The sequence below is a fragment of the Amia ocellicauda genome, chromosome 4, assembly GCF_036373705.1.
Source record: "Amia ocellicauda isolate fAmiCal2 chromosome 4, fAmiCal2.hap1, whole genome shotgun sequence".
In the NCBI taxonomy this organism is placed as follows: Eukaryota; Metazoa; Chordata; class Actinopteri; order Amiiformes; family Amiidae; genus Amia; species Amia ocellicauda.
In genome coordinates this window covers 3,452,289-3,513,236 of record NC_089853.1, presented here as the reverse complement: position 1 = coordinate 3,513,236, position 60,948 = coordinate 3,452,289, and the positions used below count along the sequence as shown (strand labels likewise).

At 38.3% G+C, this 60,948-nt stretch overlaps 2 protein-coding genes across 2 annotated transcripts; both read right to left on the bottom strand.

The window, feature by feature from the left end:
* Window positions 1-1,016: 1,016 nt before the first annotated feature.
* On the bottom strand, window positions 1,017-42,201 carry prmt3 (protein arginine methyltransferase 3). The gene is made up of 16 exons (XM_066700530.1): window positions 42,129-42,201; window positions 41,621-41,741; window positions 40,744-40,826; window positions 40,567-40,616; window positions 40,155-40,257; window positions 39,368-39,539; window positions 37,394-37,538; window positions 35,089-35,154; window positions 34,028-34,149; window positions 29,469-29,568; window positions 20,360-20,438; window positions 14,446-14,633; window positions 12,566-12,652; window positions 6,631-6,681; window positions 6,344-6,431; window positions 1,017-1,174 (listed from the first exon to the last, which is right to left on the bottom strand). Exons 1-16 carry the CDS (start codon window positions 42,142-42,144, stop codon window positions 1,065-1,067), a joined length of 1,581 nt encoding a protein of 526 aa, XP_066556627.1. The 5' UTR covers window positions 42,145-42,201; the 3' UTR covers window positions 1,017-1,064.
* A 1,563-nt stretch (window positions 42,202-43,764) lies between these two features.
* htatip2 (HIV-1 Tat interactive protein 2) lies at window positions 43,765-49,039 on the bottom strand. Its single transcript, XM_066700529.1, has 6 exons — window positions 48,824-49,039; window positions 47,763-47,952; window positions 47,282-47,389; window positions 45,378-45,515; window positions 44,941-45,002; window positions 43,765-44,502 (listed from the first exon to the last, which is right to left on the bottom strand). Exons 1-6 carry the CDS (start codon window positions 48,937-48,939, stop codon window positions 44,274-44,276), a joined length of 843 nt encoding a protein of 280 aa, XP_066556626.1. The 5' UTR covers window positions 48,940-49,039; the 3' UTR covers window positions 43,765-44,273.
* Between the last annotated feature and the right edge of the window lie 11,909 nt (window positions 49,040-60,948).

The window sequence follows — 60,948 nt, the reverse complement described above, 5'->3', positions numbered from 1 at the left end:
AGCATTATGATTTTTCCTTTTCTCTAAATATTGAAGAAAACTATTTTTTATGTCAGCAGGCTGTTCAGTGATGTGTATATTTTTGTCAGCATTTTAAGTTTAAAGCTCATTGTCTGCAATTCCTGAAGAAACAGATGGGCCCACAGCAGCATTCACTCTTTCACTGAAACACAGAATGCAGTGCTATGAAAAGATTTAGACTACATGCACTGTAGGGAAAACAGTGTGCACTGCAGTAGTGGTTGTGCCTCTGGACTCCTGAGCGGAGGGTCGTGGGTTCAGTCCCAGGTGGGGGACGCTGCTGTGGTACCCTTGAGCAAGGTACTTTACCTGGATTGCTGCAGTAAAAACCCAGCTCTATAAATGGTTATTTGTATGTGATATATTGTAACAACTGTAAGTTGCCCTGAATAAGGGATACCTATAATAATAATGTAAGCATCTCTTGAACAATTTAGAGGCCCAAGTTTTGTACACCTCATACAAGAATAAAATAAACATTACATTTCAAGGTTGTAAAGTGCAAAATTATGTAATAATTTTCAAACTATTAAACATAACTGCTAAAACATTAAGTCCAATACATGGATTACTTAAAAAAGTGGATTACAGCTAATGGACTATGGGTGGATTGACACGTGGATTTCAAAATCCTGCAATAAAAAGGTTAGAAAACAAGACAAAGTCAAAGACTGAGGTGAGTCTTCAGTAAAATCCAATTTCACAATTTGGGTCGAGATCAAGAACCTGCATTGTTTGGTTTGCAACTCATTTGACTTGTCAAAACGGTTACTTTTACTCATACTTTTTTCATAACTAGAGAGAAACCACATCTGCTAGGATCATCAGCACTACCTGACAACGACAAATAAACATTTAAACAACACATTTTCTCAATACTTTAAACTGTTTTGTTGTAACCACAAATGACCAATAAGCATCTCTGTGCCAGTTATTACTAGTACATGAGTATCACGTTAGTTATAATAGTTAAAGACAACAATATAAAGAAAAAGTATAGTTCAAAGTGTTTAATTCCAATCATATTTTACAGAGGAATGACTCTACTGAAGGCTGTAAGTCTGCTTCATGTCGTTCAAACAGAGGGTGATGATCAGAGATCTGGGGTCTTTCTTGTTCTTGCGGACAGTTATTTTCCCTTGCAAGGTGTTACCTGGAAAACAAAACAAAACAAAAAACGGAGACACACACAATGAACATAAACTGTCAGAGCTTTTGTTCCAAGACTGTCAGTGTGCTTTGTGTGCGGAAACCAAATACCATGCTAAAGCTTTCAAAGGGTTTAATACTCCACTGGTAATAAAGAAAAATAAAGTTTTCCAATTAAATGTTATAACGTTTCACACATTAAAAAAAAATATATACAAACAAAAGTAATTATAGTAGAATACAGCCAACAAAGACAGACCGAAGGAACTCTCAATAGAATATTTGAGATATCCCACAGAAAGCACACGAAACGGCAATAGAACTAGATTGAACTGCTTTTTTTTTTTATTAGACATACCCACATACCAGAACAGCACAGTTATGTTCTTCCACATTTTCTTATCCAGAAATACTTACTGTAAATATCCAAATCTTGTTATTATCGATGTGGGGAAATGAGATGCACTTTTACAGATTATATCCAGATGGCAATCAAAACTCATATGATTACTGTAAAGACGACACACATTGGCAAGAAGATTATTTCGCAGATAATTAGTTTGATTTACTGCACATTCCACTGGCATAATAAATTACTGTTTACTCATTGAGCAACAAGCTTTTTTTCATGCCTTTAATGTCAGTTGCTTTAGGTTGCGAAAACGCAAAAGGAATTTGAATCTGCTTGATGTTTTAATGAATTACAAATCGGTTTTCTTTTTAAAGATTTAACAATATGTGCTGTGTTATTTGTGTGTGAGAGAAGGTAACAGTGATATTATTCTTCTAGATAACCAAATCTCACAGCACTCAATTAGATGAAAGTCATTACAAGAGTAAACCAGATTAAGAAGTAATTCATCAAGACCACTAGACCCCAAAGAAAGACTGCTGAAACCAGAAAAGGAATAGAGATGACTATTCTATATCCCTCCTATAATGAGAAAAAAATCAGATGCTGTGTTTATAGATATGCTGATTTCACAGCAAGCAAACGTTATACCCCTGAATAGAGAGTAATCAGATTAAATCAACACTATTTGAAGCCACAAAAAATAAATGAAGCTGAAACTCTATGGTTAGAACTTTACTCTTAGTTCAGTCAAAATAACATATGATTTCAACATAAATGAATAAAATATTGTAACGATGCTTCACAAAACCGGCTCATTCCAAATTGACCATTTTCCAAACATTTATTTCTTGCCAAATGTGCAAGAAAGTTCAAAAAAGAGCAACACCTATATCACAATTCACTGTTGGCTCCTAAACAGCACTGCCTCAGGTGTATCTAAATGGATTTCAGGAGCTTTAGAAACAGCCATCCAACTGAAGACATTAAGCAGAGAAAGGTGGTGATCCTTTAAAGGCTTGAGAAATGACCTATACACACTTTAAACTTGCTATAAGAGTAAAACACTTTTTTATTATTTACTGATTTGTTTATTTTAAGAGAAGGAGTAATGCAAATATCTTGTTAAATGCAAGACTGGTTGATTTTATGTTCTCCTAGATCAGGCCTAGATCCTGTCTTTTGCCTTGGACTGCCGTCTTCATCAGAAATTAAGCTCAATACACCCCAGGTTTTCCTCGTGATTTGGGGTTCTTCTGAACTGAAGGCAGTGGAGGCTGAAGGGTGGAAAACTTAGTAAACTAAACTACACCCTCTAAAATATGGCGTCACATCTGATAGTAAAGCCCTTCAAAGTGAAGTAATCAATTTGGTGACTTTAGCAGGTAAAAAACCCAATTAATTTAATTTAAAACACATCACACGGGCATAACCATGTTGGCAAAAAGCAGAAAAAGCTCTGTGGAAATGGTTTCTGTTTCTCTCTCAGACGAATGCTACCTGACCTAGCACGGCAATCATTACATAATTAGCAGGCTACAAAATTAACCGCTGTCCTGGTAATCTACTTTATATTATAACTGCATCCTGCTTGCCAGACTGAACAAAGGACCATATAGCACAAAGGCTGATCGGGACCATTCATCACTGTCAGTAGGGGGGGAATGAATGATGTTTTAAAGGCTCCGGTGCCCTGAAAAGACCGAGAAACCTCTCTCTAGAGCCAGGCTACTTTACCGTGTCGTTATCACACCCTTCAACTGTAAATGCACTGTATTGTGGTTCTCCCCTCTTAGCACAGCCGAGATTGGACTCATTCAAATATATTATTATTATTATTATTATTATTAATACTAATAATAATAATACATTTTCATTCATTAGAATTCACAGGGAGAAAGCAGCTCAACTTCTGACGTGAGGAGCACAAGACCTCTGACGCACAGCTAGCTCTCACTGCAGTGTTGTAAAGCTCAGCATTTTAATACAACGCTTCACTTCCAGGCCTCACCGCTTACGGAAGAATTTGCGTAGTCAGTGCCCCTCTCTTACAATTAAATAACCCTGTCTTACTGTTCTCTATTCATATCCTATTACTCCATCTCTATAAAAAGAAAAATTGGATGTTAAAATCAGGTCTTTCATTATACACTCTCCACAATGCATGCAAATGAAGCAATTGAAGGTAAAAACGACACCTCTGTGATTTACAGACTGTCAGACGTGTCCATGCGGTCGAAGTAATAAAATCTAAGTTGAGCTCCACAACTTTCTTGTCGAATTTGCTTTCAGAAGGTAAGCGGTGATTTCAGTCCATTCATTGCATCCAGCAGTGTTTTTACAATACATCCACACATCAATAATAACTCTCAGAAAACAGAGGGAGTTGTGTAAATGGCAACTTGACAACTGCTTATTATTTATTTCTAGTTAATAATCCTGAAAAAGCATTACATGCACTTATTGCTTTTTATTTAACATTTATTTAATGCAAATACATTATTTAATTACATTATTGTATTACATTTAATTTTTAATAAAACACAAAAATACTGCACTGAAACCAAGACAGAGAATTTAAACGTTGTGTCAATGGTTAAATTCAAGATTTTTCTTAAATCATAAAAGCATGGCCTTCTTTAAAAAAAAAAACAACAACTGTTAAATGTGCTCATTTGATGTTTTGCACACATTGTCCCTAATGTAGAGTAATATATACTGCCCAGAGTTGTTTAATGTTAGGTAATTTACCTAATTAACCAGATTATTTTAAATTACCCTTCTACAAAAATAGGAAAAAGTGCTTTAAAGTTAAACATCCTTCAGAAGGAGGAAACATTTTCTCGACTACAAATGTGTTTTAATGATTAACTCTCTAATTTGTAAAATGTCCAAAACGTCTTACTCTAACATTAGAAGGCACACAAGGACTATAGATGTATACTAGTACAACACCACTTGAAAAAAGACAGCAAGGCAGCGAGTCAACGATGGGTGTAAAATCTTAATTTCATTTTAACGTCCCCAGAGAGAGCACCGGATCAGAGCCGTGTTTCAGAGGAGAAAATTAACTGATTATATGCAATAATCACTTCTGCTGCTCTTCACTGCTTGGCATGCAGGCAGTCACCTCTACCTTAACAGCAACTTCAGAGATAAGCCGCACAACAGGACAATATCGCGTTTGTGTTGATTTTCTCCATTTTTGCATTCTCTTAAGATCTGGCGATAAAAGCGGCTTGTCTGCTCACTATCGCAACACATTTAGCCTTGAAGACATGCAAATAGCTCTCTGCAATGCATAAATGCAGCATAAATGTGTAAGGTGTCCACCCACCTCAACTGAAAACAAATGGTCCTAGTTGACCAATGAAAACCACTTAATTGGAGATGACTGGGGAAACTGAAATTAATCAAAGGCACAGTATACCTGATCCATTAAAAATCTGGTATTCATTTAAGCTAAACAATTAAGAAGTATTTTAATTTCAGGAATCACAATTTGCTAAGCACTGAGAAATATGAGGCCTACATTCAATAAATGGTTTAAGAAGTGTCTTGTAAATGAGCTCAAGGTTGTCACCATTTTCAATCCTCGTTTTAGTAAAATGCATCATCATATAATCACTACATTTTGCAGATGTTACAGTTTTTCGGTCTTTCTTTTAACAGAAGGAGCCGCTTTAAAATCGAGTGCAAGTTCAGCACTTTTGAAAAATGACATCAAGACAGTTCCACTTTTCTATGTTCCCCAGGCACTGTATTCTATTACACTGTTTGGTACCTAATCTAGTAAAGTCTGCCATATGAATAACATCGACTGCGTCAGTTCATTCCCTCTCAATACAAAAATCTCTGTAATCACCCAGGTAATAAACATCAATAATGCGGGATCTGCGATAGTGTATGGCGACAGATGTGGTATGAGCAAGAAAACACAAAGCACAACTTCAAATCTAAACCTAGCTGCTTCGATACCAACCATGTAGACATCAGAAGAAACATAGGAAACCTCAACCCCAGTTTTATCCTTACAAGACTGGATTTTCTAAGCATATGGTCTGGCTGTTCCGATGAAAAGAAACAAACTTCATCACCAGATGCTGGCTGGCTTACGGTACTTTTAAGCATTTAAAACGACTTGTCAGGAGAAAAGAAGAAAGAAAAAAAAGATAATGAGAACTTGTCTGTAATAGAACCTTAATGACTAAATCGTAACAATACAAATCACTGCAGGATACATTTCAGCTTCCTTCGATTTCAGGGAAACTAAAAATATAAACATGACCGGATGTGTATTATAGAAACTAAAAAAAACAACATTAATCAGTTATGTTTTTAAATAACTGTCACCAACTATGTAACAAAAACTAAACAAAACTCAGAAACAATCAATACTCCACAAAAGGGGACGGCCCTTTTATAATCACTATCTTTCAAACTGTGAAATATCACCTTCACTGGTCAATAGATACACTGGTGTGCCAAAAACAAGGTGTACATTATTGATGGGATTTTAGATTTCACTATGATAAAGTGAAAAGTATTCTTAATGGGGAAGTTGTATAGGAACACTCAAAAATAGTAAATAAGTATTCTGAAACATTTCCTGTCTGTTTCACCATTTATCTATCTAATTTATATATTTTTTATATTCCAAAATATGGAGAATATATTAAAATGAGTAACTAATAATATGTCTATCCTGTCATTGAGTCTTGAGGCGAAATATAACAATCCTAACCTGATGTCTTGGAACTGGGAAATAATTATCGGTCAGCAATATCATAAAGATCTCCACTTCCAATTGCTTATACACACCTGACTGGACTGCAATGGGTTTTTCCAGTAAAAACACGGTCTGCTTCCAGTGAGTCTTTGGACTTTGGGGACCTGTAGAGAACATGACCTGAAATGGAAATGCAAAAAAAACATTTGTTAAATACGACTTCTCATTGAATACTGCAGTTCCTGTAATAAAATGTGAAAATGCTCTTTATCAGCACCAGGTGACAAGTATGCAAATTTCCATACAATGCCTTTAGGGCCAAAAGCAGTAAACAGCAGAATGTAATTGACTCGCTATTAAATAACATGTAACCACTTACCTTGCTGGCGCAGTTCTTGTCAAAGAATATATTAAAGTATCCGACAATAGCCTAGAATGGAATAAGGGATAACTTTAATAAATACAGCAGATTTTAATCAGTATGTTACCTGTCCCATTTTAAGACCAAACAACAGCTTCAACACCAAAATGTCAAGCTAGGCCAAAACAAATCCACACACAGTTCAGTTAAATCAGTAGAAAATCAACCCCAATTTTAACTAATGTTTTCCATACCGAAATGTAACCTTAATTCAAAATGTAACACTAATGGAAAACTGTGCTGTCTAAACAACCTGAATGTAACCGTTAGACCATCCCAACTTTGATCTGTATCCATCATTTAAAGTTATCACTGCATTTTTCATTATGATTAAAAAAATATATGCAGCATCTACAGAATATTTTCAGATGTTGTATTATAAACTGTCGTAGGAGACGGTTTGTATTCAGGGTTGAGTGACATAAGATCTGCTCTTACTAATGCACTTTTGTCTTATTGAAGGAAACAACTAAGTAATGTGACTATGTGTCATTTTACTGTAAAACCTATTGTGATTGGCAAAATAAGAAAATAATGTCAGTGCCTTGTATCACAATGACAAGCACAATTTCTACTGAAACAGCAAAACTCCCACTTGGTGAAAAAGATAACTGAATGACATCAGCAGATCAGTAGTAGTTTACTGGCTACCTCAACCTTGTGTAACACAAAGGCAAAGGTAAATGTAGTTCATTAAACCTGGTTCAATCTCTGGCAAGATGCCTCTTTGGCATATATTTAGCTCTTGGCTCTACCTCTTCCTGAAATACTACAAAGTTGGGAAGAGGAGGATTTTATTAATTCGGGGTTTATTGTTCTTAATTGATTAGCTCTCACTTTCTTACAGTTCATAACTATTTCTATTTCTTCAGAAAGAAAACATTGGAAATATTAAGCTAATAACCACTAGATTTGAAAACAAACCAAGACAAATCAATGAAAATATGGATAACTTCATATGTTACTTATAGTTATTGTAAATTTTGTAATCTATCTGATCTATAACAGAAAAGACAGAGCAACACAAAACTACACTGGGAAAGGTTTGTACTCCTCGGTAGATAGTGAAGCACACTGTACATCACTTCAGACTAATGAAGTTCGCACTGTTATTTTAAATAACAGTCATGAAGTACATTAATACACAAATGCATACAAGACAACTAAACGCAGAGCACAAACAATCGAGAAATACTTCAAAAAATGCCGAATTGACAGCACTGCTAAATCCAATGTGCTGGTGAAACCGCAAGATTTCTGACTGGAGAAAGCAGTCTATTTAAACATATTTTGCCTTCTAAAGGAGAGCAACTCTATCAATCTCAGAGCCCTGCTTGTAAGTGCAGTGAAGTGGAACTAATGGCTTTTAATCCTGACACAGCTGACAACACTGTGATGCTCTTCCAGACACACAGAACAATAAGCAAGGAACAGAAGCTACTGGAGAGGAATCAAACCAGTTTGCTGACTACCAGCTAAAAGATTATTTAAGAAATACATGCCACAAAAAAAAAAAAATATATATATATATTTTTGATCCATATTAAAATTTCATATCATATCAAAAGCATCTTCAGACACAGCAAGCACCACAAGAAGAGAAACGTGCTTCTTCACGTGGATATCCTGCGACATACCTTCATTGAGCAGTAACTCCCGTTCCCTTTTTAGTTACGCAAGACTTATTTTACATTATATTCTTTGTCAGATCACACAAGATACAACCGAAAACTGACAACAGTCATGAGAACCATCAACTGTGGGAAAAAAACTAATTTGTAATCAAAACAAGGCATTTATATATATAAATATATCTCGTAGGTAACTGAATATAAATATATATAGTTTTTCAATTACCCAGGGTTAAGTGAATGGCTTTGCAGCAGCTGATTTCCTATTTAAAACCTCAGCTTCTTGTCAACATCAGCTTGTATTTTTTTTGTTTAAAAAGCATATTTAACCTTATGCAGAACTGTATTTTTAATATAATGTATTCAATATGACTCAGTACACCTCTCTGGATTTGGGTAAATTTTACTCGACATAAATAGTATCGTGTAGTTGCCTCTATGCCAAAAGAAGTTAACATCTGAAATTATTCAACAGTAAAGGTAAGGTATAATTGAAACACTTGACTGCTATCAAGTTGCTAATACACAAGTGCACCATCAGCAAGTCCACAGGGCCCCGATTCCATAATAACGTTGTCAGTGCAGCCTGTGTGTCTTGCTACCGAAATAAAGTCAAATCAGTTTTTATTGATATAGACAGTTGTGAGCAAGAATGGCATGAAGAGCAAAATTGAAAAACATGTCAACCGACTGCAATTATGAATTTTAATTATCGTTACTCTTCGTTACAGAACATTTACTAGATCTATAATTACAAATTAGCTTTAATTATTTATCAAGTGAAGAGATGCCCCAAATCCAATTGAGACACAAACATCACCTCTATTCTCCACCAAAGGCAAACATGAAACACTTGATTTTTTTAAAATGCTTTACTAACTTAAAATTCCAGCAATTGTTTTTCGACGGACCAAAGCCTGAAGCACTTTTTACAAAAACGCACACGTAAAGAATCCCAGAGCAGAAGACTTCTATGGCGCATTCACATTAAGATCACGGGGAAATACTTCCTTAACATATAAAACCGAGTTTACAGCCAGAGGCCAAAGATGCACGGCTTCAATTCACTTGGCTCGTTGAGACCCGCGCGCTGGATGTGGGAGCTCCTCCTTTAACTGCTCCCCAGAGAGTTGATCATAATGGACTCCGGCGTCCTACTGAAGGAGTCATTTAAACACCAGTCCATGAAACACAGCCTGGAAAATTGAAAATGATGACTAACTGACTTCAGTGATAAATAACCTAAACTAAACCACTGTTTTCAAAGGGCAATATATTGGGTTGGAGTCTCAAAAGCAGGGCAATCAATCCAATCTTTCTGATATATAGCAGTGACACAAACACATTATACAAAAGGTTAGAAATAGCGAAGTTAAACAGGTACAAAAGACCGATCTCTGAGTCTCTGGTAAGTTATATCTTCCTTAAATCATCCATGCAATAATTATACTATTTCTCTTGTGCCCTCAGAAGCAACTTGAAAAAGAAACCAAACCAATGTAATGCAGTATATTTTTCTACAGCAGAAAATCTTTAAAAAAACCTTAAAGCGAGGGACTCAAGTAAGAAATACTCCGTGGGACTGACAGAGATTGCTGCAGCATCGCCACTATAAAAGATGTGTTTGTGTTCGCCTTTATTTGAGAGAAGACAACAGCCGAATAATAGCTGAGGATGAGAACACGCCGCCACACTCCTTCAAGTCATGAATTAAAAGTCCAAACTCGTGGACTCATATCTTGGGAGGGGAAAAAAGGAGAAAGGGACAAATCAAATGTGCATTCTTTATTTCCATGAGCATTTAGCCTTCAACCTGAGGATAAGTAATGAAAGAGAAATTCCAGAGGCCTACAATGGAGACAGGGAGACAAAAAAGGTGGCATAGTACTACAGTTCCCAGGGAAGAAAAAAAAAAATAATTATCATCATCACTTACATCAACGGGGAGTAATTTATCATTTTTCCTTTACTGGTATCATGTTCGAGCAGCGTGTGGCTGAGCCAGATACAATTATGCAGCTGGCCGTGGAAGTAGGAGGATAATGTGCTTTTGATGGAGTTTAGCCAAGCGTGGAGCCTCAACACTCACCCGCCTCGCAGGAGGGTTGGGGGCTTTTTGTTTTAGTGTAGATGCAAAGCAAACCCTTTTTACTTTTAAAATTGTCATTATTCAAATGATATTCATGAACTCTGCACTAATGGATTTTAATTATTATTGGGTAGCACTGAAATAACAACCAAGACTGAAACAAGTAAGCACAACACGTTTAGGGCACGTCACTACAAAAAAAGAAAAGCTGACATGAATAATTACATGTTCAAAAGCATATGTTCAACACTACACAAATCATAACACTATACACAATTAGTTGTATTATAAGGAGAAAATACAACTTCATAGTTTTTTTGTAGTCTGCAGCTGATTGAAATTTCCCTGTAGGATCAAATAAGATAAAGTAATGGTATCAGTCTTTCAATATAACATGATGATGTCACAATCGTAATTCTCACCCCCCAGGAGAATTGTGACTTCCACCTTCTACAGCATGTGGCCTGAACTCTGAGCTTTGTGGGGTCTTTGTGGGGGTCTCTTCTTGTAACGTTACACATAGGGATCAGGTGAATAGTCCACACTCTGATGAGCCAATGTCTTAAAAACCAAGCAGGAGTTAATCTCCAGACCTCACGAGTCACAGCTTCTCCTTAACTTCCCCCGAACGTCACTGGAAGGACTGCTGTATCTGGTGCATTGGACATTCGCCTCATTTGCAAGCAGGTCTTGTTTGCTATAATAATTATGATTACAGTAGTTTGAAGATGTGTATCCAGATTGTGGCTAAAGATAGAGCAGACTAAATGCATGTACACTAAAGGGGCAGGTTCACCAAGGGAAAAGGGAATGTGCAAATTGAGAAAGAAAAAAAGGCGAATTGATTAACCCTACCCGTATCTACGGTTTACTTGCACATTAAGAAGACGCAACGAACGGTGAAAGGTAACTACTCTGCTTTCTCTGCAGCCGCTGTAACACAAGCGAAAAGGGAGGCAGATGGGAAGCAAAAGCATGACAGACAGCTTCAATAATTCTCCTAGAAAGCAAATGGGATAGAAAGAAACTAAAACCCTTCTCTTACAATCGTCTCATTGTTCTCTCACTGTATTAATTACCTAGTTGTCGAGTGCATAGCGAAACTGAGAATGAAATGACACCACCTTCCCGAATGTCTCTAGCTGCCTCCCATACACAGGACCGCTCGGTTTGGTTTTTTAATGACAAATATCGGTAAACATCAACAGAAATTCTGGTTTGGAAGGGGATTTGCTGTTTACGAGTAAGGATTTGTTTTATACATACAATAAAAATGAAGGGTGGTATTGTTCATTTAATGCAAGGTTAGGCAGGCTGATATGATGAATGGACTGTCAGCCACGAATGAAAAGCATGCATTCAATCACGGAGGTGGCAGAGATTGTACCCATTGGACGTCAATAATCCCCCGTGATATACTGCAAAATACCTGATAGGATTCAATTTATTTTTACCTGCATTTATCAGCAAAATCTTCCAGGCACAAACAAACAAGATCATGGAGTTTTTAATAGACTTTTTTTCCCCAAACAGCACAGTACCTACTTGGCCAAATATAGCAAACTGGAAATGAGGGTTTAAAGAGAAACAAAAAAAATATTCAAAGAGCCATGTTCCCTATTATGGGGCAGTTAAGGAAGGAATGGAAATAAAAGCCTGTTTCAGATTCCATTAAACCAAGACAACACTTAACTACCAAAGGATAAGCTAGATAATAACCTACTGTTGATTAATCCATAAAACCAATCCAAATCTTGAATTATTGAATCATTGAATTACAATACTTTCAAAATAGACAATTACATTAATTTTCACAACTTCTGCTGCTTCTTTTGCATTTTAATTCCAGATAATTCAACCCCCCCTCAAAAAAGTATAGTTTCTACACTATGCAGTATAGTATTGAAAATGACCACATATTGTTATATATATATGTATATATATATATATATATATATTTTAGAAAAACAGCTCAGTCAGACATTGACAGCGACGTTCACCTGCACAGCCCAAATCCATTAACCAATCAGGCAGGTGTTCAATTCATCTAAACTTTGAAATGGGCCATCTAAGCTAATCTACTTCTCCATTTGTCAGAACTCCTGTAATTAATCTTCCGGGGTGACAATCATGGTTAGCTCCTGAGATACATCAGTAAAAGGAAACTACTTACTGTGCATTGGGTATTGTCATTTATCTTCAAAGTGAAATCTGTAGAAAACTCCAGCTCAGAAATTGTTACCACGTTGCAATTGATATTCTGGAAGAGAAAGGAGACACACACGTATACATTTTAAAAGATATACACACACACATTTCCACATGTTAAAACAATATACAGTAGTTCTAAAAATGTAGTAATAGGCATTGTCAGCAATTAATTTTCCCACACTCAAAATTAGGGATCAATGAGGTTGTAAGCCTGCCACCCCAATTCAGAACGATTTCACCCCGGCATCCAAACACTGCCAGCACCTTGACATCTTGAGCAATAGTGTAGCTTACACAGTCTACTGTAGCACAAATCACAACCCCATGGCTTTTCTTTCATTATTACAAATCACAAAGCTAATACCCAATAGTGTCAATACAAAAGAAAAGCCATGACTCCGCACTTCTGGGCAGGAATTTCAATTCCAGGTGACAGTTTTCAATTTACTGCTCTCCTCGTATTATAAATGTAATATCTGCAATGTATGAATAGCCTCCTAATTTAACCAAGAAGCTGTCCATTTTTCACAGGAAAAATGTTATTGATTTAAAATTCAAATCCCATTATTTCCCATATTTAAGTCATTTATCACAGATGAAAGGAAAGATGAAAATGAAAGTGCAGTTAAGGAGCATACATTGAAGAATTAAAGGGAAAACAGGAGAATAATGTCCCTTATGTTTATCATCATTAACATGTATTTATAATTAAAAAACTAAAATAAGTCTGGTTTGGGTCACTCTGACTGGTCATTAAGTTTGTCTGGTAGAGTTAGACTGGCATCGTTAACGAGGAAATTAATCTTACATAAATTGTGTGTTTAAAAACATTATAAAACTTAAAAACTGTTGTCTAGCAAAAAGTTAGACAATTTGATCATCAATTTGCAGCATTACAATGCATGCTCCCAGGGGAAAATCAATGAGGGTTTCTCAGGAACAACTTAACCACAGAATTAGAAGAATCAGTCATCACTAATGTTGCACAGAGCAAAGTGTTGTTGTTTTTTACTCCGGCCTTGAGCTATTTCTCCGAGTTGTACGACAGAACATGTCAATCAGCCACTTTTAAGAAGGTCAAGATCCAGACGCTTTCCTTAAAACAGGTTCAGTTCAAGCCGATTGGCTGCAGGGTATTTTTCTGTGTGTAATGGTTGCTTGTCACTCAGTGTTGATTTAACGTCATCTCTCTGATGGAAGGACTCTAAGTGGGTGCTGATAGGCCTCGCATTTTTGGGATACCACTCCTCAGACCCCTTTTCAAAGAAATAACAAATAGATGAGTTTCATCATGTTTACAGAACCACGTAAGTCTATTGGGAAAAAAGGAAGGTCTACACGGTTGTGCCACAGTACCTAGAAGTGAGAACAATAACGCAAAATGAAAGTTTTTTGCTTTCCAAGAATCTATCAGTCCTCCTAAGATATTTTGGGATATATTTCCACAGCACTTAAGCATAGAATACCTGGAAGCTTATATTGCACACTGTCAAATTGTTATTTTTTGTGAGCCTTAATGATAACATTAGTGGTTATGTGTCCTATTTATGTGTCACAAGCAGTTCATTTTGACATCTGAAAGTGCCATTGTTTTATTTTATCTTCTGTGAGCTGCAGTTTTATTAAAACCCTGTATTGTCTAATATCAACACTCTTTCATAACAACCTTTGATTCTACAATCAAAGATGAAAGTCGTCACAATATAGGAAAGTCACAAATATTTCCAAAACATGTAGTTAACATTTAAAGTTCAGCAAAATATAAAACACATCCCTATTTTATACACCAGTTCACAGCATTTAAAGGAAAAACATCTTAGTAATGTATTTGGTTTAACATACCTGGATAACAGTGGGATCTGAAATGAGTGTCTCTGGTTTCAGCACCTCCACAACAGCCTCTGGAACGACAGCCTTCTTCATGCACGCCATCTTGAACCCATACACATCGTCCCAGAATGCAATGCGCTCGCTGTGCTTCTGTGCGTCTCCCACTGCGGCCACGCTGATGGTGCACAGGTCAGGATACACTGAAATGGCAAGGACACAAGTGAGCAACAATGAGCGCCGGCTACATGGACCACTTTTAATGGCATATCCAATTAATACAAAATAAATAAATGTAGTAAAAAGAGTGCTGAACCAGCTTTTTCCAAATATATTTGTGGTTATTTGATAATTCAAGTCCAGATGTTTCTAATGTAAAACCTTACCTTCTGTGTGAAAAAACAAGGGTGCATTCATGTTTTTTGTTGTTTTTTCCCTGATAAATTCTTACAAGGAAAAGGCTAATGCAATTTCATTTCTGCTGATTTCACCTGATAGCAAACCTCTTTCAAATTCCAAGAAATAATCATGTACAAAGCAAAGGTAAGCTATATCGCAGTGACTACATTCATATTTTCATTGCACAATGTTATTTATTCCCTCATGGCACCTTTCTTATTTGAACAGAAATAAATTGCTGCTTTTGTGCGTCTGTGCACCGGCCCGGTCACATGTCCCTCGGCACATGCTGACTTTGCTGAAGTTTGCTCTCGATTGCTGGAAAATGTACCTTGCTGGTAACAAGAGCATTTCAATAGTAAGCAGGTCATCACATTAAAGATGGAAAAATGCACATGCATGTATAGATGACTGGATGAAACATATTTAAGGCTCAACTATTTCCTGAATCTTTTGCTGCAATGTTAAAAAATAGCACACATGAATGCACTATTTATTTTTGCAAGGACAGACATTATTATACAATATACAAAATGGAATGGGAAAGAATACACAGTCTATTTTTGTAGCCTTTCTATTTAGTCTTTAACACATCTTTCAATTTGCACTGAGTATTTTATTCTTAATTATATTTGTGTCAAAAACTACAGTGGCATATGACGTCCCCACCCTACCCAGAGAGCAGGGTTTCCACAGGGAGGTACAGGGCCCATGTGCCTTTATCTTGCCCTTGGGATACCACACATACTATATATTTACAGTTAGAGAGGGGCTTCATTTGGACTAGGTCTATGTGTTTCAACTCCCTTACAAAAAGAGACCTCAACAGAGTGTGGATCCAGCTCTCCAGACAGGAAACAGAAAGCATGTGAGAGACGAAACCACCATTTTCCCACATTTATTAGAAGTGAGTCTGTCTCTGCCGCTGGCTAATTTGTATTCTTCTGTATATTTTATTTACCAATAATGTTGTTGTTTTCTTCTACATTTGAAACCTATTCATGGTGATACTGATGATGCCCATAATTTACCTCAGACAGTGCCTTCATATTCATCAGTATCCATGTAAATTTCCACCAGCACAAAGCAGATGCCCTGCACCAACAAAAATCAATCTCTATACAACATTCAGGCCCAGCTGTTAATCGTCTCCTTATTGTCTTTGCACATCAATGCAGGATTCAATCAAATTGCTCTTTACAATGTGTCTCAGGACTCATCTAATCATTTTAACAATGGGAGAAGGAAATCATTTAACAAATAACACCAGTAGTTTTGTCCCTGCTGTTTTGTCAGACCAGCCCCAGAAATCACACCTCTTAAAGGTAATAGAGAAGTGAAGTCTCCCGGGCTGTAGTCACATCATTCACAACATTTGTTCAGCACTGCACCATTGATATATTTTTACTTTACATAAGAATGTCATTGCCCTCCTTCACAAGAAGAAACAGTACTCCTCTCTGCCTGGGTGTTATACCGTGTTTTTTACAGCACCAACTACTTGCAATTAATTCTGTGGGTCCACAGCTACGGACGGAAGGTAGTCTCGGCAGACGCACTGTTAAATCTTCTTTGACGGTACATCCCTAAACATAAATCAAGCTTGCCAAAACATCAGCAGCAGGGAGTGCATTTTAGAGACTACAACAAACAGAGGAGGACACTTTTATACAAAAGTATTTTTTAAGAAATGCAGACTATATATTTGTATGACTATGCAGCAGTTGTGTACAAATTTACATTGCCTACACAAACTGCTACAGATCTACACAAAACTGGGCCTCAGTTGAATATAATGCACCTCAGACTTATGGTGTTTTATGGACATTTTATGCATTTCACACATTTCTCAAATATATTTCAAGATCTTCAAAATACAGATTCCACCAAGAATAATATGGTATTATAGAACCTATGATTCCAACCAAAAAAACACTTTAAGTAACAAACCTTTCATGTTTGGAATATAACGGTAATATTAGTGTGCAGAAAGAAAACAATTTTCAGAGTTCCAGTTTTATATATTTAAATGCAATTTTCAGACTCATTAGTTCATTTTCCTGCAGTCTGATCAAAACAGCTTCTAGCTAATGTCATTCCCTGCTGATGGCCCTTTAATGTTTTCTCAGCTGCTATGTCCATAAACATTTGTTTTAAAATCAGATTGGGGGAAAAACTAAAACAGAAAAAAATAAAATAATAAAATGGTTAGAGCTGTACTTTCATGCTGCAATGCTCTTCATAAGGGGAAAATGCAGATCTGTCAAACTAGCTGCAAGCCCAGAAAAGAGCTGCACCAGCAATATTACTCCGATACAGATGACAGCCACCATAAAAGCCCGAGCACAAACACTTCCAAATAAAACGCAAATGCCTAAAATAGGAACACAGATAAATACAATTAAAGCAACAAAAAAAAAAGTGTTTTCAGCTCTCAGATAAGCTATAGAAAAAAAAAGGAAATGATTCACATTGTGCCAGATCAGCAGAGAAACAAAACACAAAAGGTTCACAAAGGATCGCTCGGAGCCATGCCTCTGCGTTTTTCATTGCTCTGTGTAGTCAATGCTGCCCACGTACCGGAGGCGTTTCTGCACTGCAGGTAACCCCATGCATCTTGTATCTCGCAGTGTAACAATACGAGCCACGCTTATTCACTTCCTCCCACACAAAGACACTGATGAATATAATAACTGCGTCCGCACCAGCAACAAAGCATGCAGAGTCGCATCACAGACACGACGTTGTGTGGCCAAGGAGGGGGGGGGAACTGGGGACTGTGTATTAAATCATGTTACAAATGTTTTTTGTGAATAAATTAGTCAATTATTTTTAGTACTGCTTCAGTGAGTCATTTGGGGAATATTAATATAGTAACCTAAAAAGATATAATTAGAATAACTTTTTTATTATTTTATTTCCCAGAATAAAACCATGCTTTTTGGCAAACATAGTTTTTCTGTGTATGAACATATTAACTAGTATTAAGTATTATTTTATTATAAAACCATATAAAAGCACAATGTTCTTGATACAGAGTCATTCAAAATGATTACACTTAAGCACTGACATCAATGCTGAGAACGGTAAATGAGCGTTTGCCATATTTAAGGAGGTTTTCTACCATATTACCTTGATTCACCCCTTTTCCAAGGTACAGTCCAGGTAAAAAAAAAAAAAAACAAAGCGAAAGGAACAACTATGTATTGAGCTCGCTTTAATAAACGACCTCTTCCTGGAAAAACGTCATTATCGGTAAAATATACGCAGTTCACAGAAATGTGTTTTTAATGGGATCAAGGACAACTGAAATGTAATTAACAACTACACTTTAAAACAATGAATGAACGGCTGCAATTTGATGAGCCGCACGATGAGCGTCCATGATTGGTCAAGGTTCCCATCTCCCTCCCAGTGCTGGACTACTTGACAAGCTCCTGCTTCAATGGCAGAGAACTTTCACCCTGCCTACATGACATATTTGTCACTTCATTTTTCTCTGATTAGTGGAGTAAATGAGTAATTATTCCCCAGCACATGTGAAATTAAGAAAGTGCTGATTGGGCAAAAGCATTAGGCTGTGCACTGCGCACAGTACAGAGATTCATGGCTTTGACATCTGTGTCCTTCTCGACTCACTGCCCAGAGCCAGTTTGTCATTCCAGGGAGCTCACGTGGTTGGCCGTGAAGAGGGAAAATCCTTCATCCCTCAGTAATGCCTCACAAATTCTGAGACATTTAAGGATAAAGGGAGGTTAATGTTGTGGGGAAAGGCAGAAACCCTTTAAAATGTAAACTAGGAGTATTAGGTTATGGAAATACAGCCAGATGTAGGGTGTTTCAAGTGCTGGACTCACAAAGAGAAAGCTTACTAACTGAAAAGCCGCAGAACTTTTCCACAGCGCTTTATTCACAGTTGTTGAGATTGTCCTTTACACTCTATGACAGTGGGGTTTGTCAAAGAAACTGAACACTTTGAAAGAGTTACATTATAAACGCAGGCAAGGATGCATACCAAAATACACATAAAATATAAAACTGGGACATTTTTGATTTTCAGAACCTTTTCTTATTAAAAAAAATAAAATTGAAAAAAAGAACCCTGCAAAGGCCATTCTGTCAGCCTGAAAAAAACATTCTCTGCAGCGTTTGTGCTTTGAACTATATGTTTCAGGTACAGCTCGTTCGGAGGGGTCCAGAAAGGTGACCCTGCTGTTGTCACTGTCCATGAGAGCCCAGTAAAACCCAGTGTGTTAGAACCACTTCAGTGTCAGGGCACTGTTTTTTACAAATCATTAAGCCAAGTCAGTGTCAGAGACGGAGGAGTATAAGTGAAGAAAACAGTTCCCCCCTCCACATACATACATGTACAGGCACACTCAAAGGAAGCAATGCTAACACTTCAGGATATGAAATGCAATGTCATTAATGATGACATTCATCGATTAGTGAAAAACATCCTTTATCTGTTTTCTTAATAGCAGCTGTGAAGAGGGAGTAAATTAATTTTGCACAATTCTTCTAGATTTCTCTGTGTAATTACAGAACAGACTCATACTCTTTCACCTTGGGTATGGACATTTTAAATGATTAAAGTGCAGATCTACCCATATCTTTTTACTGGCATTTTGGGGGCACTACGTGTATTTTCAATTTCTTGTTTAAAATATTTCCAGTGTGGCTGATGATATCCCACTCTTAAGAGAGCTGTCCACCCCCCCAGGCAGGTTTCTACATCTCTGGGGCAATTAAGCTTGTGACAAAACGAGGGAGGGAGAACAACCCCTTAAAAAAAACAAAAAAACAATGACACTATGAACTTTGAAATTAAAAACCTATTAAATACCAAAATATTCCTGCACTCCTGAGAGCCACTAAAGTATCCTCATTAATTAAGTAGTTTTTTTTAAATGCCACACTGTTTTCTGAGAGAAAATTCTAGGCCTGAGGCTCAATGTGTGGTTTATGATAGAGAATCTGTTTCGGGAGGTTCATGCTTTGGTCACCAGACCTCCACGGAGAGAGAGAATGGCTGCAAATGCCACTGAATTCTGCCTTCATGTGAAAACAAAGTCATGTCCCTATTTACATCAGTCAAGCCAATGAGTTGGGTGATGTGTTGTTTTATGACCAGATGCTGTGGGCCGGTGGGGAGGCACATCAAAAGTACTCAGCTATGGAATGTGCTTTCAAATGGAGACAGGGGTATTTTTTTCCACTCTTCCGATAGGCCCCCCCTTTACCAGCGCTCGGTACTTATTTGCATGGTCCTCGATATGCCAAAACTATCATTCCAAAAACTATAATATCTCAGAATACATCAACAGTGCTAGTGGTATAAATGATAGCTCGAGAACTAGTATTACTGAATTCTAATAATCTAAATGAATGCCTGGGAGCGTCTTATAATGAGACTATATTTCATCTGTGTCTGGAACTTTCTCAGTCAAGCATAGCTCATCATTACGGCTGAACATTCATAAGCTTTTTGTACAATGGGATTGTGCAAACGCAACATTTTATTACAAACCTGATCCCCCATCAGCCAGGTACCGGTCTCTTGCATACAAAACCGAGTCCAACATGGATTCAAACAGCAGGAAGTAACCCTGAGAGAATGAGGAAGAGAAAACAAAATATCCATCCATATGAGTTTAGCAAGCATGTGCTTTCCTAGCAGCTGAATGTTAAGATACTCTGACATTGATCTTTCTAGTGCACCCAAACCAATTTTTTCAATGTGTGATTTATTCTGGGTGACCAATTTAAAAGTCTTTGAATTGTGTTTTTTTTGTAAAGAAGCTATAGTTAAAAAAAAAAAAATGTAGGTATATAGAAGTCAAGGGCCAAGGATCAAGATTGTAAATGTTTAATGGTCAGGGGAGATTATTCAAAGGAAATCACGTGCCTTAATTGACAGGTTCAGGCCCAGAGGGACTATATTAAATGGTCACTGATGTTGAATTAGCCTATAAAGAGTGATCCTTTTGATCCTATGAATAGTAAAGGGTAAAAGGGCCAGCCACTCATAAAACACCTGAACTGCAGTCTTTTCTTTTAATTTAAAATATATAAACCTGTATCTTGTGGTGCATGAAGAATGAAAGATCCAGAACAGAATAATTCACACAAAAAAATATGTTTTCTTTATTATTAGAGGTAGTTGTCATAGTAGTAGTAGAAGATGTGAATAAGACTCAGCTTAAGAATAACCCTTGATTGAGCAGGCCTTGTGTAAGTTGTGTACTTCAGCTGAAAGACCTATTTGCTTTAGCAGAAGAACCTGAATAAAGAAAGTACAAAACTAGTTCATAAGAATATCTCTGGTTATGAAAGATAAAGATTTAGGAATAGAAAAACATTCCTAAAAAAACATGATTATTTAGTAGATGAAAGAAAGTTCAGGCTGCAGTAGTTTTTTTGTGTTTGTTTTTTAATTACAGCAGTAAATGTTTATGAGCTGTGGAATTGACCATCGCCTGATATTGCCTTTACTGTCTTGCAAAGCCACATTTCTGCTGACTCCATCTTTCACCCTTCAGCCAATGCTTGAATACAACACCTCCTATATCTGCCGTGACCTCAGGTCGACCCATTGTTCTGCACGAGTAGACAACATCATTCCCAATATCATTTCATGACTAAAAAAAAAAATGTTTTGTCCACAGTTGTTGGGGTTCATCCTGAAGCTTCTGTACAACTAAGCTGCAATTTTAGTTTTTTCTTATGTGCACGCACAAAGTCACCGACCGGATTTAATGCTATTCATGGCACATTTCCTTATTTTACTACATCCATAAGTTACAGCCGTTGACAGCAGTAAAATGTGCCACACAGATCAATTTTAAAAGAATTAAACCTCTCCCCACCATATAAACTTCTAATTGTGTAAGGTGTATAAAATGGATTCTCAGTAACACTGAAAGCATGCAACAAGAGCATCACCTTACACAAGTGGAAAATATAATTATATAAAAGAAGATAAAGTAGAGGGATCAGACTACCATGTTAAAGATAAGTTATATAAAGTCAGATTTAGGCTTTCAGGTTTGGGTTTTTCAAAGTTAATTCTTTAAGCAGTCAAACCTAACCGTTGTTGCCCCTCCTGGTGTTACGATGACAGACTCCTCGAAACTATTGATAGGCTGTCTGTGAAGAAACTCACTCTCTGATTCTTGGCTACAGGGCCCAGGCTGACCAACATCGTCATGTATTGATCAAACGTCACCGAGATTAAAACGGACATGAATAAATCCCAGGGAAAACAGTTGTGTTTATTACACGCCAGGAAACTACATTCATTATTCACTTTCAAAAGAAAAATTATGAGCTAATTATAATAACGGTTAGCTCGTTGGCAAATGTATTGCTGAGAACAGTCCCTTTAAGATGTAAATTAAGACAAATGCGCACACACACACAGATTTAATTTAAAGTCTCATCTAGGCTCGCCAATGGTCACTGTCCTTTGTTTGACCTTTTATTGTAAAATCGGTCCCTCTCACCCAGTCGTAACCTCCCGTCTCCTATATCTTCCCGGCACGGTAGTACTTTAGTGCTGTCCTTGGTCCTGAACCGTGCCATTTATAACCAATATCAGAACAATCGTCTCTGTGCTGCTCGTGTGCTGTGCTCATCTGCAGTGTAATTTAGAATGTAATTTCACAGGCCGCTGCCTCACCTGTAGGGGAGCCATCTGGAAGGAGAATTATACCTGACACAGGCTCCCATGATGCTCGAGTGGACCCTGCCTCGGCACGGCCTGAACTCACGTTCTCCGGCATTAGTACCTTCACAATTAATTACCGGAAAAGGGGATCTATACCGCACGAATCTGTGAGCAGAATATCAATGACAAAACCACTACCGGGTTCCTGATAAAGCACGGATCCAATGAAAAGTTACTGCCACTACTGAGTTTCTTTCTAAAAAAAGGTTGAATACTATGAATAAATGATGATCAACCAAAAACTGGAAGAGGTGCTTTTTTTTCCCAACCTGTCCAACGCTTAATGGGAAAACTGTGAAGAAAGAGTTCTAGGTTAACCTTTGCATCTAGATGCTTTGTGGAACACTGTACCTATATATCCCAGTTTCATATATATTTAATACAATTTGATTTAATCTACAATGATTGCTCTAAATTTAATTTACTCCAGTGAACCTATTAGTGTCGCATGCAGTATTGTAAAAAAAAAACAAAAAAAAAACTAATTACTTAAGTATTAGTCACACAGCATGGGCAGCAATTACAGTTTGTTTTCCTAAGATATAATATTCACAATGCCGTCTATTTACAGAAACATGGTTTGCTTTTTATATATCAAGTCTTTATGGATTTATTTTATTATGATGCTTTAAAAACACACACACACACACATATACATATACACATACCTATATATATATATATATATATATATATATATATATATATATATGAGATTATTATAAAAGAGCCCAGTCAATGTCAGGGTATCACTGGTCAACCAATTTGATCAAATTCTCAATCCACTGTGCAGATTTCTCTCTCTTGTTCAACATTATGATAAAAGCGAAACTGTCTACCCTTCCAATGACGAAGGAAAGTGATTATTCTTTTGGATGCTTGGGTAGCCCGGCCTTCACAGTGCTGAGATTCATTGATTGTATGACTAGGAGGTTAATGTGAAAAGCACACTGGGGAAATAATTACATAAAACAGAAAATCTATGAACTGTTATGAGAAGCAGGACATGAGAATGATGCGTACACACAGTACGAACAAAATATGTATGTAGGTGGCATAATTCCCACAGGCCCCTAAGTAGTTATGTTATTTGAATCGCTATAGTACAACCTGCAAGTCCATGTCCATAAGCAATAGGCATAAGCCTAATTAAATCAACACTGAGCTTTTCATCCAAACACCTTCTAGCTATATGAATAAATCATTAGTCTTTGGGTACTGACTTAAATTACACTGTGATCCATTAGAGGAATAGCAGCTGACATTGAATGTTTTAATGCATGTTTAGTATAACAATACCTTTGATAAAGATTTGTTTTGTACATTTATCATATAACATCTTAATGAATGCATTCACAGCACATCTGTGTACCAAAACCTGAATACACATTTACCTTTTCATTGCAATGCACCACTATCGTATCAGTCCTAAAAGCACTGGCAACAATGTAAATGTTCCCTAAAATACCATTAGAATTTAAGTTTTTCATTCTTAAGTCAAGAAACATCAGCTCTGTTATAAAATTCAGATGAAGGAATGAACTGGATTGATTACAGCGCAACTTTAAAGGAGTGACACTGTTTCTGTATGGGCTGGATTATAACATTGAAGAAAGCTGCTTTGTATTCCAGAAGATGCAGCGCACACACTGATCCCTCCAGCAGTGTCTTTCAGTCAAGAAGGTTTCCTAAGTCCCTGACAACATCAATATAACAAACCCTTTAGACAAGCATGGGATGATGTTGTAATTGAATTGAATTTTAAAGAAACAATATAGCGTATGCTATATTTCCTAAAAATAGAAAAAACATGTTACATGATGTTTATTAAGCATACAAGTAGCACTTATAGATAATTCTGTACAGCTTTGGCGTGTGAATAGAAATTAATTAAATCTGCTATTGAAAATAGAACTAAACTTCAGACTATCACTACACTAATAAATGTATCCAATAAGACTGTTTGACATCAGCACTTTTCACACCAAACTTAATTTACTGTACACTTTTCTAATTATTGCAAAACACCATTACAACTTCCCCAGGGGGAACAAATGGGATTGTACAGTTCTGCTTGTGAGCAAACCCATTTCACAAGCAGTGCTCACAGTTTTAAATGGGACTGTAGCTGCTGAAGATGCATGTTGCTGGTCTCCAGGACCACTTAGGTGACACTGCATTATAAGGACAATACAGCCAACATCAATAGACACCTAAACACACACACAATGAAGTGCACTATAAGTATTATTTTTTGGTGCATATTTCATAAAACCAGCAGGAACAACTCATACTGACAGACCCTTGATATTTTTCAAACCAACACCAGTCACTATTGCAGACGTGTGATTTCTGCGTACTGCCATTTGAAACTGCACATCTTATTTTCGTAGATTCATATTCCATGTAAAATATCCAGGTCTATGTTACTTTAATTAAATATTCTTAGTTAAAAAAAAATATAGTAAGTAAAATTTAGTCAAATATGAACTCAAGTGGAACAAAACCCAAAGTCTGTCTCTGAGGGGTCAAATGATTGTGCTGTATTATTATTGTGCTCAGGTTTCCCAAAGGTTTTCAGGGAGGTGAACTGCTCTTTGCACTTAAACAAACTCTCTGCAATTAAAGTCCAATTCATTCCCACGCCTCAAGCATAAACAGCAAGACAACGGTAGTCAAACTGAGTGAAACTGAAACTTCTTCCAACTCAATCTAAATTATAAACATATTGATCAATAGGAAACAAAGGCAAGGCCTGTTTTCATGCTTTTCACTGGAAGGGGAAGTAAGAAAAAAGTGAATTTACACTTTATTACTCATTCTGTTCTTTATAGGGTGAACATTTAAGCCAGCCTCTACCAAAACAAAACACTGTTTTCCTGTCCCTTAAAACCTTTCCACCCTCCCATGTGGATGACTTCCATCCAAAACAGTTGCTTAGGCAAAGAGATTGAATATATAGGAACATGAAAAGCTTTGGCAACCTGCTCACTTGAGTTCTGCATTTCAGAGCCAAGTCATAACTTTTCACTTCCTCTTGAGAGCAGAAAGAGATTGGCAGGGCCAGAGCCCCTTCAGAAAGCCTGTAGCAAGGAAGACGGCCCGAGCGATCCGCACGAGGCTAGCATCATATAAAGGGATTGAAATACGTGGAGAAACATCTATGGTCTCAGCAGTGTGTACGTGTCCACACACCAAGGGTGCGGTTTAACAGGCCTGAGAGCAGCAGGTCTAAACACACCATCTCTGTAACAGATGTTATGTAATTGTCTCTCTATGTTATTAATTTCCCTTGGAGAAAAGCATCAGCAGGGTTAAAAACAATATACAATTAAATATGGAAAAGCTTTTTTTTCTCCTGCTGGTGAGGAGGTGGGGAAGTGGGCAGTTATCAGTATGTCTTTGTCGGTCTTAACAATATATTTTACTTTTGTTTCCAGGCTGATTGCTTGACTGTGTCTTAGGTCGGGGTGCATGAACATGCAAAGCAAAGTAAGACAGTCACGTGTATGCGTTGGATTGGAACTGCATTTCTGAACAAAACAAAAAAAAAAATCTATGATGTTACAAACTAATTATTTTAATTAACATGATTTCCATGAGTAATAGGAAAACTATTGAAAACAGTTACATTTAATTAAGCTTCCTCACGAAAAAAGGATTTTAATGTATTGTATAGTATCATCAGTATGCTACCAGCAAGAGCAAATACTACAGAAGAGGAATGGATTAATAAATGCATCTTCAAGAAACCCCCTCAATCTGTGCCTGGGGAGACGGATCAGGATCGTCCGAAAAAACGTCACTGCAGGTGTTTATGCATCGATAGACAAGCACCAAATGATTATAGTTTATAGTACTTTACTGGGAATATTTCCAGTCAGCTGTGCCATTTCATCGACATTTCAAATAGGGAAGGAGGGGTTAATTATTATTCTTAGCAGACACCCTTATCCAGGACAACTTAAAATTGTTAATTAATGATATAATGAGACTTCAGTAAGAGTGAGACTATAAGTTTAAAAGTAAACTAAAGTTCTGTGGACAGTGTACCTAACTGAATCCCTAGCTTTAATTTATGTTTTGCTCTAATAGACTTAAACCCCACTGCTAACACCAAAAAACAGTAATTCTCACAGATCAAAGTGATAAATCCACTGGTCCCTCTACTAAAGTAACCAAATAAACCACCTTGCCGTTTCACATAAAACAAAAACCCACCTTGCAGTTAACTAAATGCATTTTTTCATTTACATTTTTTTAAGTGAATGATTGAGTGGTGTGGGTAATTTATCAGGAAAAGTCAGCACATAACAATCAAGCCCATTTTGCATCTGCTTAAATTTAGGTGCAGAATCAGGGGAAAATTGAAAGTCTACAGATTTAAGATGACATATGAAGGAAGTTATTTTTACTCTCAACTGTGTTTTTTTTTTTTTTTCCCTTTAAAGTGCAGATCCATTTTTTAAATTATGAAATGACAGAACGGTAGCTCACAGCAGTTATTCTTCAAAACACACCACAGACAGCTGCTGGTCTTTCTGAAATTGCCATATTGATTTATCACAAGCCAAACCTGAAGCAGGGTATTTCAAATGAGGAAAGTAATCACCAATTAATTAACTTTTACAACGGACACCGTTTTCTACTCACTAGACAGCACACTTACTTTCTCTGACCCTGCAGAGATTTCCTTTCCCCCTCCACGTGTATGATAACCGCTCACAAATGCCCAACTCAAAATAATCTCCACGTGTAACTTAAAATTGAAATCTAAGATTGCTGGAAATAAATGACAGTTAATGTAATTTGTACACGTGAATTCTGCAGTCAATAACAGTGGTTCTTTCAAAGCAATTAATGTTCAAAGCATGTTTTTAGAAACTGACCCTTTTACTTAGCTGCTCAGTGCCAGGAACAGCCGAGTCATTTTTTTCATCTCAATGACAGGTTCTATCAGTTACCAAAACAGACATATTATATATTTTTTTTTGTCAAACTTTCCCAGTGTACTATTAAAATGGGAAAAAAAATTGAGTCCATTAATCAATATGTAGAGGTTAAAACAACACTGCAGTGATTGAGAACTGGTTTGGCTCATCAGTCAAGGAAGTACTGGTCATTTTCCATGTACGTACATCATGTCTTCTACATAACAACAGACAGGCCATTATTGCAGAAATCAGGGCTTAACGAGCTTGAATTCGCCTGTCTGATGATTCCTCACATCAAAACAGTTGTTGAAATAATGCACTTTCAGTGTGACACGTTGTGCCACATTCAAACATCCTGTAAAATAATTATTTTTTAAGTTATAAAAAGCTATTAAGAGGAGTTTTAAAACATAGCCTGTACACAGCTGTACTCATTAATGAAAAACATAATGAAAATGTGTAACTAACTGAATTGCTATACAAAACAAAACAGAGGATCAGGATTTGCTAGACTACTAAAGTAGTCGGCAATGGCAATTAATGCTTTAAAAATAAAATAAAAACAAAGCAATATAAGTCTCTATGAAGTGGCTGACTTGATTCAATACACATTCTCTGCAACGTGATCATGTTTTCCGGCAGCAACAATTCACTGCTGATTATAACGCATTGCAGTTGCAGCGATGGACGTACAGAGGCCACACATCCCTACATTTCTGATTGGATAGCCCTGTTCAAAAGGAAAAACTCTCATTACCTATAGATTATTGCTCAAAAAACTGAGGACAATGCCGACTTTTACAAAAAAAAAAACAGGATGCTGACACCAGTGTCTGACTGACGGCACACTCTCCTCTGTGAAAGCTTCGTCTTGAGGAATATGTTAAATACACGTCAATATTCAAGTTTAACAACTGAAATAGGGGTCCCAAGTTCAACCATTAGTAAACAGTAAGATATTATGGCACGCAATGATGGACTTACAGGAAGCACAATACACCGTTTGTTCCCTATCAATACTGCATAATTGAGTAAGATTTCATCTTTTAATATCAACTTGATAGAGTAATTAGAGAGGTGGGGTTATCACTTATATCTGATTATGAGCCTCGGTGGTTTAACACACTTGGGGAAGCATTGAGGAGGCCCCCAACAGTGCAGCAGCAATCACTTGAGTTGCACTTTAATTTACCCAACACTTCCCATTACTACATCTGGGCTCTTCGAGTAAGGGTGGGGGGACCTCGTGCTTTTACTCATCACAGCAGAACCGCCGGATTCTCCCGTCTTTGCATCATAACTCCTCACCTCAGTAAGCATGCACATTAAAGCTGCATAAAAACGGCTAATTAAATGTTAATTAATTCTATATAATACAGAAAACTTCAATCACTGGTATGTGCCATTTACCCTCACCATGTTGGAAATATCTCATCTTCCGAGAGATCAGAAGTGACAAGGATATAAGATTTATTGATGTTCATGGACTTAAAGTCATTAAAGATTATGCTCCCTATCCTTCACTCTCTGAAGCATAGTCACCCAAGAATTTCAATTCCCCGCACTAACATAAACTAGCTTGTTGTCACCAGCTTGTGGTCTGGGAAGGACAGGACAGGGCCCAAGTGTTCAGGAATTAACAACTACTATAATACAGCCATCAGAGTCTTCCGGTTTGGTGTTCATTTCATTTTAACAGTTATTTCTGGGGGGTTTTAAATGGAAAGATTTTGGACAGGGGAGTATTCTTTACCATGCAAAGGATAAACTTCTCCTTTCTTAAAATACTCACAATATCTAGTGACCCATTTGCTTTACAGTAGTAAGATATAATTATATATTCCTTACAATCCTATTAAAAATACATGAAAAAATATGTGCAACTTGATTCCTTATTTTCTCTTCTTATTAAATCGGGGGCAGAACAAACTTATTAACAACTTTCATTATTTTACATACTTGCATGCATTACTTACCATCCATTCTGAAATAATCACGTCCACTTTCTCCACTGGCAGTTCTACTTCTTCAATCCGTCCTTTGACTAAAGTAATGGTGCCTTCAAGATGGTTTGATCTGTTTGAAAACCACGACACAGACGGGTTTAGAATCTTTATATCATCCAGATTTCCCCTTTGGCTGCTGGTGTCGTGGATACATTTATGAACAATTTCTGTACCGGACAAGAGATGTCTGGCAAGTGAGGCTGCTTCGGGGATATAAGATACACACTTATCTGGGCTTGATGCCCTCGACTATAGCACCTGAACATCCCGTGGTAAAAGCAAAGTTATTAAAAGCAGAGGCACAGTGAGAAATGAAAAGCCTCTCATCACCAGCTCTACAGGAAGACAAAGGATGGGCCCAACCTGAAATGTGTAAGGTAAGTAGGCCTCAGCTTGCACTCAGTTTACACAGACTACAACACTGATAAACTCTGCTGTGTCCAGAACACACAATTAATTTGTGTTGTTGTTGTTGTCACATACGTCCAACAGTTTTCACGTTTAGAGATAAAACTCTCAACAGTAAAATGATTAGTCGAGTTGCTCCGTGCTCTGAATGCAAAATACTTTTGTGAAATACGCAGTTTTGCAGCAGTACACAATAATACAAATAATCAGGAACTGGAGAGAGAGAAGTAAAGGTGTAGCATTAATAAACCATCTGTATTAATAGGTCTCACATGTGGGAAAGATAGCTTACCTCACTTAACCTGTAGCTGGTATCATACTACAAGCGAAAAAGCCGGCTTTTCATTTAATTATTCAAACCGAACAAACATACTGCTGATTGCATCTGAGAAACTAATACCTTGTTGGATTTAATTCCAAATGAATCAGGCAAAACTGGAGAAGCGCAAATCCACTGCTTTAAAATTTAAAACTAAATATAGGCAGTAGTTTATTACAAAACACAATATTTCATTGAGAGAGAGCAGAGTTCCCAAGAAAACTAAATTAGATTGTATTACTTTATATCACTTTGATTCTTAATGACTATTGCTGCACACCTTCCAGGAAACCGCAGAATCCTTCTTTTAATTTATGAAAGCGTGTTATTAAAAACCATAGCGAGAACAAAACCATTGATTATTGTAAAGGTGGAACCTACACAATTTGTATAGCAAAGTACTACATAATTGTGCCTCCTTAGTTGCCCTTTCCACTGCCTGCTGTGAATACAAACAACGAACCTGAAAAAAAAAAATCAGCAAACAATGAGAGCGCCAAAGTTTTAATGATCATCCCGTTCTCCCGAGCACACAGTATCAATCTTTCTGAATATTCCATTATCATGACAGCTAATGTTACTGGGGACAGAATAATTACTCACACCCGTAAAATTTATTTCTAGGGAGCGATCCTTATCTGTGCCTCTTACTGCTATCTCATTCTCCCAGAATCCCACAATCACTCTCTGCCCAGCTCCAAAGGAAACACTGTAATCTCATTAAAAGTGTAATTTAGAGGACAATGCTGGAGACAACTGCAATGAAAGCTGGGAGGAGGGAGAGCGGCCGTGAAAAGCTTCGGTGTGATTCTCAACTTCCCTTTATGTTATATAAGTCAAGTGCCCCGTTTCACAGCACAGAGGTCACACATGTAGGTCCAGATTATTCGGCCAAGGAGTCGAAATAGAATTGAGCCCGCACTTCATTCATCAGACTCTCATCGTTGTCATTAACTGGGATTATTTTAAACTCCGAAATTAATCACTTCTGAATAATCAAAGACCTCCTTCACTTTCAATACCCAGTAAGTATAAACATGAACAGAACATATCTCAAGGTCTTAGGTTCTTGGGAAATATAACTCATATCTCCATATTCATATCTCAAAATTCATCCCACAATCTCATTAATGAAACATTTTACACATTTAGAAAATCAAATACTGTTGCAGCTTTTATGACAGATCTGTGCAGCAGTGTCAATGCTACCTGTAACGAGGCTTATTCGGGTTATAATGAGCACGTTACAAAGTGACGTAACCCCTCAGTAAAAGTACAGTGTTAAGCCTCCTGTGGTGGGAGACCTGGTCTTCTGGCGTGGAGGGCTTAACGGTGCGGAGCGCACGGAGGGACGCCGGTGGTGCGTGGTTCGAATCCCGGGCGGGGAGCTCCGACCCACATCGACTACATACGGTCAGAGCAAAGCTGACTGAAAATTCAACCTAAAACAGGCCTGATCGAGAGGTGGGCCTGCGATGGCTTGGGCCCGTCCTAACTACAGTGTAAACCCAGCCGGCCTTAGTATCGTGTCTCCAGGAAATGCCACTGTCTTCACCATCTTATTCGGCAACTCCTTCAAGGGGAATAAAACTAAAATCATGACCTTTTCTAAAGGAAGACTTATCTGGTGTATTAGGTGAGAACCAATGAATGACTATTGTTTGTGGTGCTTATACTTATAATGTGTAAATTGGAAAGGACGCAACAAATGTGTATTGTATATCTAATAAACTTTTAAAACAATTTAAAAAAGAAAAGCTTGGTAAGAATTTCTCCTCCGATCTCAAGAGTATTGACAGACGAACCTCTGCATAACTGCAGACTAGCAGGGTGGGTGTTGTTTTTTGATCTGCTTCTGAAGAGAAAACCCGTCGCTCCTGGGTAGTGATTCTGACACGATGTCATGTAATCAGGAGGGATGCACGCAGGTCGGACCCGAGACAGCTCAGGTCCGTCTGCAATGTGAACACGACACAGGACGTGGATAAGAAACAGGTGTGCAGTTGGACCAAAGACACTTTAGGTCCGACTTTGTCGTGTAAACGCAGCAAAATTGTATTAAATGTTGCTAGCCAAGGGTCTGTCAAATTAAAGTCATTATTCTACTGTTTTTCAAATGACTGCATACATTTCTCATACATATTACACATTTTAAGATAAAACTTTAGTCTGAGAAGATGGTATTGGCGTTTGAAGGGAGCTTGTGGGAACTGTCCTTGCGTGTACACGGTTATATCCGCAAGCTCAAGAGCGGAGAGATGAACTTTACCAGGCCGCCTTGTAAATTACAGCAGCATCAGAACTGACACAGAATTCATTGCATGCAACGATCTGCAACAAATAAAGGTGGGAAGGTCACCTGGACTTCAGTGTGTTATAAACTGTATGATTCCCGCAGACGTTGATAGAGCTCACGCGTGGAGCCGTGATGAAGACAAAGAACGGAGGACAAATTTATGACACGACGGAGGGGGACTTAGCCACTCCAGCCGAGGAGAGCCCTGGCATTGATAGCACGGACGTCTCCCGTGTGGGTTAAAAGGCTAAACTTCTATTGAGTGAACACAGGCCCGAGCAGCACAATATTCTGGCAGACTCCTGCTCTTGTGGCCTCGGTGCAGAAAGCGTGTAATGTGAGCTGTGTAGTGCAGTGCTGACGGAGACACCGCAGAGGCAGAGGGAGTATTGCACTGTATGGCATAATGGTGAACATGCAGGGTACTACCTAGCTTTAACAAAAGGTGCATTTACACCGATCAGCCATAACATTATGACCACTGGCAGGTGAAGTGAATAACACTGATAATCTCGTTATCATGGCAGCTGTCAGTGGGTGGGATATATTAGGCAGCAAGTGAACATTTTGTCCTCAAAGTTGATGTGTTAGAAGCAGGAAAAATGGGCAAGTGTAAGGATCTGAGCGACTTTGACGAGGGCCAAATTGTGATGGCTAGATGACTGGGTCAGAGGATCTCCAAAAATGCAGCTCTTGTGGGGTGTTCCCGGTCTGCAGTGGTCAGTACTTTTCAAAAGTGGTCCAAGGAAGGAAAAGCGGTGAACCGGCGACAGGGTCATGGAAGGCCAAGGCTCATTGATGCACGTGGGGAGCGAAGGCTGTCCCGTGTGGTCAGATCCAACAGACGAACTACTGTAGCTCAAATTGCTGAAAAAGTGAATGCTGGTTCTGATAGAAAGGTGTCAGAACACACAGTGCATCGCAGTTTGTTGCGTATGGGGCTGCGTAGCCGCAGACCAGTCAGGGTGCACATGCTGACCCCTGTCCACTGCCGAAAGCGCCTACAATGGGCACGTGAGCATCAGAACTGGACCACGGAGCAATGGAGGAAGGTGACCTGGTCTGATGAATCACGAGTTCAGGGTGTTGACTTGGCCTCCAAATTCCCCAGATCTCAATCCAATCGAGCATCTGTGGGATGTGCTGGACAAACAAGTCCGATCCATGGAGGCCCCACCTCGCAACTTACAGGACTTAAAGGATCTGCTGCTAACGTCTTGGTGCCAGATACCACAGAACACCTTCAGAGGTCTAGTGGAGTCCATGCCTCGACGGGTCAGGGCTGTTTTGGCAACAAAAGGGGGACCTACACAATATTAGGCAGGTGGTCATAATGTTATGGCTGATCGGTGTACATGTCAATGCATGTAGAACAATACATAGGGTCATTAAAAAGGTAATAATAAACTCCAAGGCAACAGAGGCAAATCTTCCAAAGTGTTTCCTACAATTAGTGGTGAAAAGAGAAAGCGTTTGCTGCAGGGAGACTACCACTCAACATCTCACCTCACTATGTCCATGGCCTGGTAGATGATCTCAGATTGGTCCACCCCTATCACCTTTTTTGCTCCGGACTTGGCTGCGAACATGGAGAGAATACCGGTCCCACAGCCAACATCTAAAACGACCTGTGGGCCAGCAAGGAAACAAGTTAAAGAAACTAGAAGAAATGAAAAAGTGAGAAGTTGGTTGAAACTGAAAAGCACATGTGGAAGCAGAACTTCCTATTCAATGATAAAATGAAGCCATTTGCATTATTTCACATACAAGGCAGGAGCAGGCCTGTGTCTAAGGACACGCTTATTGCTGAAGGCTGCGTATGAACTGGTGAAGGCCCATCCGTGCTCTGATCAGAGACGGTTACTCTTTGAGCCACCATGGAGCACCTATTTTGTACTGCTTCACTTTGTAACTTTTATATTTTTGTTAAATCACTCTACAATAGCCTTGGATCTTGATTGTCAGAAAAAACATTGCAAAGAGAATCTCAAAAGCTCATTGTTAAATGGCCCAAAACAGGAAATATGGTCTGGCAGTGTATTGTTTCATTCCTAGGGCGTGAAGCCTCCTAGGGTCTCGCAATAACTGAAATTACTATTTTTCATCTTCTGTAAGTACCTGCCTCTCGCAGGACGTGTATCCAGTGACGCTCCTTATAATAATGAGCTTGTGAGCACTTATCATATTCACAGGGGTATATTAACTCTCTGAACTCCTGGCCTGGAGTGCTAGTCGTTTGATGCTGAGATAGTCCTCATCATTTCCCCTCAGCCCTTTCAAAATCAAACCCCTCAGTCTAAAAGGGTTAACTGGTCAGTGTCAACATAACTAATGACCACGGCGTGGGACGCTACCCAGTGTAATGACAACACTGATCCGTATTTCTGTTATCTGTGCTCTGCAGTCTGTGCCAACTAAACAACACTCTGGTGTGCAATAAAGCCAAGGTATATTAAATCAGCTCCTGTCAGTGATACTCCTCTGCCTGAGATAGCGAACCCAGGAGGGCTCACACACGGTATCATAATACTGCAAAGCCGCTATTAAGTCCAGCCTGCCCCACTTACCTTGTCCTTGAAGACATCTGGATTGAGGTACATGAAATCCCTGTAGCTCTCGGTCCGCACCTTGTCCTGCATGTTCCGGCCAAAAAAAAAAAAAAAAAAAAGCTGGATCAGCAACCGTTACCATTTTGTCTCTCCAAATTTATGAACGAACGCTCACCAAGAACAGGTTAAATTGCATTTTAATGTACTTAAACTTACAAAACGGCCTGGCCCTTCACAGGAGCACAAATAAAGCACGCTGACATGAAACATCGAGCCATCAAAAGACATTACTTCAAAGTGACAGTTTTCCATTACAATAATTCTCCAAAGCTAATCTACAGCTGCTATTGAAAGCCCCACAGAAGAGTGAAAAAAGAAAAAAAAAAAAAAACATAGAAAAAGCTTAAGAGGCAAATATATGAACAATGAATCTCTCTCAAAGAAATTATATTTTATGCCTTTCTGACACTTTCCCTAACTGAAAATAAAAATAAAAATAAATGACATCGCTCAAACGACGAGATATTATTGATCCATCAAAAAAAAAAAAAAAAAAAGAAGAAATCATGCCATGACTCAAAGAGATGGGGTGTCGCTATTATTTTCACACGGCTCACAATTAAAAGACCCTGAGATGGTATTCATGCCTATCGCTGGTACTGTCAATATATGCACCGCGTCTCCAGGTTAAACATTTCTACCACCACCCAATGAAACGGATAAATTACCTCTGTAACCATGTGACCAAAACCAGTACGCTGGCGGCCAATTCAGCGAAATGGACAATTTGGACCACTGTTCTAGAACAACTCTGCGCCTGACATCATTTGCACTTGGAATATCTTACTTTTATTTGCTTATCTGCGAAGTATTATTCAGGACATGCATTAAAACCATATGCACATATCAAAAAGAAGAAGGCAGATCATATAGGACAAAACTGTGTGAGTCACAAAAACTTTAAAGTGTGAATAGTGTTTTAGTGTGTAAAGTGTTTTCAGCTGTGAAGGGGAACCGCATTTATCACTATGAAACTCACATAACATGGACTTGCTTTTAATGATCATCTGCAAAACTCAGAACTTGAGTTTCCAATCTATTTACGCCAATCTATTTATTCTGTCAATAAGGCTACAAGAACTACAATTAACTAGATTGCGTAAATTCATAAATGTAACGCAACCGTCGTGCCGCACTCATAGCCTTCAGGCACAAGCTGGCAGACATTTTTAACGCAACCCACTGAGGATTTCCGACTTCAGCAGCTTGCCGTGCACTGGCACACCGAGTCAGATCCTGAGAGTCGGATCCTCCGCACAGCACTCCGGGCGGCTCTCCGAGTCGCAGCTCCACCAATCAGACCAGTGCGCTTCCCTCGCAAATTAATCAATTACATTTCGACGGCGCTGACTTGATTATACACACCGCCGCTTGATTGGGCCAATTCATTTTTCACTCGCCTCGCCACATGCTCTCCTTAAAGAGCTGCAGTTAGTGCCGCAGAACTGTTCATTAACGCGACGGTTAAAGCCGATCTTTCTCACAGGATAGCGAGTGTGTCGAATTGTCTTTGTCTTTTTTAAATAGTAAAACAGAGGAGGATACATTGAAAAGCACGCGGGCAGAAAGCAAAAGTTCACATTTAGATTTCAATAGAACACACTGGTTCCATATATTTTATTTATTTTGGGGGGCATTTTAAAAGAGGTATTGAAAGGGTATTTAAAATAAATGTAATTGTGTAATATACTGTATCACTTTTCTGAGTTTAATTACAGAAACTAAACTTGGAGGGGAATCAATAAGAGCTAAGTTTTAATTTGTGGAAATTATAAAGTTACTAAAAAAAACAAGCAGTCATAGATAAAAACACTAACGGCAAAACGTGTAAAAACTGAACAGAAACCGACCCTCTGCAACTGTACGGTAATGCCGAGGGACAGAAGGGTTAAAAATGCAGTATTTCTCACACGCAGGCAGTGCGTCACGGGACGGTGCTTTACGGGAGCTTGTAAAACATTGACGTTTCAACTCCTGGATGGGACGCGGTGGCGTGTGAAGCGCCCTGCGTACACGGCTTCACGCGGCGCCGGACACGAGCGATGATGGATTCTCAGGACTGCGGAGAAACGGCGGCACGGCGATGCAGCAACACGGGGACTCGAGAACGTGCTGCAGTTTTGTGGGAGAGGGCAAACAGGAGAAAAAAAAGGAAACTCGAGAGAAAATGATGATGTATATCCCCCTTTCCCCTCCCCCCCAGGTCCCACACATCTGTGCTTATTTATTTATTTTCACTGCAGTCGTTCTCACTCGGTCCCACCTTTAACATCTCCTCGTGGATGCCGTAGTGCCCATAGGAGCTGAAATAGACCTCGTCCTCGTCTTCCCTCAGCTCGGCTACGGCCCCGGCAGCCGAGCCGCCCGTCCTGACATCTGCGTTCATCACCAGATTCTGTGCAAAGTGTCTGTAATCAATTTCAAACACACCCTTGAGGCAAAATAGCTGGACCATGAAGAGGAGCCACTCTGCTGCAGTGGAATTTTCCCTCCATCTCTCCTAGCGGCCATTAATAAGCATCAGCTCCCCCTACTGGTGGCTTCGATAACTGTACTGAAGGGCGGCCGAAGGATCAGAACATACATTTCAGAAGGACAGCAAATCATTGACATAGAAGCAGCCATTAAAGTTATAAAATTAATTATACAATCTACAATTTAGTAGAAATAACCTGATATGACAGAGTGATGTGGAATAACACATCTTTTAGCATGTTTACTGCAATACCTTTCACTGGAAAGAAACTAAATTGAATGCCAATAGTTTTTATTCTTTTCGGGGGAGAATAGCCAACAAAGTGATGTGGAATATACACTCACCTAAAGGATTATTAGGAACACCATACTAATACTGTGTTTGACCCCCTTTCGCCTTCAGAACTGCCTTAATTCTACGTGGCATTGATTCAACAAGGTGCTGAAAGCATTCTTTAGAAATGTTGGCCCATATTGATAGGATAGCATCTTGCAGTTGATGGAGATTTGTGGGATGCACATCCAGGGCACGAAGCTCCCGTTCCACCACATCCCAAAGATGCTCTATTGGGTTGAGATCTGGTGACTGTGGGGGCCAGTTTAGTACAGTGAACTCATTGTCATGTTCAAGAAACCAATTTGAAATGATTGGACCTTTGTGACATGGTGCATTATCCTGCTGGAAGTAGCCATCAGAGGATGGGTACATGGTGGTCATTAAGGGATGGACATGGTCAGAAACAATGCTCAGGTAGGCCGTGGCATTTAAACGATGCCCAATTGGCACTAAGGGGCCTAAAGTGTGCCAAGAAAACATCCCCCACACCATTACACCACCACCACCAGCCTGCACAGTGGTAACAAGGCATGATGGATCCATGTTCTCATTCTGTTTACGCCAAATTCTGACTCTACCATCTGAATGTCTCAACAGAAATCGAGACTCATCAGACCAGGCAACATTTTTCCAGTCTTCAACTGTCCAATTTTGGTGAGCTTGTGCAAATTGTAGCCTCTTTTTCCTATTTGTAGTGGAGATGAGTGGTACCCGGTGGGGTCTTCTGCTGTTGTAGCCCATCCGCCTCAAGGTTGTACGTGTTGTGGCTTCACAAATGCTTTGCTGCATACCTCGGTTGTAACGAGTGGTTATTTCAGTCAAAGTTGCTCTTCTATCAGCTTGAATCAGTCGGCCCATTCTCCTCTGACCTCTAGCATCAACAAGGCATTTTCGCCCACAGGACTGCCGCATACTGGATGTTTTTCCCTTTTCACACCATTCTTTGTAAACCCTAGAAATGGTTGTGCGTGAAAATCCCAGTAACTGAGCAGATTGTGAAATACTCAGACCGGCCCGTCTGGCACCAACAACCATGCCACGCTCAAAATTGCTTAAATCACCTTTCTTTCCCATTCAGACATTCAGTTTGGAGTTCAGGAGATTGTCTTGACCAGGACCACACCCCTAAATGCATTGAAGCAACTGCCATGTGATTGGTTGGTTAGATAATTGCATTAATGAGAAATTGAACAGGTGTTCCTAATAATCCTTTAGGTGAGTGTAGTCCTACTTCATCAAAAGAAAAATCTTTCCTAACCCCAAGCCCTGATACCACTCCCAAACCCCGAACCTTTCCACTAAAGTATACACCTAAACTTTTATCCTATGCCCAAATAGCACCCTTTAACCCTACACCCAAAGCTTAAATGTACAATCCTGCTGGTGTCAAAGTATGGAGTAATGAAGCAGGAGAACAAGACTGACTTCAACTTGTGGAGATCCTCCAAAGCCCTGGCAAGTTCCTCCTCCGTCCTCCGGGTCGCCTCCTCCGCCCGCTCTGCCCGCAGGAGAAGGGCTGCCGGAGAAGGGCACCCACCCATCAGCTGCTCAGAGCCATCCGATGCCATCGACTTCGCTTCCCAGAGTTCCACAACATCTGATTGGGAAAGATAAGGAGTGATCTTTACCTCGGCCGAGCACAAGGAGCCATACGGACTGAAAAAGCGGGCAAGGAATTGCTGGTTGTAGTTCAAGTCGTAATTATTCCATTTTCAAGAAAACCTCCCTGCAGAAAACTCTCTCTATACAGCGCGCTCGACAACCTCCCAAACCCGACGGAAATCACGCAGATGCAGGATGTAGCTCGGAGCGTTGGCCTGGCACTTAGCAGCACATGAATCGATCTATTTTTCAGTTTTGTGTCTAAGGATATATACTTCTGACTGTTTTAATTACAATTCAAATACATTTCCAGTGTAGAATTAAAGCAATAATCAAATGACCGTCTTTGTAGGTGATAAATAGGACAGTAGCTTCTCAAAAACATTTTTACTCACACAATACAGGACAAAAGCATTACACATTCAAAATAAGTTACAAAACACACTATAAAAACTATTTAAAAAGATGTTTAGCTGTATAAGATTTGCCCGAGTATAAACCCTGATGAGTGCAGAGTGGACTATGCAGCTAAATGTAACCCTCGTGAACGTGCTTGGATAAATGCATTGAGAAAATGATTAAATAACAATAACAAAGAGATGGCAAATACCGATCTGAAGCAGAGGGTCATCTTGCACAGCTGGTTTCATGTATTCATCGCTCTGCCAGGGAACGGCTCCACAGATTGACTTTAAACTCTCTGCACTGCATTTCTACAAAGAAAACAAAAAAGATGCTTTCAGTCACATTAGGAAGAAGATAACAGACTACACTTTACCACAACCACCACAGACAGCTTGGTTCTTGATCTTAATAATAAACTCGAAAAAATAAACCGAAAACAAAATCTTGTACATAACAGCGAATATTAAGACGCACAGAAAACACTGTATTGCACGGATGTGACGACACTAGGATGGCAGTGATCACAAAGCTCTTCCTGTATCCTGAATGGAAAAGGGAAGACTTCTTTGCAAAGCTACGAACCGAATCATTATTTTTTTTAAGTCCAAGACACTTACCGTGGACCTGATGTAGTTTATGAACTTTATATAGCCATAGTCGTCCAGTTCTGTAAGGAAGCAAAGGTAATCAAAAATGCTTTAATAAAGGTGGATATCAGACAAGGCAATGTAACATTAAAACATTTACAAAAAACAGTCAGGATTCATGGTTGAATTAACATTCAGATGTCTTACTGTGTGTCTGCACTACACTGGCCAGGTCAATGTGGTGTTCCTGCTGGCAGTGAGAGAAGACATCCTGGCTGGAATTTAATGAACTAAAAACAAGTGAAAGGAATAACAAGTTTGTATGTTAGAAGGAAATTAGAAACCATGTCTCTTAGTACAGTGTCAAAAACAGTCAGAATGTCACTCCACATAAGGGCCAACCCATGGTACATTTTCAAAATGCCTAATTGCATTGACCACTGGGCTATTTTGGTGCAGTAATTAATGAAATAACTCAATCCATTGTGAAAAGCAGTTTAAATCTTAGTTTAAGATCACATGGAGAGTGCTGCATTCTATATTATATTCAAGCATATAATAAGTACACAAGGAAGTATTAAGAAACTGAAATTGTCCAGCGTAAGTGGATGTCCCTTAACAGATATTTACACCTACAAGTAGCGCATCATAATATACATTATACAATATTTGTAGTGCACATTTGTCAAACTTCAATACATTTCAGCAGAAGATATAAACATGCAATAATGTGGGTTGTTGATTTTCAGTTATTAATATTGCTCTTGCCAAATGTATTTTTTGTTTTGTTTTAAATGCATTTCTTCAAAGCCTGTTCATGTATGCAAAGTTTGCTATGTATTAGAGTCTAACTATAATTAAGATTCAAATGCACTGGGCTCACCTTTTCATTATTTGGCTGGTATTTCAAAAATAGTTAGGAGTTATGGTTAACTGCAACCACAAACAGACATTTCCCTTAAAGACTATGTAGAAAATAAGTCAGTGTCTTGTATGCGTGTGTATACTGTGTGACATGTGGAAACTCAATATAAAAGTTGCTCATGTCAGTCACGGACTAGACCACATAAGCCCGTGTTTGTACCTGTCACAGAACAGACAGCAGACCCTGAGCCCGCTGTCACACTCTTCATCCTCCCAGAGGTCCTCCTCGTCCTCACTGCCCGACAGATCCGGCATCCCGTCCGCAGCTGCCTCGTCCACACCTTCAACAGAGCAGAGCAGACATGACGAACAAGTCATTCATACAGAGACTGCGCTATTACAGCCCTTTAAATCCCTCCTGTGTGCACTGTGACTGAACAACATGTGTAAAACAACGACCATAGGGCTACAGTACGAGAGTGAAATATACAACAACTGGCAGAAATGTAGTTTACAGCCAATAAAACATTTTTAGTACCAACAAACATGATACATTGTGATGCTGCAGTGAAGAAAGCGGATTTTAACTTGTTTTTAACAATTACTGCAGTTACTGTATGCTTTACTGCAAACTCGAGTCAAAATACCGCATTATTTTCCCTATTGTTACGGCGCGACCGCAATCATTTGTAATGTATTTTTTTGTCCCGACACTTTCACGTGTTTACCGCTGTGCTGCGCCATGATGGATCCGCTCGGTTTCCAAAGAGAAGCTGCTTCCGGGTCACAACACGTCACCAGTGCCTGCACTTCCGCGTTTCTACCGCAGTGTGGCGCTGCTTTTCAATGTCAATTTGTATAAAATACAAAATCATTATTTTCTACTGCTACTACTTACATACTATTTCTGATGCTAACCTACATACTATTACCACCTCCATTACAGCCTCTCACTGATATCACCCTGCATACTACCATAACAATAATACATATCCAGTAATATATCCTGCAAGAAGTTCTGTCACATGCAGATCTAGTATATTCAGATACTTTAAATCTTACTTCTGAACAGTGATACTGCATTTCAGTGCCAAAAAAGGACTGGGCTGTATGGAGCATTGAATGACACCAGTAAGTACCTATCCTCTTAGTAGCCCTTTTTCCCAACACCCAGTAAGTGAGAAAGTCTGTCGCACTTCTATCGCAGACCCTATAGTAATGAAGATGAATACAAATGTGTTATGAGTCTTCAGTCAATGTATTTATTGCAGTGCATCAGGCAATTGTGTAAAGAATGCCAGATTAAATTGTTGATGTATTTCCAGACTACTTTAAAATCCTGTCTCATCTGTGTCCAGGTGAACGCAGAGCCAAGTGCACAGACTACCACCGACGCTTTATAACCTGAGCTGCTGCCGGGAAGACAGATCCTGTGCTTTTGTAGATGTTGTCTTTTCTGCAAGTGCACAAGTGTTGTGGAACAAATGTAAGCGTTGAAACATCCTGAACCCAAGTCTGGAGACACTGAAGATTTGGGTATGTACAGTAGCCATGATTGTAATACAGGCAAAGGTTTTAAGTTTTAAAAGATGAATGAAACGGAACAATCACAGACTTGCTTATACACCCCTAATAACATGAGCACGTGTCTAAACCAATCATTTAGGCACTGTGAGTTTCCCCTTTAAAACAGAGCTCCAGGACTCGATAAACTTAAGAAAATAGCTTTGTTCATAGTTTTTCAAGAATGTGCAGCTGACCTTTAAGGCACAAGAGATATCTTAACCCAGTGTGGGTACATTTTTTAGTGTTTTAAAGCAATCAACTCCCACTTGCAGTCCACTGGCACAGCCCTGCATTCTGATGTTTTACAAGAACATGCAGAATAAATGAGGAGTTTTTGGGCAAAGCTGTAGGGTAAGGAGCCATGATTATGCCACAGCGAATTGACACACTTTGTTTGGATGAGCCAAAAAAGGCTAATGTAGACACTGAAGGACTTGTATCCAGAAATACCCCAAACAAAAATACGACAAAGCATCTTATATTCGTGTCCTCTGAGACCATCTCTTAGCTGGTGCTCACTTGTTTTTCATTAACTACCCAATTTATTATTTCTTGACTATATTCGTCTCAGCCTATGCTTAGTTTCTCAATGCGTGTACTTACAAAAGTAATTTTAACTATAAAAAAAAAAGACTGTGAACCCATTTCTATCTCAAATGAAGTTCTATCACTATCTGAGACAGCACAAGAAAGCATGCATGCATTTCCCATTATGAATTATGCCAAATCACACACTTAAAAATAGAAATAATACTATAACAAACATCACTGTCTAATAAAACAGCACATCATGACAAGTACACATAACACATCGCACTTTTATTTGGTTTTATACACATCAACAGTTCATAAAAAATGTACCCGCTTAAATAAAAACCCTTTAAAATACATGACTGATATACTTTTATATTCTTGATACATAAAAACATGATTTACACAAAAAATATATGCATTTGTAGAAAGAACACTGTGTGATGGAATTATATATACTAATAAGTATGATCAATAATCACACCAATTAAGGCATTCCCCATTAAAGAAAATTCATTTGACTGTAGTAGTAGATTTAAAAATGCTATCATTCCCTCCCCAGGCAACAGAAAAACTTGTATCCGTGTGTTTAAAAGCATGCTCAGCGTCTTAAGAAAATATAAAAGAAAGAGAGAAGAATTTATACATTTTGAACGAAGCTTGATCCTTTTCAGATGTTTAATTTTGGACTGATTACAGAAACAGGAATGACTCCATGAGATTAACCGTCAGCAGTAGACCGCGCATTGCCACGTCGGGACCTTTGCACATTTTCATTACTTTTGGCTTTTATTTTCGCCAAGTTTGGCAAGGTTATAGATATCCTTGTTTTCTAGTATTTCTACCTTTTTCTCTCCTCCAACTAATGCATTGACGACCATGGATCTGGCGACGGATGTGATGGGAATTGACATTGCAGTGGGAAAAAAATAAGAAACGGGAGCCAGAAACTTCCTGGCTAACCACTCTGACGGCCGGGATTCCTGTCTGTCAACGAGGAGGACCCTGTGTGTAAAAAACACTGTGTTAGAAAGTAAAGTAAAGAAATGACAGATTAAACCCGTGTATTGTTCACCTCGATGTTCACAGTATGATCAGTTTGTTTGTCAGTTTGTTTGCTTTTATTAAACAAATCTCTTCATATTCAACGTGTTTTTGGCAAGGAAGGAATATACTTTAGGTAATGCACCTCAAGTTTAAACTCTTACAATTCTTCTTTCATCTCAGAAATCACAGTTCATTTAACTTTTCTCAGGAATATCACCACCGAGGAGAAGGTTTTAAGTTTTAAAGTAAAATATCTCATGTTGTGTTGTCAAGATTATTAAATTACATACATACATATGTTAATTGGAAAACAGTATTCACTATTTAAGCCACTCAAAACTCATCATACAAATGTTAGAGGAATTATGATCTAATACGTTGTGACAGATCACTTACGCAGGTCTGAAGACAGAGAATCGGTCGAAGCCAAGCTCCTCGATATCGGCCTCAACCTGGCCCTGCAAAGACGTAGCAGCATAAACGTTCAGTGAGAGATTAAGGCCAGTAATGTAATAATAGCCATACCAATAATACATTGAAACGCAAAGATAGGGTGAGAAAATAAATGTAGAGAAATAGTTCTACAAGACACCTTCAGCGAGATAAACAGAATTTGTACAATTGACTGTGAATAACCTTTATGTTCTTTAATTAAAATAATGAAAGACACTTTTGGTCCCTCAAAAACAGATTATGTTTTTTTTCATACGTAAAGATATCAACAACCTGGGAATGCTTCTATTTCACCATCGCTTTATATAAACACATCTGTTTAAAAGGAAGCGATATTGTCTCCTAACTTTAAGGCTTTATCAAATAAAAACGATGCATACCTTTACTTTCAAGTAGAGAAAGGAGCTGGTTTTATCCGCCCCTTTGGAAGATTCCAGACTGAAGTGCGAACATCCTCCAGCTTTTGCAAGTTGTGCCGACTTCAAAACATAATCGTGATCAACGCGTATGAAACCCTCCTGTTGTGCAGAGAAAAGTTAGTGTTACTGTAAGAAACCCTGCCATGTGCCACTGTCATATATGCAGCTCTGTATTTTTTATATATGTACACCAATATTAATCACACTAAAACTGAATCAGAAAATTGGTTTTCTGAAAAACACTTTCCTCCACTGAATGTTCTGATCCACTGCAACACAACTTCAAAGGAAAATTTGATCATTATGTAATTTTATGAACATAAAGATTACAAAAAACAAATATTTAATTTTTCCCTCCAAAAAAAACTAGTGTCAGGAACTGATTGACACCAGCGTTCATTTTCCTCAGAAGGTTATTTTCCACTTCCACTAAATTCCACTAAATTCACTACTATAGTCTACTTTTTGCTTCTTTCATTATTATGATTTATCTTTTAAAGTGTATAGTACTGAAGCACTGACACAATCCTACACACACCCTCATTGGTGCATTTGAAATTTTGGACGTTAGCCTCCCACAGAAAGCGTTGCCTCATTTTAATGTTATTCAAGGCCTGTATAATGAGGAGTGGATTAAACCAAGCCCCTAATTATTTTGGCTTTAGTTCTGGATTAGCCCTCTGTACTGTCGACTCCAATTCACTGCGACCATTTGATGAAATGTGAACTGACATAAATACCGAGGCTCACTTTCAATCCGATTATGCAGTTAAATCGCCTCAATGCTAACCCAAGCACAGGACGCTGGCGGCCCCTTTTCTACCACTCCTACTAACAACTGACAACCCCTCCCCGATACACAAGCACCCACGCTACCACCCCATAGCCCCACGCTAGCCCCATCATCCGGTATCAATGGGCTCTATTCAGAGAGGTGACGCACACCCTGCCCCACATCAACCTAAATATTGTTTTATGAGCAACAAATAGACTCCGCGCCCCAAAGAATTTTCACATCTTCCGAGTTCAGGAATTCCAGCGGCTTTAAAAGGTGAAAGAAAGAGAAGAAAAAGAGAAAAAAAAACTACAATGACTGTCTTGTGTTCCCTGACAATTTCTAAAGAGGTAATGAGTATGTATGTGAATCCGTTTTCAGCACTTTAAAACTTCAAATACACCAGCAATAATACGCTTCACGACTCGACACACAATGCCAGTTCGGGGTAAAGCGCTCTGCGGCTGACACTACATCCTTCTTCTCGGGACAATGTGTAACACACTATTCCACGGCAGCCAGACACAAACAACGGCCAGCGCGGAGGTGAAAGGGAAACACTTTCACACAGTTTTTCTTTAACTCGGACGCCGCTGCGGCAGGAGACTTCACTCTACCTCTATAGCCGGCCATGAGAACTAAATGGTGGTTCAGATTATTAAACTCGATTTAAATGTCCTGCTTTTTTTACCTCTGTGCAGGGAAAAAAGGGGGGAAAAACTGATTTAAAAGATGCAGCTTTGCTTTACTGCATGAATGGTTATGTTAACATACTGAAAAGGAGAATATTATTAACCTAATGCTTTTGTGGTGAAAAACTCAGCCCTCGAAACTCATTTGTCACTTCGTAATAATGACAATAAACATAATAACCCAATCAACTGTTAAAAAATAATAATGAGGCCCTGTAAGTAAGTTTTATAGATGGAATGATGTTAAAAGATGTTGACTTGCGCAGATAAATCAGGGATTCAAATGTAAATGTAATAAACAAACCCCAAAGTCATGTGGGCGACGGGATATTTATTAAGGTGCTCCTGTAGTGAATTCATTTCATCTCGGGTTGGCTTTTGATAACCTATAAACTTACCGTTCCAGCTTTGGCTTTGGTTGTTCCCAAGCAGCAGAAACCGACATCGTGACCTTCGAACGCAGAGGCAAAGTCATCAAGCTTTTCGAAATCAACCACCTCCTGAACCTGGCCAAAGATACAGAATCCAGCATGGCATTGGTTACTCTCTCTCTTTTACAACCTGTTGATTGTGTGGTGGATAATAACACAGCGTGAGCCAGGGCCCGTGGTTGTAAAATATACTGTCATTCTAAAATATGTTGACCTAAAAAGAAATCCAGAGCAAATAAGCCTGGCCAACTAGATTCATTTTATTGAATTAAGTAGTAACACAACTAACACTAATATGTATGGTGCACGCTTTCAATGAACCAGTCAATCAGTGATGATCAAAGAGAAGAAGAAAAGCCTCCTCATATGCAGACTATACTTGTACAGGCCTGTAATGGACATGAAGGGGCGCTTTGGTGCAGGAAGCTCATCCCACACCTTGTCTCACCAGGTTCTCATAGGCTTGGTCTTCAAAGGTCATCTTGCGGCGGCCGATCAGGGTGACCCTGGAGAAGAGCCGGCGCTGCAGCAGCTCCCGGAGCAGAGCCCGGCCCGTCTCCCCGGAGGCGCCCAGCACGAAGCAGCTCCGGCGCCTCTGTGTGAAGCGCTCCTGCAGGGCCTGCATATCGTGGGCCATGCTGAGACATGATGATGAAGATGATGATGAATATTATGCAGCAACAGCGACATTCCGCCCGCACCGAAAACCCCACGTCACAGGACACATGCGGAAATACGGGACATTTAGGCCGCAATTTAGGCCAGATTCGTGCACATGTCCTCAACTAGTTCTCGTAAAAGTCCGTATGTGCCGTTTGCACAGCAGGCACATGTGCGGACGCGGGCCACGCATTTGCTGGTATTAATCCGCGACGTTTTCGTGGGAAGAACTGGGTTACAGCCGCACGACAAACGCGCCGCGGTTTCTCTGCGCATCTTGGTTTGATACACAGATTTGTCACTTTCTGATGCGCGCACACACACACACACACACACACACACACACACACACATATACACGCCGCACAGCTTAATATACAGAGATGTCGCTTTACACACACATGTCGCAGTTTACACACACACACACACGTCGCAGTTTACACACACACACACATGTCGCAGTTTACACACACACACACACATGTCGCAGTTTACACACACACACACACACACGTCGCAGTTTACACACACACACACATGTCGCAGTTTACACACACACACACACATGTCGCAGTTTACACACACACACATGTCGCAGTTTACACACACACACACACACACATGTCGCAGTTTACACACACACACATGTCGCAGTTTACACACACACACACACATGTCGCAGTTTACACACACACACATGTCGCAGTTTACACACACACACACACACATGTCGCAGTTTACACACACACACATGTCGCAGTTTACACACACACACATGTCGCAGTTTACACACACACACACACACATGTCGCAGTTTACACACACACACACACACATGTCGCACGGTACCTGGGCGCAGCGCTCGGGTCCCAGTTCTCCAGACGGTGCAGCACAGCAGCCAGCAAGACAGTCACTACAGTCAGGAGGCCGATGACTCTTTTACAGCCGCTTTCCACTCGGCTCATTACAGGTTTTTATTGCAACACCAAACACTGCTTTGTCATAAATATAAAACGCCAAGTCATTCTTCCCGTCTCCGCCTTGCCGCGGTACAGCGCGGGGCGCATGCGCAGAGGAAGCCCCGCGGTGTGGTTTCGAGTGGGTCCAGCAGGGGGCGCGATGGAGGCTCGTCTCGGAATCCAGCCTCGCTGTGAACACGCAGCTTTATTAGCGCCGGTGCTGGAAGCCCTGCAGCTCGTTTTTCGATCTCTTACTCTTAATATGCATCGTCCGGAAACATGACAGCTTCATATAAACTTCAAACAAATTGTATAAAAGCATCACAAAAATACATTACTTTGTATTTTTAAAACATTAATTTGCATATTACTACGAACTACTGGTATTAATTTTTCATATTTTTTCATTACTGCAAATGTACTTGTTCTATCAGGATTGCTTAAACCAAGTAACTGGATTACTTGCATTTTTTATCAGTTATTAATAAAAAATTATTGTGGAGTGCATTGTTGACTTTTTAAGTAACTTCAATTATTATATTAAACAACATTTGTTTTGTTTACTGAACATAAGTAGTATATAAATAATAATAAATAGTAAATAGATTTACTTTTACATTTTACATCCCTAGCAATTGCTAACAAATATTGTATATTACTAAGAATTACCTGTATAACAGACATGGTTTGTTTTATTTGCATTTTTTATTTGTATTTATTACTAGTTTTGGGTAATTTTATTTATTAATTTAAGAACAAACACGTATTATGTTTAGAGTGCAAAGTAACAAACATTGCTTATTTAATCATATATTCTATATGTACAACATGTCACTATATGTACAAATTCTTAACTTTTGATTCAGAATTACTTACATTGTGATGCTTAATCATTAAAAAAACGTGAATTAATACATTAATAACATTAATCAAAACGGGAACCAGTCTCTCGGCAAGATCTTTGACAGTAATCCTACCAGCAGGTCCCGCACTGCTCTTCAGTCTGTAGTTGCAAAGCAGCGTCTGCTGGGGGCGCCATTGGCAGCTAGCGGCTCAAAATGCATTTGCTTGAAAGTTTCTACTACTTTCTTAACCAGATTGCGTAGAGAAAGTCGTGTGGCCGCTGTTATCAATTCTCTGAAAGAAAATATAATGTTATATTAATTAGAACAGTGTTATAATATATTAGAATAAGGAATTCCACAAAGTTGTTAAAATCATAAAATGGCTCATTCCTTTGGCCAGTGGGCTATTGTGCTGCTGTAATACATCCATTTACAAGACAATTTCATGCAACAGTGGGAGGAACAGAATATTTTTTTGTAAAATAATAATAATAATAAATCTACTTATTTTGTGTATGAAAAAAGTTAATTACTTTATGGGCCACTATTCAGACGAAAAGCAGCACACTTTATCTTAAAACTTGTGTAAATTATAAATTGGAATCTGTAAAATGTATTTTGAATTGCTATGTTTTAGCTAAGTTGAATTTGTAATGATTGATGCCTTGTACTTCTCTGTATTTTTGCACTTATGTTGTAAGTCGCCCTGGATAAGGGTGTCTGCCAAGAAATAAACATAATAATAATAATAATAATAATAATAATAATAATAATAATAATAATAATAATAAATGGCTTGGAGGTATTATGCTATATTTTACATGTAAAACAAAGTAAGTGATAGATACGCAGAGGCTATTTCAATATAGATGTCCCATGTTTCCTGTTCATCTGTTCCATTCGCTTCACATTTTTAATTTATTGTCAGTGGGTTTCTAGCACCTGTTTTAATCTTTTTCTTTCTTGCACCTTATTATAAGACAGGCTGGATACAGTTGACTAAATTCAGATTTTTTGTTTTACCAAGGGGAGCGAATAAATCATAATAAAAAAGTGTGAATGAACTGATTCCACAGGTCAGATTCAACATGAACACTGAGTTATTTAACAATTTCAGGCCTGTGATGCAAAATAGTGTCAAACCTGTGCCACTATTTAATGAAAATCGGTGTAAATATAGACTAAAAATAATCTTTGGTAATAAAACAAGTATGCAATATCAACTCCAAAGTGAACACACAAATAAAGCTAACGAACCAAAACGTGTCATAGCGGGCTTAGAGAACAGTCACACAACAGTGTCTCACGTTCCCGGCGTACGCAAGGGTTCCGTTCAGCAGCGCTCTAGCACTGGGTTGTTTTTGCGTAAGTCGGACACGCACTACTTGCAGTGCTGGCTCTTTACGTATCTAACGTAACATGTTTGTAATTGGGAAATTGTCATAATGATACTTATGGGTTTATTTGAAATTACTGTTTACCCGCTTATTGTTGTTTTTAAAAAGAGGCCAGTCCTATAGCAGGATAATTACTTTATAAATGCAGGTAATGAGTATGGCCGTTATGTGTGTGTGTGTGTGTGTGTGTGTGTGTATGTGTGTGTGTATATATAAAGTGAATGCACTTGTTTTGTTGCATTTAGATGTATATTGAAATTGCGTAATAAATTAATTAACATTGCTCACCGATACACCATTCCCCTGTTCATACTACTCAAATAAGGTGGGATCATTATATGCTGTTAGAGGTTTACCACTCATTTTATACAAATCTAAGGGGGGATATTAACTTGAATTCCACTGTTCATTTTCTAAATCAACTGGTCCTTAACCTAATATTATTAAAAATCCTTAAAAATATGCCCCCTAACCAGTAAAGGAGATGCGAAATAGGACTGAACTACAGGTTCAATTCAATCAATATTGTATTGATATTGTGCAGTAATTTAGTATTTGTATAGTTGCTTGTTTAAGTACCCATACATTTCAAACTAAAACAGATCCAGAAGCTTTTATTTTATACATGTGAGCTTTCATTCTTGAAATCTACATCTTGATGAAAAATTCAGATTGCATAATTTTATTATTATTTGTATTATTTAGTAGATTGCATATGTTTAAATGTAGTTGTCTGAGTTTTACTATAATAAACAATTGTGCTGTGCTGTCTTCCATACTTCAATGTTGATTTCTGTGTTTTTCCACAATAAGAGAAGTTCATAACAAGTAATACATATAACCTGTGCTTTGAACATGTTCTGCAATATTTAATTTATTTCCACTGATAATAACATGTAAATAAAGCACAGAAACATAAATAGTAATTGACATCTCTCATTGTTTCTCCAATATGAGCAACATCCTTTTACCTCTTGAGAAAACTGAAGTGCTCTGCGCACTGAACTGACATGAAACACAAAACATAAGAATTATGTGATCGAAAAAATTAATGAAATCCCCTGCTGCTAGTAACACCAAAGTTCACCTATGGCCACTTAAAATTCAGAACCGTGATCTTTACAAGTCACATAAAAGAGGCAACACTAATTGCCTTTTTATGAAAAGGAAGTGTTGAATCATTGTTCTTGTCAGTAGGTATTAATTGCAATCAGCAGCAGGGAATACACTTCAGTTGAATCCCTGTCAATTGCACATGTTGATTCTTTGTCATTCATTGATTTGTGTCAGGATACGGACAGTTGTTCTGTTACAAAATTGTAGCAGAACACATTTGGTCTTTGTTTTTGTAATCTCTGTAAATACAGTAGCTTTTAAAATGTCAAAAGATATTGGCTTTTTAGTAAGTGGTTCTATGCTTATTTAGTGTGCATTACCTTATCTGTACTGGTATTGTCCTGGTAGATATATTTATTGACTAACTGTTAATTAGTAAGACTGTCACAGCTTTATATTCTGCCCAGCAGATTCATTTACAGTTTGTATTAATAAAAGAGTAGCTCACACTTTTAATAGTTGATGTGTTGCTCCAGTCAATGGCATTTCTCCTTTCTGTAGTCAAATGAATACCTCCCAGGATCAGAGATATGAAGAGCCTTGAAAAAAAATGAATGATGAATGAAAATACATTATATACTGAAATGTCATGCAATTACACAAATAAGATTCACTTGAGAATCATCTGAGTACAAATGGCTATGCATTTGCAATTCATACACACCCCAAAGGGTTCTGTAAATAGTGAATCACAGTGGTCTACCCAATACATTATCTGCAAAATACCATTATCTATAAGTATTCCCAGGTATCACCTTTATTTGTGTCAGTGGTTCTAGAATTTGTCCATTCATGAAGAGCTCAATCTTGGAGGAAAACTTTACAGACCACACACTGAAACATATCACTAAATTGTCTATTGTCTGTGTGTGTTTGTGTACATCCAAATTAACATTAAAACTTAATTGCAGTGCCCATTGATGCTACTTCATCCAGCCCTACCCTGCACCAATATTTGAAGCTACACCCAATCCAAAACTATATCTGCTTTAGTAATTTAGCAGAACTGTATCCTTTAAGGATGTCTATGTTTATGGGTTAATCTAATGTACTGCTGCTGTGCACTGCATAATAAAGGCAGATGTAATGAAAGTATAGTACCTGCCTTCATTTACAATGTCAGGGATCCCTGCTCTGTAATCATAGGATCCCTCATCCTGCTTAAGTGAAACAAAGAATTGATCCCGGCTTAAGAAGGTGTTACGGATTCAAAACTGTGATGCTAATGATGGCAATTAATGAATCCTGACAGCACAGTCTGCTTGCGATTGTTTCCTAAATGCAAGCGACTGATCACATTCACTCTCGCTTTAGGTAATAGGGACAGATTGGGAGAAATTGGCCCCTCTGGTTAGGTGCCAAGCACACAGCTGATCCTTTTGCAAGGATTAACTTAATTAGAGTGACTCCTTGTCATCAAAAGGAACTGTCAAAAGGATTTTATTGTTGAATAATATGTAATTAATACGAGCTTTATCCCGGTCATCTGGCACCCAGACACCCAAAAAAGAAGAAAAGAATACATAATTTGACTAGCCTGTTACCTAAATGTCATGCTTCCTTGCTTGACTGTTGTTAACAATGACAATATGATACCCCGTCCTTTCACAGCGTTGACCTTTTATGTGTAAATTTTTTTGTCATATTGAAATCCCAATCTTCCAAAATACAGAAGTGTATATCAATTACAGCCAAGATAAAAAACGAATAATTATGCAGTAAGTGTGAAAGGCTTAAGTCCACTGGTATGGGCTGGTTCTTAATAATTCTTTAGAATAAGACAAATAGAGGAAACAAGTTGTAGCCCAGAACTCATAAATATTTATCTGATGAACGTACAGTATTCTTAAAGGTCTCACAATTGAACAAAGTTTTCTAAAACGTTTAATATCAGTATATTTGCGAATGATAAGGAACATATTCTTATTTTCAGAACTAACTGCTTTTTAACTTGAGGAAAAGTTCCTGACGGAAAGCTTTATTTCTGCAAAGCTTTCCACAACTTTGAATTTCCCCCATTTTTGTAATGCGTCTTGGCGTAAAGCCAAGAAAACAACTACCTAGCAGGAAAGCCAGACTTTCAGACTGCCAATGCACAGTTAGAATCAGCTTTAGAAAATCTGTCTTTATCCAAAGCCGGCCATTAAGCCAAACTGAACCTTTACAGCCTAGAACAATGTGGTCATTAAATGAGCAAATAGATTACAGTGTCTTTAAGAAAAAGACTTGGGAGGAAATATGCCCCCCCAAACTCTCAGCAGGTGTTAAAAATACTGTAAAAAAGCAAATTACCTCAGCTCAGCCTGTTCCTACCTATTCTAAAGAAACCCCAAAGGGACAGCGATTTGCTCACTAAAGATTTAGATATTTGCATTATCCAAGCACCCCATGCTTACCTACACATCATTGTTGCTTGTATCCTTCCTTTTCATTAAGTTCTGGTACATATCCTCCTATTTGGTGTATAACATATGTGTATAATTAACTCCCAGTATGCCACATTTAGCATTGAATCGACTTGAGAACTCTCAATATATGGAACACTCAAAATAACTTAAAGAAAGTAATATCATTTAGGACACATTGTTTCGCTGTCTCACATTAAATGAAGCACATAAAGTGTTTGGTTTTCTATGTAAATGGTTTGATTTCTTGGATTCAGTTGTCTCTACCAACTCTCCTGTTCTCCTGTTCTCCTTAAGGACGTTGTGAGGAATGGGCTACTAAACATCTAGTTTGTTGACTATCTGCATACTGCTGAGTTACACTGTTTGTAATCTATTTATGTTTGTGTATACATATACCATATTCATTATAGTTATATTCAATTATTTAAACAATAGAAGAATAAATAAATAAAGTCAAAGCATTCTTTTCTATGTTACTTGCACATCCTATGGATTACATTTACTCACATTGATTCATATACATGAGTTTAATTATCTTCAGTTTACAGACATGTTATTCACAGGCAGCGCTTGTTTAAAACTATTTTAAATCTGAATGCAGTCTAACATACAAATACATTTGCTATCTGTTGTCCATGAATATGATAATGCAGTATCTACATATGTATTGACTTTATTGCCGTGAATGTGCATTTCTATATACAATGTGCAATTGATCTCCTTGTTTTAAAACAACTTTGAATAAAAGTAATAATGATGTAAATAATGAGTTAATTGGAGTGTGCGTTATGAGTGTAGTAAGATCAGGTGGTTGCAAGTTTAAACCTGATTTAGGCATTTTTAAGATATAAAAACTTTATATAACAATCAATAATTAAAAAACACATTATATATATATATATATATATATATATATATATATATATATATATATGTTAAGACTATGTAAAATGCTGCCACAGAAAGAAAGTCTTTGCTTTGTCAGAACATGAGAGGATTGTAGCAGCAGCCTATTGTTGAAATTGTCAGCTTTGTGCTCTAAATTCCTGCCTTCTATCAACATGCTCTGCAATTTTCCCATGCTTGAGAAAGGGGGAAAAAAAGTCTTGTGCGGGACTGTCTAATACATGAAAGCCCCTAAGACGTTATGTGTATTTGGTTTTCTTTCTGACATTTATTTGCCATTTCAAATCTTCCTATTGTTGTGTTTTGGGAGAACCCTAATGACTTCTTTGCACTTCTTTGCACAATCCACAAAACCATTTTAAGCACATCTTGTCTTGCAAATTTGTAAAAATCTCACCTTTACCCTCTTTCTCACACACACTAAACTTGTTAAACTAAAAGCAAGGCACACACAGCTACCTCATGCAATGCAAAACTGAACTGAGTGAAATAAATGTCCTCAAAATATAAAATCTGTATGAAGTTTGTGAATTCCTTTCCATTAAAATAAAGTTATGTATTCCATGCTTTCTACTGGTTTACATTCACATAATGTTACAGTTTCATTTCCCATCATATTTATATTTATAAAATATTTATAAAACTATACCAATTGGTGTTTCTTGGTCTCAACATCAGGCATATTCAACTGAGTCAATCTTCAGATTGGCACAACAGGTGTATTAAATGCTTGTGGCCATCTGCTAAGGCTTGGACTCACTTCATAGACTTCGCAATACTCGAGGTCCCGTTGATGTGGAGAAATGGGACAAAGATTATGAGGAGGATTTCTAGGGAAAAATATATAAAGATGTAGATTATCAGATGCGAAGATTTCTTCATAAAAGGATGCTTAGGGACTATGATTGACTTGTGTGAGCGCTAAACTTCGAATATGCATTTAATAACGGTGATGTCTTAAAAAAACTAAACTGGAATCAAGAGGGAATTGTGCTTGGAGTATTCAACATTAAATAGCATTAAATCGACACCCTGCTTTATTTACAGTATCCCCCCCTCAAATAATCCCTGTGGATAATAATACATGATAAAGTCTTCAGCCTGTGTGCTGTCAGTTCAGTTTATTACTGGCTCAGTACTTTTTAATAAATGTGTGCTTTAAAGTTAACTGGAATTTACTTCCTGTCAGTATGCTGGTTGTAAACAGTAAATACATTTGAGCATGTACATGTACAACAGGTGCTAAACCCAGTGACAGGGTTCTGTACATACAAGTCAGTTATTCTGTTAACAGACTAAAGTAGTAGACACCTGAGCACAGTTATGGCGGAATCTGAAAGATATTTTGATGATGATCATTTATGATGTTTTTAGATATTAATCTGAATGCCCTATTTTGGAAAAGGAATATTGTTATGCAACTGTGCTGTTTAGAATAAAGTACATGGAATTAATATAGTTCAAATATTGTCATTATTCTGTTAAAATATTTGAAATAATAATAATAATAGTCCTGTCTTTCTTGTGGTGCCGATGCAGAGTATCCTACAAGCACAGTGAAAGCCGTTTTGCCTGGTACCTGGCACTGGACCAAAGGAAGCCCCAAAGAGCTTCATTAAAATGTATCCAAGCAGTCTTGGGTCCAGAGTAACTGTAAGGGATCATGTCAGACCCACCACAGCACAAAACAGATTCCCCGCTGGGGCACAAACAGTACTACAAATGGCAGTGCTGAGAGTACAATCACAGCATGAATGGGCCTAAATTAGCCAGCTCCTAATACCAGTTTACTAACACCTGTATTAGTGTTATATCACTGTGGGGTGGACTGCTGTTGGACAAGTATTAATCCTATAAGCTTTAACATTTGCATATCCCTCATTAGCTTATTAAAACCTGAAGGAGGCAGGTTTTCGCAGCTGGTGGGTCCATTCCTGCACTCACACTGCTTGGGTGGCTGTGAAATGAAGTAATGTTAGTGAATGTGAGGTTTATATGTATGGAAGGGATTAAGAGTATTAGAATTTGTGTGAACCAATGTGGCCATATTCTCTGCACTGGATCTCAGTAATTGGATGGGAGGAGAAATGGCCGATCCATTAGTTTTGTCTGTTTACTTGGCAGTTGGGCACCAGAGTTCCAATTTTGCTTTCTATTTGGCTCCTTACTTTTGTAAAGCGGGGCCTCTTTGTCCACACCAGCCCTTAGCACCTCTGTATACTTACCAAACTAAGCAGATTCCACTACAAAGAAAATGCCTTGAAGATTTAGGAGACAGTGTTGCAAAAAAATGCAGTCTAAGTTTCAAGTGCTACTTGAGGGCAACCCAATCAGGCCAGATTCAATCTTAGGATAGAATACAAGAGATAATTGAAATCTATAAACACCTCTGAAGCCTCTTTCTTATTTTATTAGTTCTCTACATTTAGGTTCCCAACAAACCTAGCATCAAAAACACCGAAAGCTACTTAAAAGAAAATTGAAATGTTTAGAATTCAGAATAAAGAGAATGGAATTATTCCACGGATTTTCTAGACCTGAATAATTTTAATACAGATCTGAAAAACCTATTTCTTTTATTATTTGTACAGCTGGTTTTACTAACTATTTTATAATTTCTGGTTGCTTTGAAAAAAGCAATTTATTACTGTTTGTTGGTGAGGCAACCTATATACATAAAGTTGAGCACATTGTAACATTGATTTTAGACATTTTAAGCTTAAGTAAGTAAAAGTGTACCGTAAAGGGGGAAAGACATTCTAATCATGCAATCCTGAAACGTCCTAAAAACTAATCTCAATCTCAATTTAATTTCTCGAATACAGAGCTCTTATTTATAAAATATTGCACAGATGCGTTTAGCCAGCACTAAAGTACTGTACATTTTCCCACATCATATTATATATTTTCTCGGTAAACCAACTAAACTGCCAGGAACGATTCATAGTTATTCCATGGTTTAAAGTTGCAAAATAAATAATTTTCATATGGTCTTGAATATATTTTAGCTCAGTGGCTGCCCTTGTAATTTCAGTAACTTCAATAACCATGCAATTGAAGATTACTAATCCAGAATAGCTGTATTTATACACACAGACACACACATACACACTTTTATTATATACAAGCACGGTCACATCAGTCTACACACATTGTGTTGTGTTATTTCAGTCAGGGCAAGATGAGGGAGGGTTTGGCTCTTACATTGTCTGAATTGTCCAGAAAGCATTTATTCAATGTACCATTCCAATGGACATATTTATACCCATATTAGTTTCAGAAGTGCTACTGCACTATGTATTTTCATGGAGAAACAATAAGCATTAAAAGTGGTATCTTGGAAAACAAATACAATGTCAGTTTAGAAAGCATGGGCAGAATCAGTTGAAGAAGCAATGCTTCGGGAGGCATATTTGCTGCTCCTACAGTCCTGACAGAAATGAAGATAAATCGTTGTTATTAAATGTGGGGAGATCAAGAGGCCAGTATTGCTACAATATGTTGCTGATATTTTTTAAAGGAATACAACCTACCTACATACCTACAACATACCTTCTGTTCTACAAGTAGACTCTTATCAGCGTCAAGCCTAGACCAACACAGTATTGTAATATTTTGCAGAAGGCAGCTTTTATGGTGTGTTCTTAAACATTCCTAGTCTTCTTGAAATATGCTCTCTAAACAGGCTTGTTTCATGTCTGGGTTCATACCACATCACACGCAGTTCTTTTCTCAGTGGACTCAATGCAACAGGGAATCTGTATGATGAGCCCTTATTAAGGCCACCAGATTTTAAGAGGGTGTTTGATCAGATGTCATCCCCAATTCACTTTGCTGCGACCCTGTCACAAAGTCTTCAGAATAAATTCAGTCTGGACCTGTAGGGTGACCTGACAGTGGCCAGTCAAATGAAATCAGCTGGGAGAAGTGTAAATGACTAATCAGAGGGGGCTTTTGCTGCCTCTCGGACTTGATCTGGAAAGGCCTCCTGGGTATTACTGTATTACTGCCCTGCAACTCAGGAGGCGGCTCTGTAGCATCAGTCGTGGCTTAGACAGCATCCCTGGCCTCTGATTACCTGATGTTTAACCAGCTCACCCCATTACAGGCACAGCGGTTCAGACGGTGAGCATATTTCTGTGTGAAGTTTAAAACTATGTTGGTTATATATCAAAAAGGAAATGGCAAAATGTGTGCAACTGACAAATATTGTTGCTCACTCTTAAACGGGTTTTGCTTTGTTCTTCATATTGCAGATATTTTTCTTACAATAGTTGACTAGCTGGCTTTTTATGCTTTGATGTCAAGACATACATGTTAAAACAGGTAGTCTGCTGTCTCTGCAACACAGGAAATGTATAGTTTTAAGTCAAAAGAGCTGAAAGACGTGTGGTTTTGTTTTCAAGTGGACAGAAGCATTAAGACCAATAATTAATCAAGTTCAAATATATTTTTTGCTTTTCAATTCAGTTATTCTTGCTTTAGAAAGCTTTAAAAGCTAAATACAAGTGACACAAAACAAAGCTCCCTGTCCCAATTAACTTCAGTATATCCTAATTATCATGAAGACAAATCAGATCTTACAGTATCAATTTAAGGATTACCTAGAGTGAGTTTAAATGAAGATTAGGCTTCACAAACAGAGTAATTAGTCACAGCGACTGTTTTAATTACCGAGGCTATTGCTGCCTTTCTGGAGGAAAAAAAAGGTGAAAATGCAGAAAAGATAAAGAAGCCTGCTGACATCGCACTAGGTAGGAACAAAGCACCTAACTAGCTTTGGTTACATCTTCTGCTCTGTCGAACAACATTTACTGCTGAAGATGTCCTGTGATCTTTACTTTATTGATCACTTAATTTCTCCCTTTCTTAACTCATCTCGCACCGTCTGGTGTCGTGTCTCTGAGGTATTGAGGCTTAAGGTCCGTCTGTTCATACTGTCATGAGCAGTTATTTGTGTGAAGAATGGAGGAGGCAGGTGGTGTGACTAAGCGAGGCCTTGTTCGAATAGAGGCGCTGCAGCTCGGCGCTGTCCCAAACAGGCCGCGGTCCACACCCTCCCAACTGTTCCACTTTCAAGCCCAGTGCTCCAGCACTTTACAATGCATTGTTAACAAAACACTTTACCAACCAGCGGAGATGCATTATCCACCCCGTTTTCAGAAAGATTTATTTTGTAAAATGTATTCAGCGAAGGAAAATAGCACCAGTAGCCATTACGCGGTTTTACAAAACAGAAGAAAGCTCAGTGGTACGATTTTATTCTACTGGATCCACAAAAATGATACTTTGCAACTATCTGCAACATACTGTTATTATCTGCTTTGCATATCAGTATACAGA

Coding starts and splice junctions, on each gene's coding strand:
- htatip2 (XM_066700529.1), bottom strand. CDS start 48,939: ATGAGCCGAGTGGAAAGCGGCTGTAAAAGAGTCATCGGCCTCCTGACT. Junction 47,953..48,823: donor GACCCGAGCGCTGCGCCCAG/GTACCGTGCGAC, acceptor ATCATGTCTCAG/CATGGCCCACGATATGCAGG. Junction 45,003..45,377: donor TTCTCTACTTGAAAGTAAAG/GTATGCATCGTT, acceptor ACGTCTTTGCAG/GGCCAGGTTGAGGCCGATAT.
- prmt3 (XM_066700530.1), bottom strand. Junction 40,258..40,566: donor TAAACTACATCAGGTCCACG/GTAAGTGTCTTG, acceptor TTTTCTTTGTAG/AAATGCAGTGCAGAGAGTTT. Junction 6,432..6,630: donor ACAAGAACTGCGCCAGCAAG/GTAAGTGGTTAC, acceptor TTTCCATTTCAG/GTCATGTTCTCTACAGGTCC.